This window comes from Onychomys torridus, chromosome 1 (assembly GCF_903995425.1).
Source record: "Onychomys torridus chromosome 1, mOncTor1.1, whole genome shotgun sequence".
In the NCBI taxonomy this organism is placed as follows: Eukaryota; Metazoa; Chordata; class Mammalia; order Rodentia; family Cricetidae; genus Onychomys; species Onychomys torridus.
Genome location: NC_050443.1, coordinates 152790492 through 152862580, shown reverse-complemented (window position 1 = coordinate 152862580; position 72089 = coordinate 152790492). Strand labels below are relative to the sequence as shown.

The 72089-nt window shown below is 42.0% G+C and overlaps 2 protein-coding genes across 3 annotated transcripts; both read left to right on the top strand.

The window, feature by feature from the left end:
* The first annotated feature begins 12257 nt into the window (after positions 1-12257).
* Lipa (lipase A, lysosomal acid type) lies at positions 12258-51052 on the top strand. 2 transcript variants are annotated; one of them, XM_036166982.1, is made up of 11 exons: positions 12258-12439; positions 14516-14752; positions 16031-16148; positions 26527-26725; positions 27989-28098; positions 29769-29905; positions 35105-35251; positions 36416-36487; positions 41659-41730; positions 42560-42807; positions 50993-51052. In XM_036166982.1, the coding sequence occupies exons 2-10, from the start codon at positions 14648-14650 to the stop codon at positions 42791-42793; spliced, it is 1194 nt and encodes a 397-aa protein (XP_036022875.1). In that variant the 5' UTR covers positions 12258-12439; positions 14516-14647; the 3' UTR covers positions 42794-42807; positions 50993-51052. The 2 variants fall into 2 exon arrangements, with proteins under 2 accessions (XP_036022875.1, XP_036022866.1); XM_036166973.1 differs by lacking the exon at positions 50993-51052 and adding an exon at positions 44026-44457 and having other exon boundaries at positions 12259-12439.
* Positions 51053-52346: 1294 nt separating this feature from the next.
* On the top strand, positions 52347-53614 carry Ch25h (cholesterol 25-hydroxylase). Its single transcript, XM_036166992.1, has one exon. It carries the CDS (start codon positions 52362-52364, stop codon positions 53214-53216), a length of 855 nt encoding a protein of 284 aa, XP_036022885.1. The 5' UTR covers positions 52347-52361; the 3' UTR covers positions 53217-53614.
* Positions 53615-72089: the final 18475 nt, after the last annotated feature.

Below are 72089 nucleotides of genomic sequence, written 5' to 3'. Positions count from 1 at the left end.
GGGTATATGGGTGCCAAGGGCTGAGGTGGAGCTTCCTCCAGAGTGCGCATCAGTCAAAACATTTTTTCAAAACAAGTAAATAAATACTCTTTATATTGGAATCAAGATACTACAAAAACATATCTCAGGTTTTTCAGACATCCATTACAGAAGTCTCTCTGTCTCTCTCTTTAATTGGTGTATTACTTTTTCAGGTCTGAGAAGGGCAGAGATATACTTTTCAGAAGCACCCAATGCAAAGGTTCCCTGGACTTGGGTATCATAGAAAAAGCTGGGCTCTGGGCCTCCCCATCGAGGTCATCCAACTCCTCCAGCTGTCCCTAAATGACTGACAATGATGATATCCACATGTTTCCCATTTTCATCTGATCGTTAAAAACTAAGTTTCTTATGTTCTCTAGTACAAGCAATTAAAAACAAAAAGCACACAGATTTTTTTTTTTTTTGAGACAGGGTTCTCTGTGTAGTTTTGGTGCTTGTCCTGGTTCTTGCTCTGTAGACCAGGCTGGCCTTGAACTCACAGAGATCTGCCTGGCTCTGCCTCCCGAGTGCTGGAACTAAAGGCGTATGCTACCACCGCCGGGTTTGCATGCAGATATTCTTACAAAAAAAATTTCAAGACCAGGAATAACCCTTTATTCTAGAGCCTTATTTTAAAATTATATCTCAAAGAAAAAAAGTACTGAAGTATTTCAAACAACAACAAAGCAAACAAACAAAACAAATTTTAATGTGGATGTCTGTGTTTTTCCTAAGAGTTCCTAGCACACAGTCTCCAGTTAATAGTCCTATTGTCTCAAAAATCCCAGGAATGTGGACCATGGCTATTATTATGTTCTGGATCCTGTTAAGTGCCAAATAATAAGCATTTTCTCCAGCTTTGTAAGTAACTAGTCCGTTCTGCTTTTGTAGCATAAGCAAGCATCTGATCCAATAAAACTTTATTTACAGAAGCAAAGGACAAGCTATATCTGGCCTCCAAGTGGAAGTTTGTTAGCCCTTGTTCTATGACCCTAGGTATCCTTTATGTTCAGAGTATCTCGAAGGAGCAAGGTCTTATCTTCTGCATGGTCCTTTCAGCTACTGCTTTACCTTTTTGGAAAAGGCACTTTCGTTTTCTCTTAGTCTTTGTTGATATTTCCTGACTTTATTTACACTGCTTGCTTTGATCTACACAGGGAGTTAAAACCTGAGGTGAGCACTCCCAAGTATCCTCCACACACAAGATTTTACAAACCACAAATGCCTTAGGGTGCCTTCCTCCTCTTTGAACTCCTCTGCAGTCCAAGATTCCCAGTCCCTATTCCTACCCTTTACCTCTCCCTTTCCTTTACCAACGTTTTGAATCCAGAAAATACTTTCTTTTAAAAAAAAAAAAAAAAGGAAAGGAAAAAAATATTTTTCTTGTGTCTTCCCAACCACAAAGAGAGGACTTTCCATATCAGCTGTCACTTTAAAACACCAACCCAGCGAGAGAGAGAGAGAGAGAGAGAGAGAGAAGAAAGAAGGAAGGAAGGAAGGAAGGAAGGAAGAAAGGAAAGAAAGAAAGATTACACGTTAATATGTTAATAGAGTTACAGAGTTGAGAGATTGTGGGGCATTAAAAAAAAAGTTTCTTTCTGAAATAAACAACCGGAACGGAAGGAAAAAGCCAACTGTTTGTGAAGCATGCTGCTCCAGCTGAGTTCTGGGTAGGAGGGCCACCCACGCGTGGCTCAGGACCCGGAGTCCACCAGCGACCCCTCGTGGCAGTTCAGGGAAACAAAGGTCAAGTCCATCCACATCTGCTAAGAGCAATGAACATATCTAGGTCTCTTCTCAGTGTATCTTGCTGATGGGTAAAAGATCAGTAGCCGCAGACTGTCAAGACTTGCTTTTCAGCAAAACAGAGGCTGCTGGTGGGTGCGTGGTCAGTGGGTACAGCTCAGGGCCTCCGGGTACCGTTCTGGGCATCCTGGTGTGCGCCGTGCCCACACTTGAAGCTTTTGTGGGAACAGTAGCTACCCTAGTCAGAGTTACACATTCAAAGACCTTGCTTCACTTTGTGTTTCCTAAATATTTACGGCATTAGTTAGGTAAGTGTTTGGCATACTTGAATCCTTTGAGGGAAGCCCTACTGCTTCCTAGAGCAAGCCCCGTCTCCCGGAGCCCCTACATCACTCAGCTAAGGGTGGGAGCTTGCACTCACTTAAGCAACCTAAATGGAAGAAATACCGCTCCCTGGGAGCCTTGCATTGGGGTGACACTCTACCCTAGCGCGGCTTCCCGTTGGATCCTGCTATTGTCGCCAGGGGGTGCCCTTCTCCACCGCTCTTAGCTTCGCACTTTGAGAGTTCGCAGCCAAAATACTTCTGGAACTGGGAGAGGGTTGATTTTACCCATTCTTCTACAAAGGAATGCCCTCTGAACTTTACAGCCTCTGGGCAGCCCAGCTCCAGCATAGAATTCTCCTTGCACCCGACTCCCTCAATTTAACAGTAGTAGTGAAATGTCATCATAACAATCCGTTATACCCCTCTCTGTTGCCCAGTGGTTAAACCCTTTCACCAGATTATATATATCTGATCTTGCCAGTTTCATCTCCATCCTAAGTTGATTCTACGGCATCTCTTTTTTTGGTAGACAAAACTATTGTTTCCCACCTTGTAAGCATAGCTGTATTTGCTGTTCCATCTGTTTGTTTTCGCCCCCAGCCTTTCTTCCTGTTTTTCAGAGAGGAATGCAATCACCCTGCTGTTGGGGAGATATTCAGCTTCGTGTCCCGGGTTTGCTAACAAAATTCTCCTGTGTTAGACTGGACAAGCCATAGTCAGATACTGTGTGGTGAGTGATCAAAGCAGAGTATCCCAGAATAAAGGGAGGCAGGAGCTAGTAGGTATGGAGGGTAAATGAGAGACCAAGGAGCAAGATGAGAAGAAGCTAGGTCAGATGTAAGCCGAGGTGAAACTGTCTGAGGGCAGTGGAACATGGGGGGATATGTTCAAAGCACAGTGTATACTTTCATAGAACTCATCCTATGTAACTCTGTATAACTTTTTTTTTAATTAAAAGGAGTTGCCAGTAAAGAATATATCGAGAAGACTGAGAGAAAAAGAAAACTACAAGAGATGAAAACACATGCGAATTACCAGCCTTAGAATAAGGTCAAGAAGTAAAAGATGAGGCCAGAATGTACGGCTCAGTGGTTAAGAGCACCGGCTGCTGTTCCGGAGGACCTGGGTTCGATTCTCAGCACCCACATGGTGGCTCACAACTGCCTGTAACTTCAGTTGCAGGAACTCCCCTGCCCTAGTCTGGCCTCCATGGGCACCAAGCACCCATGCAAAGCACAGACATACATGCAGGTGAAACTTACACACATAATAGAATAATAATTTATAAAGAGAGAAAGATAATGAGAGATTAGAAGCAATGTTTGAGGACATCATGAGTGGCCCCCAAACTGCTAAAATACATCAAATCTCAGATTCAATAAGCCCCACAAGATGTCCAAGGAGAAACTAAGCAATGGTTACCAGGTTTATCATAAAGAAAGCACCCCCCCCCCACATACACACACATACACACCATTTGATCTGTCGTTGTTGCTGTTGTTGTTTTCCAGAGTTACTGATCTTCAATACTAGGGCCCAGGTAGGTACCAAGCATTCATGAGCTACAGCCAGCTCAGGTGTTCCTGTTTCCCACTTTCAGTAAGTAGTTCACTGAGGACATTGTGGGGTTTTGTTTGTAAAGAACAGTTCCAGGAAGGGAAAGATGAGGAGTGTTGGGAAACTTTACAGAAGCACTTGCTGGCTGTTCCCAACTCTGAGCTATCAACAGTACCATCTTAGTGTGCCTTAAGTCAGCTCAGTGACTATAATTATGCTTCTCTATAGCTGGTAGCTTAGCAGTGTAGTGTTGTTCCCTTCCTAAAAACCATTTGTCAAATAAGAAGAAATTCTAGACCCTGTTCATTAGGTTATCTGATGAAAAATGAGCAAAGAGTTTACACCTGTTTTAATGGAATTTACTAGAACAGTAATTACATATGCTTAACATAGGAAATTAAGCTGCTGGATTTCTCAATCTGATTCTTAGAGGGAGTGTTTCTCAGGCAGCCCTCACTTGAGGACATTGCTCTGGTTGTGCAGGTCTGTCTGAGTGAGGTTTGATTTTACATAAACCCCAAAGATGTCAGCCTGCTGGCCTGAGGACCACTCTGCCAAGAAGTGCTCAACCCATGGCCCAGGACAGTCATGAAGGTGGTTCAAGCCAAAATCATGACTTACCTAAAACATGAGGGCTGTGTGTGTGTGTGTGTGTGTGTGTGTGTGTGTGTGTGTGTGAGAGAGAGAGAGAGAGAGAGAGAGAGAAAGAAAGAGATTTGTAATTAGATTATGTGATTCTTGAGTAAGAACTCTGTAAATGATGTCATGTCTCAGTGTTACTCTGTGGCGAGTCTCATGGCAGCCAAAGAATGAAGATATGAAAAAAATCAAGGCATACTGGGATCCAAACAAGAAAAAAAATCTATTGAAATTCCATGGTCACCATAGGGATGGATAGGAGTATTAGTGTGTGAGCGTAATTTGGAGCAGAAGACCTTAAGCAGTGAGGAGAGTGGGGAGGCCTTGAGAACAGCTTGGCCACAGACCCTAAGGCTATACTGGGGTCAGTGGGGAAAGGATTGTCGAAGGTCCAGTCCCCTTTAACTCTTACCTTACTGCTCATAAAGTGGTCTGCGGCTGTCAGATGGTGTGCTCTGAGTTTTATTCCAGAAAAGCTGGCGCAGTCGTGTGTGTACTAAATGAGAGAGTTATTAATAATGCTTGCCCACAGAGACAAGAGCATCATTTGTAAACACTGGCCTCTAAACTCTCATTTCTAGCATCTGGTCTTCTGCTTCTTCTCAATAGGCAAGCAGTGATTGGGTAATGGAACTTCGGGAAAGGGAACGGCCGGGGAAGAGGACATGAAAAGGCCACACACCCCTTTCCCAGGGCTGTGCACCAGCTTTAGCATCCCTGGGGTGGAGAAGGGGAGACAAACTGTGAAGTGGCAGTTGAAAGGGGACCAACCTGGCAGGGTGAGGGATCACTGTAAGATTCTATGAAGGATGGGGTGTGGAGCTCTCAGAGGGTAGGAATGGGCAGGAAAGAGGGCTACTGGTTCCTGCTGGCTGCATCTCAACAAGTTCAACCTGTTCCATGTAAATGAGCATCAGACGCACAAGTTAGAACAAAGAAGGGAATAAGCTGGGAAGTCGCTTAATTGTGTGCTGTTGGGAATTCTGTAAATCCTCCAATTCTTGGAAAGACTAGACATACTAAGTGTAATCATGGAACTGGCTAGTAGACCACAGTTGGGAGGAAGTTACAATGAACTCCTCTTTCCCATTCCCAGGGCTCAGGGACATAGGGGGCCTTGTGGGAGAAGCAGATCTGCTGCATTTTGCTCATTTCTTTGCATTGTGCTGTTCCTCATCTATAACAAAATGAACACTACAGACAAAAGCTGTAGTTCATTCTCTCTTTTCTGGCTTCTCTGCGTTTTGTTGGCTTCTAAACCATGGATCGCTCTTCAAACGATAGTATGCTGGCAGAAAACCCACATAAATGTGAATTATAGTGTGATAGAGCCTGGGTGGATCGTATTGAGATGTCACCGCAATTCCACTCAGTTTTATAATATCATATAGATGTATAGCATGAACACAAATTCCCCAATAACAATCTGTTAAGATAAACGGCACAGCCTGAGAGTTGGCTCAGTAGGTAAAGGACTTGCTGTGCAGGACAAGAGGACTTGAGTGAGGACCTCCAGTGCTCAGGTGAAAACCTGCACACCTGTCTAGAAGATACGGGAGAGTTGCAGACAGCAGATCCCTAAAACTTTTGGCTAGTGGGCCTACACTGAACTTGTATTCAGTGGGAGAGCTGTCTCAAAAACTAAAGCAGAGAGTGACTCAGGAAGACACTTGACATTGACTGTTAGCTTCCATGCACAGACACATGACAAGTGTATTTACACACACATACATGTGTGAACATACTTATGTCATACACATACACACACACACACACACACACAAATGAATGAATGAATGAATAAACGAATGAAAAGACAAACATTTCCACATCCATAAAAGCCAAAGTTGTCACAGGGGTTTCTGAGGCTGCACATGATGATGCCCCAGCCACCTCCCTCCTCATTGTCCCCCACCTCTGGCAGTGATTTTATAAACCAAGAGCTGTAGAAACGTAAACTGCTGCCGGGCGGTGGTGGCGCACACCTTTAATCCCAGCACTCGGGAGGCAGAGGTAGGCGGATCTCTGTGAGTTCGAGGCCAGCCTGGGCTACCAAGTGAGTCCCAGGAAAGGCACAAAGCTACACAGAGAAACCCTGTCTCAAAAAAACAAAACAAACAAACAAACAAACAAACAAACCAACAATGAAAAAGAAATGTAAACTGCAGCAGTAAACCCCAGATTATTACGGGGCAGACTGCCAAACCACACCAGGATGTGAACCACAGCTGAATGCTTTTCGCACCAGGTTGCTCAAGCCCGTGTCTTTAAGTGGCTTTATTGTGATATAAACCACATGCCATAAAACACAACCTTTTCCAACTGCTCAGTTCAGTGGGTTTTAATTGTCTAAGGAGTGTGGCTTAATCATCCTGTTGTCTAATTAATTTAATTCCAGGATACTTTCATTACTCTCCAAACAAATCCTATCCCATTAGCAGCCAATCCCCATGTCTCTCTTACCCTCGCCTCTATAACCAATGATCTGCTTTCTGTATCCATGACCTCACCTCTTCTGGATTATACTGTTGTGAAGAGATACCATGACCACAGCAACTTTTATTAAAAATAAATATTTTAATTTTATAATTAATTTAATTTTACATATCAGCCACAGATTCCCCTCTCCTCCCTCCTCCCACACCCCCCAATCCACTCCCCATTCCCACCTCCTCCAAGGCAAGGACTCCCCTGGGGATTCAGCCCAGCCTGGTAGATTCAGCTGAAGCAAGTCCAGTCCCCTCCTCCCGACACCAAGTCTGAGCAAAGTGTCTCAGCATAGGTCCCAGGTTCCAAAAAGCCAGCTCATGCACCAAGGACAGGTCCCTGTCCCATAGGATTTGCTGAAGGAGGTGGAGGCAGGAGGATCAGGAATTTAAGACTAGCCTGGGGTACACATGGCAACCCTTATAAAGGAAAGCATTTAATTGAAGCTGACTCTCAGTTAAGAGGTTTAGTCCATATGGTCATGATGGGAAGCATGGCAGTATGGCACAGGCAGGCATGGTGCTGGAGAAGTGGCTGAGAGATCTACATCAGGATTGGCAGGCAGCAGAAACAGAGAGTGATACTGGGCCTGGCTTGAGAATTTGAAAGTTCAAAGCTCACCTCTGGTGACACACTTCCTCCAGCAAGGCCACACCTCCTAAACCTCCCCAGCCATCAACGGGGGGGGGGGGGGAGCAAATACTGAAATAAAGAATCCTCTGGTGTGTGTGTGGGGGGGATAGTCCCATTCAAACCATCACACTGACCAATCTCAAATTCCCCAAGATTTCCTTTATTCTTTCTCACACTAACTCCCAGAAGGTCTATGGCTTTGGTGCTAAGATTTATATGTCATAATCTGTTTTGAATAGACTTTTCTATGACTAGGCCCCATGTTTCCCACTCAGCTATCCAAGGTTTCCAGTGTATTTGTTGCAAAGATTATTGTTGGCTCATTGAATTGTTGGGGCACCTTAGTAAAGATCATCTGGAATCTAGTCTAGCAATCGTATTTTAAACAGCATTAACCTAAAACTAAGTTTTCTCCAATTTAGTGTTGTGTTGTTTCTTCACTTGCAAGATCTGATTAATACCAAGTCAAAGACTTCAGGGGCCTCTTCCTCTGCAGGCCTTTCCACTCCAGTCTGCTGCCTTGGACCTCCTGAAGTCTCCCGTCTCCCACACTGAGAGAACATGCTGGGTTGTGTCTGGGTTGCTGTCCTGCTCTGTAGCTGTGAGTTCTCTGCAGGCAATCTTTTGGGCTCTGCAGGCTCCATTTCACTTGTTTCCTTTCTGTTGGAGCCTGTTCTCCTGCCCTGTGTACTGTCCAGCAGGAAACTACTGCTTTGTAACTTGCTGTTTTTCCTGGGTTTTGTAAGATTGTGGGAGAGCAAGTTTGGCCACTGCTACCCCATCATGGCTGGAAGCAGGATTTCTAAGAGCATTATTGTTTCAGTATTTGTCAGCCTGGTTGATAATGTAGAGTGCCTCTCCTATGGCTAGGGTTGGAGTTCTGTTGCTTAGATATCACATTACAGAATGACACGAGAGAATTTCCCTAGGAGTGGATTAGACCAGAGCTTCTCTGTTATGTTGTCTGATCTGTTGCTGGTGCCTGTCTGTCTTGCCTATTCCTAACAAAGGGCTTTGCTCTGTGCTTATTGAACAGCACAGAAAACATGGTATGAGAAAGGAATGAAGATTTTTTTTTTTTTTTTTTTTTTCCGGACCAAAATTTCACAAAGGAAGATGTTACTTTACTGACTTCCAACTGATGCAGAAGAACACTTAAACTTCACAGATACTATTCAACATATCCACATGTTGCTTCCAATATTTATGGTGCATATTTGTTGTTCAATATTGCTATCAACCTCTTGACAGCAATCATTACCATAACACACACACGCACACACACACACCACAATGTAACACAACACACACTATTCTATGTTAGGTCAGGGCCATGGAAAAGAGCATAGTTCAGGATTAAAGTTAGGCATTTTTCTTAGGTTATAAAAACTGATTACGTGAAAAGTACAAGACAAAGCCAGGCTAGTTACAATGTGTTCTTCAAGGCAGGTTAAACTTAAGCAGGCTGAACACACAGTAGTACAGCAGATTGACTACTCGGTTCTAAATGATCTCAAGGCAGATTGTCAACTTGGTTTCAAGGTCTGGCAAAAGCTCATTCTCTCTGAAGGCAAGAGATATTTTCAGAAAAAGACATTACCATTCTATAGTATAGTACTTGCTTTCTTTTCTTTTCTGTTGCTGTTATAGGACACTGACCAAAACCAACTTGGGAATGAAAGGGTTTACTTCAGCTTACAGATTCCCGTCTGTCATCAAAGGAATTCGGGCCAGGAACACAAGGGAGGAATCCAGAGGGAGGAATGGAAGCAGGGGCTATGCAGGATGCTGGTTGTCACTGACTTGCTTCCTGTGATTTATTCAGTTAGCATTTTATACAGCCCAGGCCTACCTGCTTAGTGATGGAGCTGTCTGCAGTGGGCTGGTCTCACCTACACCAATTAGCAATCAAGAAAATGCTCCTACAGGCATTCCAGCAGGCCAATAAGATGGGGGCATTTCCTCAGTTGAGGTTCCCTTTTCATAGATGTCAAATTGACAGCTGAAACTAACCACGATGCCTAGCATATGTGAAGTCTTGGCCTCTATTCCCAGGACCACAGCAACAGCAGCAGCAGCAGCAACAACAACAAAACAAGCCTACCTTGAGCACATTGACATGTACCATCATCATCACCACCAGCTTCCTCTCATAGTAAACATCTGGGTTATTCACAAGTCATTGTGGCTTATAATGACCTAAAGCCAGAAGTGGGTAAGCTTTCCCTTAACTGGATGAAGAAACTTATTGGTGGTATGAGTGGTTTGCTCACTCCTTCATACAGTATGATGTGAATTTAGTTTTCCTGGATTGCATTTAGGTGACATCACTTTCTGTCTCGGTGACTTGAGGCAAAACAACCTTTCTAAATTCCATTTCTCTTTATGTAAGATGGAGATACAGAGGTCTTGTCGGGGATTGAGATCGCACAGAAAAGGGCGTCCTATCACAATGAGTCAGCTGTTCAGTCTCGGGGCTCTGCTCACTGGAGCCATCAATGACACTTGCTGGGTGGCTCTTTCCTCTCTCTTGGTGCCAAGAGCAACATCCTTGGGTCTCCAATTATCTTCTCAGCCTTTACATTTGCTGAATCTCTAAGTACTTGCTATGTAGGTTGACTTCATGGGAGATCTCATCTAGTCTCGTGGCTTTAAATTCCATATCTAAATTTATTATTCTTAAATAATATCTGTAGCTTGGAACTTGACTTTGAATTCTAGCCCTAACTATTCTGGTGTTCATTAGCATATCCACATGAATGACTCATATTTTTCTATTGGTCTCAGTTCATTCCCTGTGCTTCCTAGGTCTTTCGTGTGTTGTAGTGGGTAGAGGGTCCACCCAGCTTATGAGGGCATTTCATAAACTACTGTGATACCTAGATTTCAGTCTGCGTTTCATCAACAGATGCCAGGGCACAGGGAAACGAAAGCCCCTCATTTATAGATCCTTCTATTGTTTTTAGGAGTCTGTGGCAGAGTCTGCAGCTCAGTCTTCAATCTCTGATGACATTATCTTCTCCCTGTTGTGCCCCGGCCCTTCCCACTGTTGCTAGTAACCTCTCAGGCACCCGGCCACACCTGGCTCAGCTTTTCAGCAATGCCTTTATCTTTGCAACCAATTTCTTTTCTGATGTGAACTTACCTGATGAAATTCTTTAACAGGCATTTCCAAATCAACACATCTATTATACAACAAGCTTGGTTAGCTTCTCACCGTCTCTTCCTTGTATTATCTCCAATTTAGCTTCTGGTACTGCTGTTTTGCTCACTGTGACAGTACTGTCCTTGGTCCTTTTCTCCCTCTCCTACCTCCGTTTAGTCTGCTGGCAAGTCCTGCTGTCTCTTCATGAGCATCCCTACATCTGACTGCTCGCTCACTCTGCTGCCAGCACTACCATTGTCTAAACGATTGACTCTTGATTAGACTGTTTTTGGAGTAGCCTAATAGTCTCATTGTCTCCACAGCTGACCTCAGTTTCCAGAGTAACCATTCTATTAACTGCCTTCTATTGAAAAACCTTCACTAATTTGTTTTCTTGGTTAGAAGAAAAGGGAACACTTTGGCCACTGAACCCCAAGCTAACAAGCTCCTTCTAGTTTATTTAATCTTAGTGAGTTTCTTTCCATTAGAAATGAGCAGAATAGGGGTTTAGAAACCATAATCTGTACAGTGAGTAATTCACACCATGATCTGCATTAAGCATGTTATGTGAAGCTTGTAATTTGTTTTTATTTATAAAGTTCATGTGTTCTATGTCCCAGCTTCTTAAACTGTAGGTCACAACCCCACAGGTGGGGATGTCACGGAAAAAAAATTGGTCACAGAAAAGGGCTTCTGAATTTGTGGTGACCGAAAGAAAATCCAAAATGAAACATATAACAATATGGATGTGTTTCTGGCAGTACTTGCCTACGTTATTTTGCACACTATCACTGTAGTCTTGGCTCTGAGCATGCAACATGCACCCTTTGTTCTGTGTGTGCCTGCATGCTCCACAGCCAGACAGCCTGCAATACCCTTGCTCATGTTGGTGACCACTCTGTACTATGGTTCACAGTTTTTGTACTGCACATCCAAAGTTTTCTGCTCTTTATACAATGATAACAGTTAAAATATGGAAAGCCAAGGCTTTTAATAGTTCCTCACCATCATTACTCAGCATGCAAGTATAAAATCAGCTTACCTTTGGATTCTATTGTGTTACAATGTTTGGTTTTAAAAGTTATTGTTGCGTTTCCTGAAAAGCCACAAACTGGATTTTGGCTTGAGACAGAACTTCAGGCAGTTTTTGAAATGGCTCTAACCATACCTCTGCCATTCTGTACTACATATTTATGTGCTGCAGTGGTCTCACCAAGGACAATTATAACACCAAAATACCAATCAATTCTGAAAACTGTGGATGATGTTGAATGGGTTCTGCAATATCAAGTATTCAGTCAAGATTTGTTTATGTAAAAATAAGCACACCAGTCTCTAGTACACAAATTTGTTTCCAAAAAATGGTAAGATTATACGTATATAATTATATGTACACATATATAATACCAAATAACTGTTTTAAAATCATTTCTTCATTTTTTATTTTTATTATGAAAAAATGCTTAATTTGTGTACCTATTTTGTATACCTATCTAGTGGAGGTTGAAAGACAATTTATGAAATGAAAAGGGGTCATGAAAGGAAAAAGTTAAGGATGCTTTGCTAAGTGCTGAGTGTACAGAGTATCTTCCAGCTCTGGAGCAGGAGGCAGCTCTGGCGTGCGGCTTGGAGCTGGGCCAGGCTGGGCTGGGCGGGTGCCAGAGAGAAGGCGCATGCTCCTTTGAGTAGGCTGTGGCTAAGCAGATGGCCAGGAGGGGTGGTGTCACGGGGCACTTCCCGGTGGTGGGCTGCTCTGATTGGCTGTGCTAAAGACCTGGGCAGGCTCTGCCCTCCCACCATGTCCATGTAGCCTGCAGGCTGGCCACATTCTCCTGGGTTGCAGTGGGCACTGCTAGTGGAAACCGAGTTTGGAAGACCGCTGCGGGTGAGTGATGGCCTGGGCCTGGCTGGATGCAGCGGGCTCGGGAGCTGGTGTCCTGAGGGTCCCCAGGGCTGGTGGGGGAGGTCCCACCACGGTCTCTGGCCCCCAGTTGCTCAGCTCCTAGGCGAGTTCTGCCGCGGGCACTTGCAAGTGCTTTGAGGGTGGGTCTTTCCCCCAAAATAGTTTATCCTTCTCCGAGAGCCCTCCTGCTTCCTGGACAGGCGCGATCACAGATCAGGGAACCTGCCCAGAGTTCATGCACTGGGGGATAAATAGAACGCCTTCTTCTTAGTCTACCTCGGCCATTCCTCCCGTTATCTCTCCCAGGTAGTGCTAGCCAAACACATGGTCAACAGCAAACTTGGGTGTGGGTCCTGGTTAAAATCCCAGTGATACTGCTGTACTCTAGCTAGCTCTTTGCTATTTAGTATTTGACTGGAGTGACCATGTTATCCTGAAAAATGGTCTTAGTACTGTCGGGTTGGTAGAGGAGTAGGCCGTAGGAGGCACTGTTTGCAGGCTGGGTATTACCAATAGCTAAAAGTTATTGAAAAACTACATTGGGCCCATATTTTCATCTGTCACTGAACTGCGTAGCTGCTCCATCCCATTTTTTTTTTTTTTAAAGCAACACCTGTACATTTGGTTTGTGCAGGACCTGGCAGGATCCTGAAGGTTCAAAGTTGAGTTAAACTTCAGCTCCGCCCTTCCACCTTTCTGGGGTGAAATAAAGGCAGACCGATAATGAGTTGGATTGTTACAAAGCCATAAATAAATACTGTGGTAAAGGTGTTCTGAGAGGCTAGAATAGCACACTAAGCAGCAGCTTAGAGCCTTATTGCACAGTCTCTGCTGTGAGATTTCTTGTCAAGTTTATTGAGCAACAGTGTTGTGTTGGAAGGAACGTCTACTGGGTGATCTTGTGTGTGCAGAGCTTCCCTGTCACCCTTCTGGAGTGAGTGCGCTTTGGAGACCGCATCCGGGTTCTGTAAAACCGGCTCCCACCACCGACTTACTTTAGGTTGTGCTGAGAACCTTCATTTTCTCACACTCTCCCCTCTTTCGGTCTTTTAAAAAATTTTATTTATTTATATTTATTTATTTATTTTTGTTGTTGTTCCCTAATTCTGAAGCACGCCTGGGACAGTAACCTTAAGATAAAAGGTAGCCTTGGACTGTGCTACAGAACGCTGTGCTGGCAACTAAAAGCCATAAGCTTGCTTGGCCAGCACAAACTCAAAATAATATCCTCTTCTGTCTAGAATGCAGAGATTCACTGTTCCTTGGAGAAATAACTTTAGGAGAAATTGCTCTACTGAAGGGAGTCAGTTCTCTGCAATCTCCTGAGAGCCAGTTTCCAGAAATGTGGAATACTTGGTTTAGGAGAGTGTATTTATTCATTATTTCAAACAACAGTACTGGGGTATTAAAGTAGACTGGCAGGACATTTAGAAATTTCTAAGTTTTGGCATGTGCAAATACCTGGGAAATTAGTATATTCAGTGGTATAAAGGTGGGCATCACCCCCAAGAGTCCCTGTGCATGATCCCTGGGATTGTCCCCTCCTGTCTTCTCAGACTAATCTGTTTTCTGGCAGTATGGACTATGTTACATTTTCTTCAAGTTTTACATACATTGGAACATTCCTTCCCTTTCACCTCTTCCCCACCTCCTGACTTATTTGATGTAGCATAGTTATTTTGGGATTTGTCCATATTGTGTGTTCATTGCTGAATTATGTATACATATGATGTAATTTGCTTTCCCATTCAGTCATTTGGTTTTGAATCCTGACATACAGTTTCGGGAAAGAACAAATTGCAGAGATAGTATTAGGCAAGAACAGACGCTGGCTGAACTTGAAAATATCTTTAAATTCCAAGTAGAGGGACGAAGGTGGGGAATTCTATGGCTCTCCCTTTTTCTTATCCTCTCCACGTTGCTTCTCTAGCAGTAGTTTGCTTAACTTTGTGAGGAGATGGTAAGTGGGTGTCTGAGGAAGCATATATTGTGTATTAACTGTGGGTGGTGGCTCTGGAGGCTCCTTAGTAAAAATAAATCCATGTTTTCCCCTTTTAGCAACTTCGTGGGCCATTTGTTTCACAGCTTAGATTTTATCCGACACTTGCTTCAAGACTTTTCAAGAAGGAATTGATCAGTTGATGCATGTTCGTGTGGTAAAATTCAGCTGGCTGGTTTAAACGGAGGAAGATGGGGCTCATGGGCATGGTGGTCTGCCTTGTCCTTGGGATCCTGCTTTTTGGGGGGCCCATGGGGTCCGTCTCAGCTGTGGACCCTGAAGCAAACATGAACGTGGTGAGTTTCTAAAAGTCACGTACTTTTAAAATGCAATGATGCCTAGTGTTATTTTCTTAAATAGATTTCTATGAGCTGTGGGAAGTCATAATTCTAATCTCTTTATGGCTCATTATGATTTTCGATTTTTCTGAATTGCAGATGTCATTTGCTAGACTTTTCCCACTAGATACCACTTCCACAAGGAGCTTTGTTAGATTGCTGAACACAATACAGGGCTTACGCTAAATAATGTGTTTCAGTAATTTCATTTTTAAATCATTTTAAACACACTTTAAAACTGATAAAACCGTGTAAGCCCTTTACAAGAATGCCTTTGTTGAGTGTTGAACATGGGCTGTGATTGAGAATATCCAGGGAACATAACTCAATATAATTGTGAAAATATTAGAAGGAATTGTTAGAAGATATACGCAAAAAAATTAACCCCTGAATTAATTTCAAAATTAGTAATTTTAATTAAACAGTGGAATCTGGGAAAAACCACATATAAGAATACAATAGCAAGAAAATATAGATTATTAAAGAGACAACCACTTTAAAATAGACACTGGATTGACCCAGCTGAAGAATTGGTGACTACAGAGACAGAAAAATTTCCAGGAAGACAGCATAGTATGGCATGATACAGGCCAAGGTTAAGCTTTTCTTTGGCATCTCCCTGTTGTAACAATTCCTTCCTAAGGGAATAATGAAATTAAAGTCTTTCACATATTTATGGCAGAGAGGATAATGAACATTTCAGTCTTCCAAGTAATTGATTTATGCTCTCCCACTGAGCTCCCAGTGATACTTTCCATGGATCTTTCCTTGTGGAGAAGTGAATTTGATGATGGTTTCCCATTTCTCAGATTTCCCAGCTTTCCTTCAACCTCACCTTGATATTCTAGTGAATTGTTTCTGGGTCCATGGATGAAAGTGAAATTTTTTAGCCTTATTGCCTAGGCTAGGAATTTTATGAAACATGAAAAGTGTTAGCTGTCATATTTAGAAAAGAAGTGTTTATTTGTGCCTGGTAGGCACGATGGAAACAACAAGGCCCCAAATTTGACACACTTGGTGTAGAACATTCTAGAATGATGGGATACCTGTGAGTGTAAAAGAATGGGTCTTGAGATGGGCTGTTGGCTACTAGATTGAGCAGACTCAAGGAGCAATGATTTCCTTTAAAAGGCTAAAAACAGTATCATTGCATTTGTTTTCTCCTGTGCCTATTATTTCTGGAGATTGAAGAATCAGAGTCCAGCATAGAATGTCTGTTGTCCTCTCTCTTCCCAGACTGAACTGATCATGTACTGGGGATACCCTGGTGAGGAGCACTCAGTCCAGACAGAGGATGGGTATATTCTGCGTCTTCACAGAATCCCTCATGGGCGGAAGAATCATTCAGACAAAGGTATGGGTGTTTTCTGTGGCAAGATGTATTGGAAGTCACCGTATTTTCTTAGTTGGTGACCAAGTTCAGGCTTCATTTGACAGTATTGCCACTGGACAGGCTGGAGGCCAAAGTCCCAGCTAAGCTGAGGTAACTGTTTTAAAGCCAGAGTGGCTTTGTCTAATTTCATAGTTTGTACTAGGTTCAAAGGTCAGATTCCATGTAGAGTATCAAAATATCTGCCTCTCTTGTTTGTCAAGGAAGCATTTATGTAATGAACTGTTCTGAGCATTAAATAGTTGCCTTTAGCAGTTTAAAAAGTACTCATTTTTTTTGAAAAGGTAATCTATTTAAGCACTATAATATAGTCAAGTAATATATATATATATATATATATATACATATATATAATATACAAATAATATATGAGAAAAATCAAGAAATATACAGTGAATAATTTTTCTTTCTTACTTCCTAGTTTTTAGAAAGTGTTCTTGTATAATATCTTCATTTAAAATCTTTGTACCTTCATTAGAAACCAATATGGCTTAATCCCAGCACTCGGGAGGCAGAGCCAGGTGGATCTTTGTGAGTTTGAGGCCAGCCTGGTCTACAGAGCGAGTTCCAGGAAAGGCGCAAAGCTATACAGACAAACTCTGTCTCGAAAAACCAAAACCAAAACCAAAACAAAACAAAAACCCAAAAAACCCCAATATGGATTATTTTTCTGTTGCCACCTTTTAAGTTCAAAAGGTCCTATAAAGGACATAGTGTTTTATTTATTTGTTTGTTTGTTTACTTATTTGCTATCAGCAAACTCACAAAAAGCGAATTTATTTACCATCACAGAGATTTTACCAGTAATTCACAGAGCATTTGCCTATTCTATTGTATGTTTGTATCATGAATTTGCTTAACAAGTGTTCAGTTAATGAGCATTTCTACTGCTTTGAATTTTCAGTTAACAAATATTGCTGCTCAAAACAATAAAACAAAACAAAAAAATATACATATAGTGCAGGTTTATTTAGAAGATAAATTGCCCCCAAAGAATTTTGACGTCAGAAGATACATGAATTGTGTTTTTGACAGGCTTTTGAAAAATTGCTTTCTATGTATGAATGTATTGACAATGAATTTTACTAGGAGTATATAAAAGTTCTTATAGATTTGCCTTAAAAATATGGGCCTGGGCATATATTTATATCCTTTTTTTGATCAATTTGTAACTCAAGCAAAACTGTGGTCCTGATGAGATGATGGCATTTCTAGACATACTACCTGAAAATGTTAACAGCTATTGGGATAATAGAACTTCTTTCTATCATCTCTCAAGATGTAGCCTATTGCTCTACGAAAAAATACGGTCCGGGTTAAGGTAATGGGCTGGCTCTGTCTTCTGTCAGGGTTAAAACTACACAGAGCGTGTTCTTTGCCTCACATGCTTCTCAAGGGTTTATTCAAAGCCAGCAACAAATCCTGGGCGAGCGTGAGTTTTGCATCAACATCTGCCTTAGCTTTCTCTGTGTTATCTGATACGTCTATCTAGGTTCTGCCTATCACAAGGCACTAAATAATGCTTATGTGGCTATGAGAGTGTTCTTTTTGAAATTCAATTGAGTTTTTGTTTTAGTGTTTATAGCTCTATACTATTGTATTTCCCTTGTGAATCTGTTACAAAATGAATGATGAACTGCACTGATCTGTGTTTCCTGCTCACAAACACATAAAGTATATATTTTGCAAGAACAAGCACATGATCTTAGTTTCCTTCCCTTTTTTTTTCCAGAAAAATACTCGTACATAAGTTTTAGATTCTATCTAAAGACAAATAAATATGGATTTTATTTCCTATAAAGTACTTAGTCAATTAGTAATTACTAGTATGAGCCATTGTTCAAACGTCCCCGGTAAAACCATGCTGAGAGATTGTCCCAGCTCTGTTTCTGCATCCACTCCCCACTTCTGTCTCCACACTGTAATTAAAGCATGCAGGGATCCTGTCTTGTGCACACACATCCCACTGGCAGGTGGAGGTGAGGGAAGGTGCCCTCTCAAACAAAGAGACAGCGATCTTTGGAGGAATTAGGTGGCCCCTTTCAGGCTAGGGAAATAGATCCTCTTGTCTTCAGAATGCGGAACCCAGCCTGAGAGTGTTCTCAGCCAAAGCTGGCTTTAGCTTTAGGTCCCCATCTTCCTTCACAGTTCTGAGGAGCCCCCCCCCCCCCCCCCCCCCCCCCCGTCCCCTGGGGAGGTCAGTTATCTGTGTGTTTACCAGCCAGCCTCAGAAGGGGCTTTTCAAGGAATTCTGTGACTCAGTTTTCTAAAGGAGGTAAGGAGGTTTGATTTTCGTTAAGTACTACATAGATGCCTTTCCTATGGTTCGATCTTTGTGGTCTAAGCCCAAGTTCTGGACAGAGGCTCTTTATTATGTCTATTGAAGAACAGTGTGGTCAGGGCTGTTAATCTGCCATGCTGAAAGCCAAAAAAGCCGAAGAGAATACACAGCCCCCAAAATGACACCAATCTCGTGAATGCCACTTCCCTTCTGACTTCCTATTAATAGCACCATTGTTCTTCCAATAACCTAGACTAGAAATTGCAATGTCATTATCGGTTTGTTTGACAGTGCTGGGGATTGAACTCAGGTCCTTGTGCAGGCTAGGGAGGCGCTGCTGTCAAGCTGTATCCACAACCCGTGCAGAATCATTCTTGACTCCCCGTCTCTAGGTTACCTGCAAAATATCCCTTGTTAATCCCTTTCTCCCTAGTTCTGATCACATTTCACTTTAGGCTCTTGTTACTATTCAGATAGGTACCTGAGACAATGCAGAAGCTGAGAGAATCTTCAGTGACTCACTTTTTTTTGGAAGATGGGAGGGATCCCCATGTACCAGCAAAAAAGAATCTCAAAGCAGGAATATGAAAATTTAATGTTATATTTTATGAAATTAGTGCTTTTAGCATATAGAAAATAATTCCGTACAGCTTATTCTTTACAGGTAATTATAAGATACATTAAAGTGTTATTTATTTATCAGGATGACATTCTTAGGGGACACTTGTTTACAGATAAATGATGAATGGGCTCTTCAGGCAGTATGAATAGCTTCCCTCAAGTGTGTCAGGTTGTGTGTGCCTACTCTGCCCATGTCGAGCTGTAAACTCTGCTGCCTGCTGCCTCCTGTGCCAGCCTCTTTGACTTCCTCTGTCTTTTGTCATTTTGCAGATGAAGTTGCCAAAAGCTCGGCTGTTGTGTGATTTTTGTGAGGCAACAATCTTTATGGGTCTAATGGATGAAGATATATATGTTCCTTAATATTCTGTCTAGGCTGCTTGTCTGCATTTTTCACCCCTTCCAGAGCAACAGGCTTTTGTACGTGTGGTTATTGGCGATCATGCCTGCAATTTTCCATTTAAAAGTGTATTTATCTAATGTGTACATGTGTGCGTGCGTGCGTGTGTGTGTGTGTGTGTGTGTGTGTGTGTGTACATCCTTGTGAATGCCAGAGGAGACATTAGATGTTCTTCTGTGTCTGTCATTCTCTACCCTAGCCCTTTGAGACAAGGTCTCTCACTGAGCCTGGAACTAACCTGGTAGCCAGCAAGCCCTAGTGATCCTCTTGTCTCTGTCTCACACTCTGTCAGGTTTTGTATGTGGGTGGTGGGGCGTTGGAACTCATCCTCACATGGTCACAGGAAGTACCCTTCCCCATTGAGCCATCTCCCCGCTTTGAGGGAACCATTCTCATCAGATGCTGAGCCACTACTGTATTTACTGACTGCTTAAAGGAACTAAAATACAGAAATTAATCATTTAAAGAGAAGTGGTTTTGTTTTTATCTGCTCAGCCTTCACGCTGAATGTTAATGCTCCAAGGCTCTCATTTCCTACTTGACCAAGGATTTGAAAAGCTTCTACCTTTATAACATACTCCTGGCAGACTTTTAGATATCTAGATCTTTGTTCTTGATTTATGACTCATTTCCTGTTCAAGACAGCCAAGGCAAAGGGCAGTCACTTGGTTATTTTGACTGCGGAGGCAGTATCCTTGAATTGACAACATGCCCTTATATGATAAGTATTGAGCAAGCTGATCCCATGATAATCATAATATAGACTTTATTTAGTTAAAACAAGGAAATACTACTTGTGCCAACATTAAAATAAAACACAAGACAAATTTACTTACTAATTACCTAACTGAGAAATCAGCAAGTTTTTAAAGACAATCTCATCTGTATCTGAAAAATTCTGCATCTGATCGTCTGGTTGGTAAGGGAACGTCCTAGGCCGTGAAGACCTGGAAACTACAGGCGATGTTCAGAAGCAGCTTCTCAACTGTGGCTTGGGTATAGTCTCTCCAGGGGTTGCCCACTGAGCCATTTGAGTCATAGGTGAAGGTCATAACATGGCTTGTGAGTTGTCTTCCACAGAAAAGCCTCCCGGACTTTGTTTTGATTTGGTTATTTACGTTAGCATCCTGACCAATTCTAGTTTTTTTGTTTGTTTGTTTGTTTTTTCCTTAGAGAAAGCTTCCCTTTGAAGGAAACCATTTGTGGGTTTTTGGCTTTATTTAATTTATTTAATTAATTACATTTTAATGCAACTTCAGTAGGCCTACAATAATCTGGCATGTAATTCCTTTTGCCAGAGGCACTGAGCACATGCCGGTTGAGCTGAGTGCGTGCTCAGGCTTACTGAGCTTCTGATGGTGCATTGGGTAGGGGATTGCATTTGGACTTAAGTAGTGGTAACTGTGCAGTTTGTCTCCCATACCCTGGTCGAGGTTGGAGTAAAGAGGAAGTGTAGCACAGAGGAGCATTCACTGCTCTGCCTGCCCCTTCCTTTCCTCACACCCCTCCCCTACTTGGCTAGCTGCTGCTAAATGTCATGTGCCTGAGAGATTTCCCCAGACACTCAGAACAGATCAGGCCCCTGGGGCTATATCTTCTGTGTTTGTTTCACAGCAGTTAGGTCAACAAGAACTCAGATGGATGATAACATGTGTAATTATGGCCTTCCCCAAGGGGCTAAGTGCAGTTGGGGCCCTGTGGAGTCCAAAGTCTTCTCTGACTCATTTGCTTTGAAAATGCTGCAGCCTGCTGGGTGGTGGTTACACACATCCCAGCACTCTGGAGGCAGAGGCAGGCAGATCTCTGTGAGTTCGAAGCCAGCCTGGTCTACCAACTGAGTTACAGAACAGGCAGCAAAGCTACACAGAAAAACTCTGTCTTGAAAAAAAACCAAACCAAACAAACAAACAAAAACCCAAAAATGCTGCAGCCCAAGGACTCAGCCTATCCCTGAGTACTTCTGTAGCCCTCTTGGGACTGGGGTGAGTGAAGCATTGAGATTCCAAATGTCGCTTGTTCTAGGTCACATTTGAGTCAAGGCTTCCCTGTCTTCCAGGCTCAGAGAAGCCATGGACAATGTCTGTGGGGGGCAACAACTAGAAGCTATGTCGCCTAGTGTGAGCATACTAAACGCACCACCTCAGGGGAGAGTGTGAGGAGAGCCGTTTGCCAAACCTCTCCAAGTCCGAGTTTTTTCATCTGTTAATGGAGAAAAATAATACTTACCCATCATTGCTGTAAGGCCTAGGAGTCACTTTGCCCTCACAGCGAGGCATGTGACCCTCACAGGGAGACACCTTTCCCTCACAGGGATGCATCTTACCCTCACAGCGAGGCATCTGCATAGACTGAAACTGAACCTTCTCTTTTTATCTTTCAAACATCACCATGATCTCCAGTACCTGATTTCTTAGCATCCAGTCTTCTGTGGCAGAGAGTCTATCCTAAACTTTAAGGAGAGAAGAAAGTTTCCAGAAAGATATCTAAATTTATTTACTGTGGACAGAAGATGCTTAAGATGCATACAATGGGGAGAACCGCCTGGAAGCTGGGTGCCAAAGTTATCATCTCTGTATGCTCCCTGCTGATGCTCCCTCTGTGAGCCTCTCTGCTGCTCTCCAGAGCGAAATCATTTCTCAGCATTCATTGAACTGTGGACTCATGTTGTGGTTATGTTCAGTTTCTCTGATGGTCTGGAAAGGCAGGGAAGGCAAAAAGACAGTTCCAGACAGGCGTGATGGGCATGTTGTATGGTATGGATTTTTTCTACGTGACAAGGGGTGGATGGGTGGGGGCATGGTCTTCTCTTCAAAATTCAGTCTGCAAAATAAACAAGAAGAATGACGGAAAGGGTATCTCACCATTCTGACTATGCAGGAATCTCTGTAATTCAGTGTTCTACACGGAGCATTTGGAATGCCTCTATCTCTCTCTGTCTGTGTCTGTACCTAGATAGTTCATGATCTGCACATATCTGTGAGTGTTGTATTTCAGTATCACTATCAGATACTTCTGAATTCCATAGATATTATGTTTTTTTCTACACAACTAGACCCATGATAAAATTTAGTCAATACAGTAGAGATGGCAGGAAATTATCAAGGAGTATAATAAAATAGAACAATGATCACGATGTCTTATCATAAGATTGCCAGCATTGTTAGTTTATTAAGGAAGCCTTAAACATAGGACTATAACAGTAGATCTGCAGTTGAAACAGCTAAGTACTAAGTGGTTACTGAGTGGGTGGTGTACACAGTGTGGACAGGGTGATTCAGGTTGTGGGTGGGTGGGTAGGAATCAGGAAAGTGTTGCTCTTTCCTGTGCTTGCTGAGTTTTACTGTGTGAGCCCTGTGCCAGCTTCAGCTTCAGCTGCTACAGGCACTGCAGTGAATGATGTGGGTCACGTTGCTGCCTTCTTGCTGCTTAATGATCACAGGGACGGTCACTGGGGGTGTGGAGAACAGCACCGTGTTAGAGATGGGACCTAGTGATGCAGGGCTTTGTGTTCACTCAGGCAGTGCAGTCATTCCCTTTCCTGCAGAGAGACTTGCAGAGAGGTGAAGGCCTGGACACTGACAGAGGCCACACAACTATCTGACTGCTTGCTGTGGACAAGCCAAGTGCCTCCTGTCACACATGAATCATCAAATGAATGGTTAGGACTCTGGTTAGCCTGTATCACAGGTGAGGAAAATGCCATTATGCAGGTTAAGTAAAAAGGCCTGTGCCCTTTTCCCTGCCAACTTCTACCCAATGGGATAATGAAGAAAGCAGCAGCCTTAGACTTCTGAGCCTGGAATTCAAAGTGGTAAATCTCTGTTTTTATAAATTAACCATTCTTAGGTATTTTGTCACTAAAACAGAAAGGAACAAAAATCTATAGTATTTGAACTTTGTTTTCCCCTAAGGCCAAATTTTCAAACTAGAATTAGACTATAAAAATTCACTCAGGAGCTTTATTGTGGACAAGTGAAAACACAATTGTTGTTTTTAATTTGCGTGGAACTGAAGAGCAAGCCTGGGGCTTCACACACACTAGGCTTTGCTGTACCAGAGAGCTATTAACCCCACAATCCACTCTTATTAGTCACTGAGAAACAAATCCTAATGATCCCCCTGGGAAGCTTGTTGGGGGATGGCTATGTCTTTTGGCTTTTTCCTGGGCATTTTAGGTAACTCATTCTTTCCTGGCCCAACTTGCTGAATCAAGTGGCTGGCCATGACTCCCTTTAAGTAGATTTGAATACAGCTCTGGTGGGCTGATTAGGAATAGCCAAGGAAACTTCAAAAATAAGGCCTTCTAGTCTAGGCTGTGTGCATGGAGTTCCTGGTTCTCCAGTTCAGGGCCAAAGCCATGTGTCTGTTTCATAATCTGTTGGGATTGTTTCAGCACATAGAAAGTTTTGGCATAGGCTACTTGACTTGCCATGAGCTGGCTGGAGATAGAGCTAATATTTGTGTGCATACCTCTTTTCTACTTTAGTTTTTTAAATTACTTTTCCTTTAGATCACTGGCTAAAAGCAAGATGTTTGATGTGAGAAAGACCTGGATCTCAGTATTGGCACACTGCTGGCTGAATGTTCTAGGGCCAGTTTTCTCCACACATGGGTCACTTTATCCTTAACATGGATATGAAAATGTAAGCCATATACGACATAGGCCTCAAACATAATTGGTAGAATAGAATATGTTAAGCTATTCAGACTGTAGAAGCTTGCTTAGGTTATCATGTGAGTAGAGTTTGTTCAGAAGGCTATTAGGCTGAAGTTTACCTCAGGGATGGTTGTGCCAACCCCTGGACATTGAATTTGCATAGGTTCTGCTTGGCTGGGTACTGAACTCCTGTGAACTGGGTGAGTTATGTGACCAATTCTGGGAGATGGAAGCTTTGGGGAAGCTCTAGCTTTGTACTCCCTCATAAGGAACCATGGAAATGGGTACATACCACATTCAAGGTTCCTCTTACCATTTTGTTTAGAATCGGCTATTGTAGAAAGATACTCAATCTTTTTGTGGGGTATGCACACTCTTCCCAAACTAGCAAGGAACATAAGATGTCAGACTGCAGAGGGCCTTGCAATTCCTGGGCCAGGCAAAGAATTCTACCATTTAAAGCTAATTCCTGAAGTGGGGCCATTGGGCTGAGGTCATAACCTTCCCTAGGAATTGCAAGGCTCCCCTTAGCCTGGCAGTCTAAAATCACTCACTGTCCCTGGCTACCAGTTATGAAGTTGAATCAATCCAGTGAGACTTTATGGCTCATGAAAATTGAGTTCTGTGTCATGCTGACACACGCAACTTTGACCTCCTTCCTCCTTGCCCTTGGTTTAATTACTTCCTTAGACCTCAGCTGGTTCCCCGTGACTTTTTGGAGTGAAGTAGCTTCCCATGAAGACTCGTGTCTTGGGAGGCAGGAGGAATTCCCCACACACCAAGCCTTCTTCTTGTGAACCACAGTCATTGTCAAGCCTAACTTCACCCGAGATTCACCTCACCACACAGGCAGCATTACAGTGTATAGCCATGGGACTGCTGTCCGCAGCCTGCTTGGTGATAGCTGTTTAGGTGACCAGGATGAAGTCACTTTGCCTGCCCTTGGCTAGAAAAATGATACTTCAGTTTTGTTGTTGTTGTTTTTGTTTTTTTGGATTAACTCCCAGAGGCAGGAGTTTCAGTAATTTTTGTCATGCTGTTTATAATTTCAAACTTTTAATGATTATTTTTCATATTTCCCAAGATGAACTAAAATCTTCATTGAAGGCAGGGATGGTACATCTAGCACAGTGCCTTGAAGGTAGACCCTTTGCAGTAAATTCAGTCTTGCTGACGTAGCCTTAAAGTATCGTTAGAAAGCAAAGAAGGTAATGGACTCGGGGCCGGTTCATTTTCCAAGGTGCTGTTTTCTTTTGCGTTTGTTCCTTGCTATGTCTCCATTGCTGAGGAGGCCCTGTCACACAGGTGGTGCTGAATAAGGGTTTTGCTAGGTGAATGACTGCATGGTTTCAGCCCTATAAGTCTCTCGAGGTCAGGTTTTCTGGGGGTGGGGGAGCGGGGTTGTACCTCCAAGTCTTTGTTTTTCTGGCAGTTTAACTGTCTCAGGAAGAGGTGAAGAGAAGATAAATTCATATACCCATTTTGAATTCATATGTGTGTTTTTTCTATTTAACTTTCTTTAACATGTTTTGAGGATTTAATATGTGAGCACATACGTTTATCATACCTACTCTCCCCTCCCCCACAGTTCCTCTGTGTTCTCCTTCTCAGACGCATCCCAGACTCATGTCCTCTTCTTCCATAAGACTTTATTCTACAACTATACTTTTTTTTTTAAATTAGACTTTGCTTTTTTTAAATAACAGGTTTAGGCTCACTTCAAAATCAAGCAGATGCAGGGTTAAGCAACCAAGACTTCCAAATTTTGGCAATGACTAAATCTACTATAAACATTAATAGAGAGAGATTTCCCATATGCCTCTGCCCCTGTACACGCATAGTCTCATCTTTTAAGCAGACCTTCAGTGGTGTACATTGACATGTCACTGCCACTCAACGTCTATACTGAGTTCTGTTCAAATGTTAGAAATGATGAGCCTCGCTGCCCTAAGCACTCGTGTCTGTCTCTGCCATCCCCCTACTCTTCACCTCAGTCAGTAGTTGCTGTTATCTCTGCTTAGGGTTCTAAGCATCTCTGTTGTTGCGGGTGGAGAGAGCCATCTCGTTGTGTGTGACATTTTCCTCCCAGTTTATTTTATTTGGAATCATTGTGAGCAAATTATAGAAACGTTTTGCAAGTTCCCCAAATCTATTGAATTTTATTTTGATGCTTAAGTCAATGGTTTGTTAGCAGAGATGCAAAAAATAAAAAAGGAAGTGGAGTTTGCTGTTTCCTTGTCAGCACTGTTTCAAGGAAATGTGCCCCTCAGCTTGCTCATTTGTTTCTGTTGTTCTGTTTGCTTTGATTTCTCTTCACTGTTGACTGCTTAGCAAGACATCATGAGAAGACTGGATATATCGCCTTTTAAATGTCAATGTTTTTCAGGTCCCAGACAAGTCGTGTATCTTCAGCATGGCTTTCTGGCAGATTCTAGTAACTGGGTCACGAACACTGACAATAACAGCCTGGGTTTCATTCTGGCCGATGCTGGTTTTGATGTGTGGATGGGGAACAGCAGAGGGAACACCTGGTCTCGGAGACACACGACTCTTTCAGTTTCTCAGGAAGAATTCTGGGCCTTCAGGTACATCGCAGTTGATTATGACTCGGGTGTCTTTAGATACATGGAAATTTAGCTGGGAGGTAGGTTTAGGAGTAACTCTCAAGGAAACCAGTATCTTTTGAACAATTGTAAAACTTCTCAGGAATTTAATAACCAACATGAAAGTAAATTTAAATAAATGAACTCATAAGTGATTAGATTCAGGTAGGCATTCTTAAGTTATTCTTAACATTCCCGGCACTGGGGAGGAGCTGCTAGGTTAGATATCAGGCACCCCCTTCCCCGGAACACACATACTCTAGGTTCATTTTACTGCTCTCTCTGTCTCTCTTTCTTACTTCTGGCTCTACCAATCAACTGCTGTGTGACACTTGGCACAGCTATAAACTGTCTGTGTCTATTTCCTTATCCATTAAATAGGGATAATAAAGGCCTCTCTCATAAACTCACTGGACCTAAAGTAAAGGATTCAAGGAAGGAGCCTCCACAGAGCCTGGCTATTCTAAGTGCTTTCTAGCAACTGGGTTGTCACTTTCCTCATCTAAGACACACACACACACACACACACACACACACACACACACACACACACACACACACACAATCACCCTTACCTAGTTAAAGACTACAGCATAGTGTACCAGGTATTATAGAAGGCTGGCACTATAGATGCTTCCTTTTGATGAAACTAGAGCTACCCTAGTCATGAATCACAAGAGTGAGAACTTTTACCAAAAGGCATTTATTAGAAGATGTTTATTGTAACACAATTTACACTCTTCACAACAACGAATACTCAAATGCATGCCAGCAGTACATTCAATGATCTAAATATGGTGTATTAACATAATAACATGAGAATAAGCAGCTATAGTCATGTACCAACATGGAGGAAGCCAGGTATGAAAGAAGGTATGTTATATAATCCCATTTACAGGAAATATGCAAAGTGAATAAACCTATTTTTTTTTTCGGAGCTGAGGATAGAACCCAGGGCCTTGCGCTTGCTAGGCAAGGCAAGTGCTCTACCACTGAGCTAAATCCCCAACCCCTAAAGCTAATTTATAGACATGAAAAATTAGAGCTGCTACCTTCAGGAGATATAATTGGAAGGGAATGCAGGGGACTTCCTTGGTCCTCGGCATAGTTAGTGCTCTGAACGCATTCAGGCTTCTTCGGCCATGCTCAGTGTGTGCTAACACACTTCATGCTAAGTATCTGGGTGCTGTTCTACTTTTTTGTGTGCTATTTCATTTGAAGAGTCCTTTGTCTTTTGGATTGTAGTTTTGATGAGATGGCAAAATATGACCTACCTGCTGCAATTAACTACGTTGTGAATACAACTGGTCAAGAACAAGTGTTTTATCTGGGCCACTCTCAAGGAACCACCATAGGTATGTATGCAATGAAGAGGGAAAAGGGCATATGCCCTTGAAGTGAAGTGATGTTAACCAAAAATGATGTTACTTCAGATACAGATGTTTTTTAAATGCCAAGCAGAAATCATGAGTGGAGCAAGAAATGTTCAGTCATAATCTACAGAAATTCAGAATTTAGTATAAATTGTTAAATATCTTAAAATTGGAAGGAATTGATGTAAGCTATGTCCTGTTAGGTGTTTTCCAATTTAAGCAATGTAGGGTTGTGAGAGGGTAAAAAAATGGGAAGTTTTCCAATGTCAGAAACCTTAAAGAGCCAATAAGAAAATATATATACAGCTCAGTGTAGAATGCTTGCCTAAGGTGTTTGAAACCCAGGGTCTATCCCCTAGATTCATGTAAAATAAACAAATCAGTAATTAAAGAAATAAAGTTAAGTGAAACACAACTACAAGATGAAAGTTCATACTTTATAGTTTTTGAAAGCTTTTTGCATTTTTATTTATGTTCATTATAAAAGTAATATGTCCCCGCGCACGCGCGCACATGTGTGTGTGTGTGTGTGTGTGAGATGTGTGTGTGTGTAGGCCAAAGCATAACCTTGGCTGTCAGCCTTTCTTAGGCATTGCCTATCTTATTCTCTTGAATCTCTCACTGGCTTGGGCTAGACAAGCCAGTCTATATATTTTACAGTGAGGGAGTCTAAAAGTGACTCAAGGAAACACCTGTCTCCACCATGCCAGTGCTGAAACTGAAATCGCAGACCACCACACCTGGCTTTGTGACAGGGACTTTGGGGCTTAAGCTCAGGCTCGGTTTGCATGGCAGGCACTTTATGGATTGAGCTGTCTTCTCAGTTCAATGTGTTTGTATTGTAAAGAAAAGTACAAAACTTTGCAAAGTTTAAAAATGCAAATTAGCATTAATTTTAACAAGCAAGTTTCTCTAATGAGAGGCTGGGAACATGTTCCATGACTTATTAAATTCTGCCATTTTGGTGTTCGCTAACACCTTCGTGTTCATGGCACATGATCTGCATAGAGTACATTCTGCAAGGAGATTCACAAAGTGAAGAGTATGAGTGATTTTTAGGGGTTTAACATGTTGTTAAATTGCCTGCTCCTCCAGAAAAATGGTGCTGCATGTTCTTCTCTATTTTTTATTTATGTTGCTTCTTTTATGACTAGGTGACTTGTCTCTTAAAGGCCACTGTTCTAAAGTATTCCAGGGACAACGTTACCCCTTTTATGACTAGGTGACTTGTCTAAAGTCTGTTGTTTCTAAAGTGTTCTGGAGACAAGTAGCATGGAGAGATCCGAGAGAAGTATAAAAAATATTTTACAGTGAGGAGAGTCTAAAAGTGGCTTTCGACTCACTGGTGTTCTGCTTGGATGGTTCGCAAATTAGGGAGGGGTAGAAGTGTGGGGTGGAGCTGTGGAGATTCACATTGCTGTGGAGACAAGGAAGACTTCTTGGTTCTCTTTCCCTGGGCTTCTTTCCATGCATATTGCAGGCTGAAATCTGGACCTAAATTCTGTGTTTCTGAGCCAGAATGCTGGAGAGCGCTGTTCAAGTGTTCAACTCGTGTGGCTGGTTACTGGGCTTCCTCTGTAGGGCACAATGAGTGACCCTTCTGTTTTGTGGAGACAGTGGTAGACAATCTAATTCTTTCTTTGGCCCCACAGGTTTTATAGCATTTTCACAGATACCCGAGCTGGCAAAGAAGATTAAAATGTTTTTCGCCATGGCTCCCGTGGTGTCTCTCAATTTTGCCTTGAGCCCTCTGGCCAAGATTGGACAGTTGCCAGACTTTCTTATTAAGGTACTTGGGTCACACCCATCTCCCTTCTCCTTAGATACTCTCTTCTGAGCTGAAAACTTAGTCATTAGAGGGGAATCGGCAGTGTCCTCTGTGTATGCTATTACAGGAACAGTGAGTGTACTTGCCTCCTCCCTCCTCCTGCAGAGGTGCCTAGGGAACCATGTTATTAACTAGACACACAGCTCACGTATTCATAGTTAACACGCTAGTTCAGCTCCCTATCCACCATACAAAGAAGGTACAAGGAAGTCTTTGAAAATGTAACTTAAGCATCCATCAAGTTGCTTTTCATCCACAGGGCAGGTGGGTACACAGGAGTGGACAGGGGATAGGAGACAAGAAATATGTTATTTCTATGTGCCTGTCTCTAGTCATGCTGAAAATGATCTAAGGTATGATTTGGCCCTTAAGCATATCAGTGCTTAGCCCTAGAGCTATTCAATTCTAAGCTGCATTCCAAGGGGAAATGGCACTCATGAGAAGGAGTTTAAGCTCATTAAGAATGGACAATCCTTTTTTCCTGTGTTATGTATTTTATAAACACACACACACACACACACACACACACACACACACACACACACGAAATCCTATAGAGCGTTATATACAGTCATATGGTATGTATGGGTTTTTGATGATTTGGTTGTAAGTCTAACCTTTAATGGCTGCACTTCCAGCCCTGTAATGAGTTTTTGACACTGAGGAATCATGCATTGGATTGTGGTCCCAACAGATTACACTGAAACTGAAAACTTCCTATCAACTAGTGATGGTCCAACCTATAGTTCACATATTTGTGGTGATGTTAGCATACAAAAATCTATGGTCACAAGAGTTACATAAAAGTGTAGGGCATATAATTATGCCTAGTATTTATGTCATAGTCAGCTTTAACTGCCAACTTGACACAGCCCAGAATCATCTGAGAAAGAAAGTCCTAATTGAGAAATACCTAAATCACATTGGCCTGTGGCATGCCTATGGGATATTGTCTTGACTATTAATACAGGACGTCTCCGCCCACAGTGGGCAGCATCATCCCTATGCAAGTGGCCCTGGGTTGTATAAGAAAGCTACCTAAGTGTTAGCATGTGAGTGAGCCAGCAAGAATCTCCATGGTTCCTACCTTTAAGTTCCTTCCCTGATTTCCCTCTATGTGACCTGGATGTGTTAGATGAAATGAACCCCTTTCTCTCTCAAATTGCTTTTGGTTAGAGTGTTTTACAGCAGCAACAGAAGCAAACCAGAACGCCATTCTTGATAATGATAATAACTATTGCTGGCTTACCTATATCCTATCCTTTAAATCATTATTTGAACATGTACTTCTTCATCTTGCAAAAATGCTTATTGTAAAGGCTTGTGGCATGGTGTGCCAGCAGTGGACTCATGAATCTCATGTTCACCACATTTTTTGATTGCATCAAGTAGCTGTGTCAAGTGATTGGCCTGTCCCATCTAGAATTGTGTAATGATACTATGTGGTGGTTGTACAATGCTAATATTCCTTGAGAACTTGGGACTTAGAACTTACCCCTGCTATTAAGTGACTCATTACTTAGAGGTAGGTGTAACATAGCTCTCTCTCTGTGTGTCTCTGTCTCTCTCTCTTGCTCTCACTGTCTCTCTCTCTCAGGCCATTTTAAAGTCTTTTAAAGAAAATATATACTGTGCTCTTAATGAGACTCTTAATGAGGCAGAAGAACTATAATGTTAAACTCCATTGTCTTTGTAACTGTGACACAGTAAGTTTGGGGTTATAAAGAACTACAGTTAGTCAGATTCTTGTGGTAGGAACTCACGGCATCAGCAAACATGCTGATAAAATTTTGTTTTGAATGTCTTGTTAATAGAAGTATTGATTTCTATACAGCAAACACTTCGGAAGTTACAAGCACTTCCTGAATACTAGGGCTACTCGCTAATACCTTTTTTAGAATTTGGAGAAATTTTCCTACAGACCCCACAAATGTATTTATGCACATAGAGATGCACCAAGAGAAATATACTGTCTTGTTTCAACGCAAGTGGTATCCAACTCTATAGATTGTTCTGAAGACTGAACGTTTCTCCCATGGAGAGTTCGCCTGTTAATTTATTTCCTCGTTAACATAGGTAGAGTTTGACTATGAAGACCTGCTGATATAGTTGACTGCTGTGGTAGACATCTGGGTTGGGGGAGGAGCTCCAGAGTGGATACAGGAGAGTGTGGTTGTTGCTGTAGGAATGCATGTTATAAATCTAGCTTGTTCCTTAGAGTTTATGAATTTGCTTTGTAAACCCAAAAATGCCATACCTTCTCCCATCCCACTTTAGAAATGGTGTTCTATAAAATCTGGAGTGGAGATCAGGGATCTGTGTTTTTACGAAACATTCTCTATGATTTCTAATGAAGACTATGGGCCTGGCATTTGGGAATCATGTAGAGTGCTTTTGGGCACACACTGGGAAAGTAAAAACAAAAACTAACAAACAAACAAAAAAAACCCAAATGAATAAATAGTCATAAAAACCGTTTCATTATGCTGCTGTGAAAAATACATGTTGCTTTTGTGGAAGTAATGTGTTCCACCTCTAATCCTTTGAAAAAACTACAAAAGTATAATTGACAAACCCATCGAAGTCAATATGATCAGGCCTACAAATACTTAAGGCAAATTCTTCTTTTATCTGTGTATATCATATGCATGGATGTGGTTTTCTCTAGAGTTTGCTACAGTAGTAGTTGGGTCTGTAGTTCTGAGGCACCAGGTCAACTTTATCCTTCAGCAGCCTGTGATGTGAGCCAGTGATACATCATCCTGCTAAATAGAGAACTTCAAAAGTATATGCAATTGTCCAATGACTATTATGTAGACACTAAGCCAAGAGTTGTGAATGGGCTCACTTTCCATGTCACATGACCTTTTCTCCATGTGGAATTTACTTCCTGGTTCTTTTTAGTTACTTCTTGTATGACTGTTCAGGAAAGATCATTCAGACCTGATGTCTGTTTTCAGGTTTGAGACATTGTCCAACAGAAGACTGATTTGACAGTGTGCTACCTAGTTTTTATGTCAGCTTTACACAGGCTATAGTCATTTGGGAAGAGCAAACCCCAACTGAGAGATTTCCTCTACTGGATTGGCATGTAGGTCAGCTTCTGGGGGAGTTTTATTAGTGATTGATGCAGGAGAGAGCATCCCATAGCAGGTAGTGCCACCCCTGGACACTGGATGCTAGAAGAAAGCAGACTGAGCAAGCCATGAGGGAGCAAGCCAGTGACTAGCACTTTGTCATGGCTTCTGTATCAGTTCCTGCCTCCAGGTTCCTGCCCAGTGTGAGCTCCAACCCTGACTTCCTTAGATAATGGACTGTGATGTGGAACTATAAGCTGAAATAAACCCTTTCTTCCCCAAGTTGCTTTGACCATGGAATTTTACCACAGTAAGAGAAACTATAACTAAGACAGACAGAGATCACAGGTGGACTATGGATGGCCGAGTTTTCTGGAAGAAACTAGAATACGATATTATCTATTTAAACTAGTGTGATATTTACACAGCAGATCAGATAGCTGACATTTTTTTAAAGGGAGGAAAAAGGAAGCTATGTTTCGCCATTCTGGGGATTAGTGATAAGCCAGAATAAGTAGAACAAGTAGTAGTTACATAGAGTGCTGAGCTTAGTGTGGACATTGTTTCGTCAAGTTGTTGATATTCCCCAATCATCCACTCAGAGGCAGAGAAGCAGGCTGCATGCACAGCTTCATTCTTTAGTGTTTACAGCTTCCCTGTGTCCCACTCCTAGAACACAAATGGGCTGCTTGACTTGTCCCTCCTGGTGGTATACTGGTGGCCTTTGACCATTTTGGCTGTAGAATCATCATCCTGGTTTCTGCCTTCATTGTTTGTTGTTGTTTTATCTGTGTACGTGTCTGGTTTTTGTGGCCAGATTTCCCCTCTTTAAAAGGACACTAATCATGTCACTTGAAGGTCCAACTTCTATATCACTTGATTCATCTGAAAAGATCCGATCTCTAAATAAGGCCAGTCTCAAATCCTGACAGTTAAAACATAAATGTCTGCCTTTTAAGGGGACATAACTCAACCCACAACATTTCTTTTGTAGATATTTGAGTTTTCCATTCTTGCTTGGAATGGTGGGTGTGTGCTCACAACACAGGGTGGGCGTGAGCAAGAGTGCAAAGGGACAGATCTGGGTTCCATATAAGATAGACCTGTCTCCTGTTGCATAGTACAAGAAGGTCTGCCTTGAGAATCTAGTGATGGCCCTGGCTCTACTGGAGCACAGATTCAGTGACTATTGATTAGGGACAATGTAGACTAAGAATTGGTAAGCTTCTTTTATAAAGAGCCAGAGAGCAAGTTAATTTGGCCTTGTGGGCCAAGTTGTTTCTGTTAACTATTCCTGTCTACTAAAGCAGCCAGGGATAACTCATTTAACTGATACCGTGGCTGTATTCCACTAAAACTTACAGAACTGTGTGTGGTGATGGGAGCAGGGGAAGTGAGAAGTAATTAGAACCCAGAGTACTTGTTTCATGGGTACAGGTGTAAGGGTTCTGAAGAGGGATCATAGGAATAATTGCACAAGCATGAATGTGCTTGCCACTGAACTGATCAGTTAAAAATGATTCAAATGGTAAATCTTAAGTGTTGTACGATCATAAAAATATTTCTTAGTAAATTAACAATAGTCGTTCATGATGGCTCACACCTCCGAGAGCCTGAGGCAGCAGGATTCTCATGAGTTTGAGGCCAGCCAAGGCTATCCAGCAAGACCCTGTTTTCAAACAAACAAACAAACAAACAAACAAACAGTAAACAGCCTGCAGGGGGCCTAGATTTGGCTAATATTGGGTTAGAGGGAAACATACTTGGTCAGAGCCTAAACAACTGGGAAGATCCCTTCAACAAATGGTCATGGTCATCTCCCTTTATAATAGTCTACTATAAACTTATGTAGTTTTCTGCCTCTGTCTTTTCATTTTGGGAACTTAAGTACATGTCTCTAAGTACATCTGATTTGGTCTAGAAATATCTCACAGGTTCCTTGCTTGAATGTTGGTTGATTGCCATTGTGCTCTGGAGGCCCCTTGTGGAGAACCTTATATGTCTGTACGTCTAAAGGGATGTTGAAGCTGGAACATCAGACTGCAATGCTGACCCAATTCTTGGGTTTCTTTTTATTTTACAGGACTTGTTTGGACACAGACAGTTTTTTCCCCAGAACGCAGTGCTGAAATGGCTGAGTACTCACGTTTGCACCCACGTTGTCATGAGGGAGCTTTGCACAAATGTCTTCTTTCTTATCTGTGGCTTCAATGAGAAGAATTTAAATATAGTATGTCCAATGACACCGAGACTTGATCTCAGCTGTCAGTTATTATTTATGGATGTGCTAATTTGTATGAGAGATGCAGCCCTGGACCCAGACATTATAGTCTTTCATTTAAGAAACACAACATTAAAATCGCCGGGCAGTAGTGGCACACTCCTTTAATCCCAGCACTCGGGAGGCAGAGCCAGGTGGATCTCTGTGTGTTCAAGGCCAGCTTGGTCTACAGAGTGAGTTCCAGGATAGGCTCAAAGCTACAGAGAGAAACCCTGTCTTGAGAAAACAAACAAAACAAAACAAAACAACAACAACAACAAAAAGAAACACAACAATCAACTTTAGCAAGTGGTGCCATCTGCTGCTGCCTTTGGGCTCATTCCTGTCAGCTTTCTACACAGAACCTATATAGAAAACATTAATGTGTGGATTGGTCACAAGTCATAATATTTATATGGCATTTATTCTACAAATGTGTTCTTTTAAAAAAGCTATGCGTGTTTAAATCTGGAGTATCATATACATATATACTCAGAGATGTATACTACACACATTAGCATATATTTATCTATACATATGTATTTATGCTTGTTATGAAGTATAAGTCTCTGGCTTATGCTTGTGTTTCTAAATGTATTTCTATTTTAGAGTGTTGAGTTCTGAAAATGGGCTTTAAAATTCTGGAGAAAAGGCAGGTGTGGTGGTATAGTCTGTAACCCACGCACTTGGGGGACTAAACCAGGAGGACTTGAAGTTCAAGTTGGAGCTACCTAGTCAGATCCTGCCCCCCACAAAATATCCTGCAATGAAGGTGGTAGAGACTTTTTAAAAAGTAGTATTTTTATTTCTTCCTAATGATTAAAGGAAGACTTTAAGTTTGTAAAGTTTGGAACTTTAGGAAAGCATTAAGAAGATAAAAATGACCTGTGATTGCAGCTTGTACCCCTTTGCATTTACCTCACTGCTGCCTTTTCTGCACTCTGCAGGTGTGTGTATTTTTATTGCATGTATTTGTAGTCAGATATATTCTGACCTCTGAGAGATTAATATTCTGAAAGACTATGTATAGATTAGTATTATTTTATCTTTTGAAGAGGAAAATGTGTTGGTGAATATCAGCTTAACACAGTTTTCATTCTTTTCATTCTCTAACTCATCACATTCATCTTTCAGTCTAGAGTGGAAGTGTACACAACACACTGTCCTGCAGGAACGTCTGTGCAAAACGTATTACACTGGGGACAGGTAAGCATGCCACAGGTACAGATGGGCGCGTGTAAAGTCAGTGTTGAGTAAAGTTGGTACTGGAAAAGCCATGGATTCCCAGAGCAGCCTCTGCATGCCTTTCCCAAACAAAAACAAAAAATCGGATCTGTTTCCTTCGTACAGTCCTGGGTGCTTGTCACTAAGTTGGGGTACTTCAGTTATCCTTCGTGATACACACTGTTGGGCGTGGCCTCACTTGACATGGTCAGGCAGAGGTTTGCTGTCTTCTCTCCCTCACTTCTTATCCTTAATTTCCACCTCAGATTATATATTCCTTTCCTATGCCCCTCATTTTTTTATTGTATACCAGATTTACTTTACTTCATGTTTGATAAAATATGATTCTCCAGAGGTAGAAGTTGTCATTTAAGCACTAACCCACAAACACATCGTGCCCGGAACATCAGTGGATGAACCAGAGCCAAAGCAATCATGTATGATAATGGGAGTTGCTAAGTTTAAAATTGAATTTTGATCATTTCATCACATAAGCTGTGTATGTCAGTGGGAGAGCATTTAGAGTTCACATACTGGTCAAAAAGAAAAGTATCTTAAAATGGAAATAAAATTATTCTAATGATCCTACACTGATAGTAAGTACACATTTGAGGTAGGAAATGTCTCTGTATGTACTTGATGTCTCTTGCTGAATCATTTCACAAAGAAGCAGTTCTAGGTAGAATCATTTCTAAAAGAAGGGAACTATTTTTTTCTCCTACCAATGGCTTTACAACTGGCTTCCCCTTCCCCACTGGACAATGAGGGAGGACTTACTTCTACCTTAGAGCACAGTTTTGAGAATGGTCTTTTCCAGCTAACCTCATCCCAGATGTGAAATATATGGGACTAGGAGATGGCTCAGTGGATAAAGGCACTTGCTGCTAAGGCTGATGTCCTGAGTTTGATCCCTGGCACCTACAAGGTCCAAGGACAAAATGTATTCCAAGTTGTCCTCTGACCTCTATATGTATAATGTGCCTGCGTGTGTGAGCACATACGTGCACACACACAAACACACACCATACATAAATAAACTGAAATAAGTAAGGTATTTTAAAAAATAAAATAAAACCTATGGGTCAGCAAGATGGCTCAGATAAAGTGCTTGCTGTGGAAGCCAGGCAACTTGTAATCAACCCCAGAACTAACATCCAGGTAGAAGGAGAGGACCAGCTTGCCAAAAAGTTGTCCTCTGTTCTTCACAAGTGCGTGTTCTCCCTCCATCATGTACACAAAAGAAACAAATAAAAACTTTAAAAAACTGAAAACAGACTCCACAGTGTTCACAGAGGTTCTAGTTCATTTGCACTGGAGACTCTGTACTTTGGGTTTTTATTTTTGCATTTTTATTGCAATATACATGACAGTGCTATTTACATTGTACAGCTTGATACATTTTGGCATAACCTGTATTGCCATTGCCTCAAATATGATAGGAAACATACTTGCCACCTCCAAAAGTCCCCTCATGTTCCTAGGAAAATCCTTTCCCCATAGCAGCCGATCTGCTTTCTTTCACTACAGTCTGTTTTGCCTTTTCTGGAGTTCATATGAATAGAGCTGTACAGTCAAATGTATTTGTTTAGTTCTATCTGGCTGTTTTTCTCAACATAATGATTTTGAGATTATCCTTATCGTATTTATCAGTAGTTCAGTCTCTTTTATTCAGAAGGATCTTTATTTTTAGAAAACCTGTCCATCAGCTTCTACTAGCCAAGTGTGCAGGACCCTGACGGGTGCCACACTGACTTCCTTTCTTGCCTCGGAGCACTGTCTGAAGAAGCATGGTCTGAGACACTGGCTGACGTGAACTGCCTTCTCCAGGCTTCTCATTAAGGAGCCTCCTCTTAGGTTACTGTTGTGTCAGGAAAGCTAGATGTCAGGTGACAGGGATTTTTGTGGCTTAGAAGAGGGGTCCCCAGAATGCAAGTTGTCCATGCTATGATTGCAGCACACACTTACCACTTAAACAAGATGCTTTAGACCTTGGGAGGCTCTCAAATTCACAAATGCCCTTCTTTCAGGTCCTTGTAAATCCTATGTATATTTTAGTATGTGATCATTTGTTTTCTTCATATGTTCTCATACTAACCCACTGACACGTGTGAACATTTTACCTCTCTATTTGGACATGTCTCAAAAAGGCCTCATTTCTGTCACCTCAGAAATCAATGCATTCCCAAAGATGTCTGCTGGCTGGCTGAGGCACTCTGAAGGCAGGTAGTGAGCTACTTGTCAGCATAGTGGCCACCAGCAGCCCATGTGTGGTATGCCCCATGCTTCAGCAGTTCACAAGTAACCACTCTGCCTGGCCTCTCAGGGGCCCTTGGCCACATTGAAACTGGCTTCCCTGAGACCATGCTATGTCATCATCACACTAAGGTCTTCCTTTGTCCTCAGTGTCCACGGGCCCCCACTGGGCACTGGGTTTGGGAGAGAGCAGCTGGATTGGCTGCTCCCCAACATCTGCCCTGATTCTAGCCCCTTTCATCTGCCCCTTTAAGCAGCTGGCCAGGGTTAGAGACTGTAGGCCGAGAGCCATAACATTACTCTCTGGCCAAGCTGACCTTGGGATTTCAGCATTTTCCAAACCCATGACTCAGTGGAGAGGGCACTGTGCCCTTTGCCCTTCTGTTCCCTGGGGTGTTCCCTCTGTCAATACAGGAGGTACTTTGTCAGGCCGTTGCCTGGTGTTTTCTTGTTACTGCTCTCCCCCTGGGCTCTTGAGATGGCCTTGGTACTTGTCAGATGGCCTCAGGAAATGATACAGGTGCTTGGCTCATTTTCCTCTTCATTCAGTCCCATCCATGGAATGCCACCTATGCAGAGTAGATCTCCCATCCTCCTCAGACACGCCTTCCTGGAAACACCCTCCCAGACACAGACATGTCTAGAGGTGTCATTAGTTGATTCCAAATTTCGTCAAATTGACAATCAAGATTGACCATAGCAACCTCCAAGCCAAATCTGACAAGCTTATAACCAGGGCCCACCTCTTGTCTCTCCCCTCCCAACCGCTGACTAGAGCCTGGGTACTTACTCTTCTTGGAAGAGGCCTGTCCTCACCTAGCTTTGCAGTGTTAGCCACACTACTGAGGATACTGATAAAATAGATTCCTGGGCCTATCCCACATCCATCCAGGATCTGAATTCTGAATGTGTTCCTAGGATCTGCATATTAATAACTACCTTAGATCATTCTGATGTCATCTACTGTTTGAAACTTGCTGCTTTTTGTTGGAAAAAAATGTACATTGGATTAAGTTTTGAAAAACAGTGTTGGTCACTTGAAGTCCTAGGTGACACTGAACACACTAAACTCAGGCTGAGCTACAACCATTTCCTACTCACCTGGTACTTCGTACACATGTGTGACATGTGACAGTGTACTAAACGAAAACCTACCTACCGTGGGGGTACAGGCTGCACTGGGGCATTAGCTCTTTCAGTTAGAGGTAGAAGTGGATGCAGCCACAGGAGCTGTAAATCTGTCTGTATTTTGCTCAGTATGTCACAAGTATTTTGACACCTGTCGCCTGCAATGGCAAAAATGGATGCTAAGCATGTCTAGTGTGGCAATTCCCTGTAGTGTCTAATCTTACACTGATTTTACCCTATCAAAAAGAAATATGTTATGATGTAGTTGATGCGAACTGAAACTTTACAACTACCAAGAACATGTCTGACAAAGGATGTCTGGTTTTGTTTGTTTGTATGCTTTTTTTCTTAGCCAGATCCCATCATGTGGTCAAAATGAACAATTTACAGTTCCCTTGACTTGACAATTTTGGGTTTAATCCATTTAAATTTGGGCATTTAAGGGAAAAATGAACGTGTATTGTTTGACATTTCACAAATAAATGAATTTTTGTTGATATCTTCATATTATACTCTTGTTGTTTCATAGTGGTAGTATCACTAGTTAAAATTGTGGTGGCATACAGAAAAATTTAGTGCTGTGTACCAGGTCTGAAGAAAAATGTTCAGTTAATAAGTCATTAAAACATGAACAAATGGGGTTGGGAGGATTACTCAGTTGGCAAAAATGTTTGCATACAAGCACGAGGATCTGAGTTTGATGTCAGGGTGCTGTGGCAGATGCCTGTAATCCCAGTGCTAGGGATGAGGAGACAGGAAAAATTTCTGGGGCTCACTGGACAGCCAGCCTAGCCAATCAGTGAGCTCCAGGCTCAGAGAGATCCTGTGTCAAGAAGCAAGATTGAGAGAGAGAGACTGATGAAAATACACAAAATCAACCTCTGGCCTCCATGCATATGCAAGTGAGTGTAAAACACACACACACACACACACACACACACACACACACACACGTGTACACATGTATACTCTCTCAAAATCTAGATAATCAAAATCAAAATAATACATATAGATAAGTATGATAGACAAAAACATAACCTTATGTTTGTGTAGTCAGTTATTTCTTAAGGAGAGGTATACACTTTGGGTAACATTTCACTAAGCAGTGTCATTGTTTGAACATCATAGAGTATACAGAACACGAACTGTGATAGTTATAATGTCATTTAGTGATACAGCCTTACCGGACCACTGCTGTACATACAGTAGCTGATCACAGTCTGAAATATCAGTTATGCATGTACATCTCCAAGTAAAATCACTACCTCTTTGAGAAAGCCTAAGGAGCAAATTTTAGTGTAAAATGTCCACACAGATAAAGTTCATCTCATGGGGGTAACCCTACTGGTCATAGCATTTCCAGTTGGAAATTCAGTCATGGAGTAAAGGAAGCCAGAGCACTGTTTTAATTTTATTTCAAATAATGATTTGGAGCTGGGTGTGGTGGTGCAGGCCTTTAATCACAACACTCAGGAGGCAGAGTCAGGTGGATCTCTGTGAGCTCTAGGCTAGCCTGGTCTACAAAGTGAGTCTCAGGATAGCCAGGATTGTTACACAGAGAAACTCTGTCTCAATTCCCCTACCAAAATTTATATATATTTATACACATACATATGTATTTATTTATATATATAAAATTTGGAATGATGAATAAACCTGGATTTGGGTATAACGTGATTTCTGAAGACCTGACAGACTCTAGCAACCTATGATATTATCTTAAACTTCAGTGTCTGCTAACTTTTTTTCCCTCCAAATTTTATTGTTTTTAGGTTGTTAAATACCATAAGTTTCAAGCTTTTGACTGGGGAAGCAGTGACAAGAATTATTTTCATTATAACCAGGTAAAACTTTTAATTAAAATGAGATTTGAAAACTTACCAAAGAAGCCAGTCTGGGTTTCCAGAACTTGGTTGGGCTCAGCTACCAGAGGAATGTTGTCAGCAGAATGGGATAGGTGTTTTCTCTCAGTCCACTCAGATCTTTCCAGACCTGTCAGTGGTGGAATGGTGCAGGTCTCCTGTCCCCATCCTCTCTGGTTGTAGATAAGGAGCCACTGGGATTCCGTAGGCTCATAAGCATGCACTTTAGAACCAGGACGCCCTGGGCTGTTGGTGGCTTGCTGGAGGTGAGACCTCAGACATATTACAGGGCTTAAGCCTCTTCTTCTCTGTGCAAATAAATTTCCCATGTTTGAGCCCCGAGTTCCCTGAAGTATGAAAATCTTTCTGTTTTTCTTAGTTCCTGAAGTAGCCCTTTGTGTTGGTGATTTAAAGTTTAGAAAATTGCACCATGGAGGGTTTGTGCGGCTTTTCTCACATTCCGGGGGAGAATTAGGAGGATCTGAACACAGAGCTCCTTCCTGCTCAGTTGGGTCCTTGTGTCCACATCTAGGGATACATGGTGATCAATGAGGATTAAGTGGTCCCTACTGTGTGGCCCAGGGGATCATGTCCACAGCTCCAATTCTTTCCTTGTCATGACTGCCTGAAAAACAGGAAAGTGATTCTCAAAATGTGTGGGGTTTTGTCTGTTTATTTGTTTTAATTTCAGATCAGACTTACTAGACATTTGTTTTTCAATGGAGATTGCATTTATTATAATTTTATAACATTTATAAAACTACAACAAGAACAATTACATAGGTTTCCATGAAACTTTTTTTTCTTGCAGAGTTACCCTCCTCTGTATGACTTGAGAGAGATGCTTATACCCACTGCTTTGTGGAGTGGGGACCGAGATTGGCTGGCAGACGCCAGTGACATCAACATCTTACTGACTCAGATCCCCAACTTGGTGTACCACAAGCACATTCCTGAGTGGGAACATCTGGATTTTCTCTGGGGTTTGGATGCCCCCTGGAGGATGTATAATGAAATAGTCAGTCTATTGAGGAAATACCAGTGAAAGCCAGACTTGAGGTATGTACCCTTTAATAGGGCAAAAAGATGTTTGCTTAATTTCTGTAAAATGCTTGTGTTTTCCTTGCCTAGATCTTTTTTTTTAATATGGAAGCAAATTATGACTTTGAAGATGTCCAGTGCTCTCTAGTTAGTAAGAAGCATGCTAGTTGTCTAATTTTATTATGATTAACAACCAGTGATGTCTTTCTAAGTCTTTAAAAAGTATGGGTGATATGTGAAAACGTCATTGGAATCATTCTGTTACTTTTTACAATTGTTTTTGGTGTATGTGTGCCACTTATACATGCATAGGTGTGTGCTGTGCGGGCCAGACCTGCCTTGTGTGGAGGTTATCTTCCTCAGATACTCTTCATCTTATTTTTTGAGGCAGGGTCTCTTGCTGAACCTCGAGCATGCCATTTCTGCTAGACTGGTTGGCCAATGAGCCTCCAGGATCTGCCTGTCTCTAACTTCGCTCTCACCAGTGCTGGGGTTATAGGCACATGATGCGCCACCCAGCATTTTTATATTGATTCTAGGGCTATAAACTCAGGTTCTCATGCTTGTGGAACAAGCACTTTACCCACAGAGCTTTCTTGCCAACCCCTCTGTAATTTGAAAGCTACTCAATTACCTTTCTATTCCCACCCAACACAAGTGAGCTCACAGAAGACACTTCAAGCTGTCGTTTGTTAGCAAAAATAAACCTGTCTCTCATTTGAACACAGTATGAAAAGTACCCTGTTCTGGGCTTGACATGGCACTTGGGAGACTGAGACAGGAAGACTACTGTTAGATTTAGGGCTTATCTGGTGAGTGGGACTTCATCTCAAAAAACCAAAGACAGAGGGAAAAAACCCAAAGTACTCAATTCTAATCTTCTTGCCTTAGATGCTCAACATATCCTGTGTTTACCTGTCTAAACAACATTTTGCACGTTTTTGTGCGCTAACTACCTGGTCAAATCCAGTGTTATCCCAGCCTTGCCAGGAATAAATATTCTCTTTTCAATTTTATCAAACCTCAATAACAAGTGTTTAACAAATATTCAGATTTTTCATGCCAAGCCAAGCCAAGCCAAGCCAAAAAATAAATAAATAAAATTTAAAAAAAGGTCAGGAATCTTGAAAAGCAGATTGCACTGATTTAAAAAACAAAACAAACCAAAAAACTGTTGTAAATACTTTGAAGATCAATACACTCAACTGTGTGTGCTCTTATGTGGTTGCCCATCAGATCACTTTTCTGTGAAGAAGCATCCTGTGAAGGGACAAACCACTGATCTTCCAGAAGTGAATGTGGCTGCAATGGTGGTGTCTGCATGAAGCCAAGGCTGGCTGCCTGTGACCAGTGACCTGCCTCATTTTCACGAAAATGAACTGAGTGTTTTCAGGTCAAAGTTCAACTCAGGAATTCTATCTTGAAAACCAGTGTTGTATGCGCAATATTGTGCAGGAAGCCCAAGTCTGTCCGCTTTGCCTGCACTGATGTGTCTATTGTCAGCCGAAGAGCTGGTTGATAAGTTTTCAGACCTAGTTAACTTAGATACAGCAATATTACTTGATATTGGCCCATACATGCAGGCGGAATGATACAAGTTTGTAACATTTTAAAGGTTCATACTTAAACTTTTCAATAAATCTCAGCCTCCCAGGCTGAACAATAGTGTGGCGGTATTTGCTTTTTAATGGCTAGCCTATGCTTGGTTTTTTTGGCACGACTCAGGACTTTTCCTCTACTCTCATTCCTCTCCTTGGAAACTTCACTAACATAGTCCATAACTGGCACAACCTCTGAGTGGTTTTTCCTCACAGCCTCGGAAAGGACTGAAGTATTCAAAGCAATGGGGCTGCCTCCTGCAGTCACCCTCCTCCGTGGCCACAGGTTCCCTCCAGGAGCCCTTCTTTCTCCTTTGACCAAGGCAAACAGGTTTTGCCAACGAAATACAGAGCTGAAAGAAAGGGGCAGTGAGTTGGAATCATTAGCTGTCATTTCCCCCAGAAGTGTGGAGAGTGTTCTAGGGAGGGCCATAAGTAATTTGGTCTTTCCAGCTGTGGCTGCTGTTAAAGGGCCTCCCAGGTGTCCTTGAGAGTGCGTGGCTAACCCAGTTCCTCCACACAGCCGCCAGATGGCAGGATGAGCAGTGGTGCGCGCTGTACTTTCCACCCGTCCATTCTCTGTCTTCTTTTCAGACTTTGCACTGGGAACTAAAGAGAAGTGGGTGGAGTAGTCTGACGGTGCAGATACCACTCGGCTGCTCTTGTCACATTGGCTCCTCCTGCCTGTTTGCCTCCATTTGTGGTCTCTTGTCCGGGATGCATAAGCCTCTGTTGCCCCCCCCCCCCCCCCCCGGGACCACCTTTGTGTGTTCTAGGCAAGGACTCCACTACTGAGCTGTGCTCCCACCCTGTTTTATGGTATACTTAGTTTGTCTTGGTATCTGTGAGTTGAGCCTGCTGCCCCTAGAAACCCTCTGACAGTTTGGTGAGGCCTCCCTGGGGCTTTTCAACTGGCTTTACCAAGTCCTATGTTGACAATGTAAAGATCTCTACAAGCCTGCAGCCTATGGAGAGGAGAAGTTAATATTCAGCCTCCTTGGGATCTTTAGATCCCTGTAGCCTTTTGGCTGAGATCAACTGTATTATCACCTGTCTATTTGTGACCCTTCTCTAAGATGTAGTCTTGTGGGGGAAATAAATGAAGAATGGAGAATGAAGGGGGAGAAAATAAATCACTATTTCTCATACCCACAAGAGGACGCTCTTGACTTTGCTTGTAAATCTTGCCAGCCTCCCTTTGCGGCTTTGTTTTGTTGTGCGAATCTCACTGTTTTTCCCAGGCTGGCCTGGGACTTGTAGTTCTCCTGCTTCCCCATCTGAACGCTGAGACTACAAGTTTTCATCACCAAACCCTGCTCCCACAACAGCTTTTGAGAGAGCTTTCTCTGGATGGTCCTCTTAGGAAGCTTCTTGAGCCAGTTGGTAATTTGATAATGGGTGGGGCTGTGGCTGTGGTAAGTTCTAGCCAGGACAATGATTAGTTTTTGTATAATGAATAACATCTGAAAATGTTCTCAAGGAGTAGCTGTTCCCCCGAATGTGATTTGAAAATTGGGTAGTTGGGCAGTAGAAAAGGCTTTAACTGAAGTCTCACACTCTTAAGTACCAATATTTATTGATTTCATTGTCAAACAATGAAGATTATTTTGTGTTTGTGACCACTAAAGATGTTGATTGATAAATGAAGAAGTTTAAAATAGACAGTAATTGGATATTTTGTCATTAAAAAAAGATTTGTTTTTGTTTTATATCTGAGTGTTTTGCTTGCATGTATGTAAGTGCATTGCACGTATTTAGTGCCCTAGGAAGCCAGAAGAGGGCATCAGACACTCTGAAACCAGAGTTGCCACAGTTGTAAGTGCTCATGTGAGTGTAGGTGGCTGATCCCAGTCTGAACAGGGGTCCTCTTCAAGCCCGTAAATGCTGAGCCATCTCTCCGGCCCCTATCATTTATTCTTTAATGTATTTTATACAATATATAATTTACAGATTTTTAAGACTAGAAGCCACTCTGATTTACTGTGATGCATGGAAGGTAGTTTAAGGGCGTATTCTGGTGAAAAATTGCCAGTCACCATTCAGCAGTGTTTGTTGTATTGTGCTTGGTTCGGATTTCAAGTCTATTTCCAAACTAGCCAAATGAAACCTCTTGTGTCAATTTCACTATAAAAATGGACTTGGCGAGGTTTAAGCTATGTGTTCTGGAGTTCTTAAGCCTTCTCCTAAAGCTTTGATCGCTGTGGCAACCTATTTGATCAGGGAAGAGTACAGGGCTGGTGATATTTTCTCTATTTACAGGCTTAGTATGCCTTTTTGATTAGGAACGATTGTATATGTCTGACTGCTTCAGAGCGCCTGATGACAGTTCCAACAGCATGGACACTACTGACTTATACAACACAGGATAAATCAAAACCATATGCATCACTATCTGGGTTGTCAGGGGCATCAAGGGAACTCTGGGGCAGGGGGCTGGCATGCATGGAGAGCTAACATCCCCTGCTTCTTCATCAACATCTACTATTGTCTGCTGTTTATCAAGGTTAATTAGTGGTCCTTGAATCTTTTGAAAATTACTACATAAAAGCAGATTCAATACTCCTTCTGAGAGCAACCCTGGCTAAGAACTGGCTGAATCTAACTCTTGATTAGATTCAAGATTCTAACTGTAACTTCAGCTGTAACTTCCTCTTTAGCCCTAGCTACTCTTGACCTATCTGAGACTGGTTCTTTCAATCTTTCATCTTCGGAATGTGAAGTCATATTTTGATCTTTGAGGTCAGCCAACCTCTTTGGGTCCTGCTGTTAATCTCTGATATCGAAAGAGAGCTGTTTCAGTCAGATAGCTGTCCAGATTGTCCCATCGGGAGAGAAAAGAAACCACCAAACGCATTGGAAAAGAACATATTGTTAGCATCAGGCTTTGCCTAGCCACCTGCTCTCTTGGTGGGACTCCCCAGAGAAGACTTTGGGTGAGTTGGTACCAAATAATAGTTGAGACAGAGTTAATTATGTTCGGACTCTGAGAATAACTGGAGGAGAAAGAATTCTTGTCTTTGAAGGCTGTTAGGGGGCTCAGGCCAGGATGAAAATGATAAAGAGGAAGTCTAAATCAAATGGAAAAGTACAAGATATAGTGTGGCCAAAGTCCTAATATCGTGTGAAATCACAAAACACTCACTCATGTGGGCAAATGTCCCTGAAGATCAGACCCAAACTGCATCTACTAGTGTTCCACAATAAATACATAAAAATTAATAAATACAGAAATATAGAAGCCTATTTGCCTGTTTTTATCTTCAAATTTGAGTTGATATCTTCTAAAATGGACATGCAGTATCTTCTGAACATTCTTTACATACAGAATACTATGGTTAGGATGGGGGGAGTTGGAGGTTAGTGACAAAGTGAGTGTCTGGTGTGTATTGGGCTCCAGGTTCCATGTTCACATGGATATGGGGGGTGGTAGAAGAGAGAGAGAGAGAGAGAGAGAGAGAGAGAGAGAGAGAGAGAGAGAGAGAGAGAACAAGTCAAGTTAGAAAGAGTGAGAAACTGGGGAGGGAGGTTCTTGGCCTTGTGGGAATAGGTCCTAGCATGCTTATTCTAAAAGATCTACTCACTTAGAAGCTATTACATTCTTGGGTTTGCAGAAAGTCCAGAAGGTATATGCCCAGTGAATTCAAGAAAAGTCTCCACTTTAGCAAATGCCATACAAGACTCAACTTTGTTCTGGTTCATTAAGTTCTGTTTAGTCATCTATGATATTATGCCTCCTTCTTTGGCATCAGGCTGTGAAGACTTTAACCAAGAGACTCCTTGAGATAGTCGTATCTCTATGTTGGACAAAAATATCTGTCCTGTGTGCTCCACACTCAGGAACTGCAGGAGGACAGCTGTTCGTTGGCATGCCTTGAGGTGCAGGGCCATGGGGAGAGGGCATTCTGAAGGCCTGGCTCTCCGGTTTTGCTTCACAGGGTTTGATGCCATAAGCACGTGGAGACCAATAATGGCAGACAACAGAACCACTGAAATAGAATTAAGATGAGTTGGTTTGGGTTGGAAGCATAAAGTCTTGACAGCACAGAGAATAGTTAAATGCAAATCAAGCCATGCCACCCACCTTTTATAGTGTGCAAGCAGATCGAACACATCCAAGCATGACAGTGAGAGCAGAAGCCAGGAACAATGTGTGCCTGAAGGAACCTGGATAAGTCTTCTGGGCATAACACATTTGTAACTCTGAGACAGTGAGCTCTGCTAGTCCTGTGGGGTCCTCGAGTGGCCAAAAGTGAGGGAGGAGTTTTAGCTGTTTTATTTTTTCAACAAACCCCAAATCTTCCCTCTTCCTGGAGATGTGCTTCAAGAGAAGGGCTACATTTATCAGGGACAAGAAAGAAGAACCTTCCTAAGTTGCCCTAAAAGTGAAGATGAAAACAGCATGGGCATGTGAGAGGAAATAAGGAGTCCATTACTGTCTAACGGGAAGAAACCCACCAATAGGGAGGCTGGGGATCTGTCCCCTCCTGCCCCCGCCTTTTGTTTCCCTGTGGGGAAACACTAGGAAAAAAAAAAAAAAAACAACAACTATCCTCTTTCCTTCTTATGTGTTGCCTGTCAAGAAGCTCAAAGCTATTTCTTACCCCATCTCATCAATGGCAGACAGACCAGGAGATCATAGTAACATTCCCAAGCACACTGCAGCCTTTCCTTTCCTCTTTCTCTTTCTTTCTTTCTTTCTTTCTTTCTTTCTTTCTTTCTTTCTTTCCTCCCTCCCTCCCTCCCTCCCTCCCCCTCCCTCCTTCCCTCCCTCCCTTCTTTCTTTTCCTTGTTTTTTGAGGACTTTAGTGAGTTTATAGCTTTTTCTTTAAAACATTAGCATACAAGGCATTAGATGTCATTGTGGTGTGTTCTAATAAAGTGCATTTTAGTAGATTCTTTCTCATTGCGCCCATTTCTTTACTTCCCCTGAATCTCCCTTGTACCCTCCCTCAGTCTTCTTTTCTGTTTTCAGATCACATATGTCCTTTTTGCCCTCCACACCATCCTCAACACCTCTTTTCCCCTCTTTTGGTATCTTTCCTAGGATTTTAGGCTTTACCTTCGTTTACCCCCTTTATGTATACACACACACATTACACATTAGGAACCATATGTAAGGAAAACATGTAGCTGCTATCTTCTGAGTTTGTGTCACCTTGTTTAATATTATACTGTCTGGCCCCATCCATATTCCTGCAAATCCCTAAATTTAATTTTTCTTTACAGCTGAATCAAATTCCATTGTGTGCATATGTCACACTTTCATTATTCAGTCACCTGTTGATGGACATCCAGGCTGGTTCCGTGTCTTTGCTATTGTGAATAGGGCAGCAATGAACATGGATGAATGGGTATGTCTGTGGTAGTGTTAAGGAAATAATACGCCTTATTATTACTCCACATACTTAGAAAAGAAGGAAGAGCCAGCCTCCAACTGAAGAATCTGTTAGCTTATAGATGCTTAGGCATACACATTTTATATACACTGTCATCCTTAAACAGAGATGGGAACCTGCAAGTCTGGCTGCTTAGGCAAATAGGAAATTTACACAGCTAAGATACTATGTATTGTCAGAGTTGTTTTAAGTAGGATAGTATTGTTCTTTTTCAAAGAGTTGTTGCCAAGGGTCATCTTGCATACCTGACAGAATTGTGTTTCCCTAATGAGAGCATAGGGGACTTAATGGCAGACCAGAACTCAATGGCAGTTGTGTCCTTACTTGTGGATACTTAGGACAGTACCCACTATGAGCTGTCTGTTAGAGGTATGTCTTTGGTATGGGAATTGGAGCTTAATAATTGGTCATAAGTCAGCCAGCTGTCTTCTTTGTCATGGGAACCAAAGCCTAATGGCTGGCCAATTATGGTCAGTAGTCATTTATATTCTAGCATCCTAAATTTCCCTTATCTTTTGAAGGTCTGGTTAGCAGGCTACTTAACTTTGGGGTATTTTGAAGGAAGCACTCCTTTAGCTAAATTCCACTTGTGTGACTCAATGTTTTCTAAGAAGACTCTTAGTAAGTCCTTTATAAAACTAATTCTATCATGTTGTGCTTCTTTTACATCAAAAGTTATGGATGCTATATGGCCAGGAGTATATAGCTAGTTTACATGGTAGTATTTTGTTTTGTTTTGAGACAACTCCACACTGATTTCCATAATGGTTGTAATAGGTTTTATGCAATTATTTTTACTTTCTAAAAAGACTTCTATGTGATTAAAAGTTGCAGTTTAGGGGCTCTAAAGAATGAATGAAGAATGTGCACATGCCTTCATCAGTGATAACTCTGGGACACATAGCAAATGGGCAGTCTGAATTATGAACTTGCCTATTGTATATGTATATCATAACATATATATATATATATATATATATATATATATATAAAATGAACCTGTTTGTAATAACACACACATTTTCTGGGTATATGTTAGGCCCATTTATTGTTTTGTGTTTTTGCAATATGTGTTCATTCCTTATATCTTTATAGCTTTTCTGCTTGTAAGAAATCTTATTTGATTTTAATTTCAAATATCCTAGTTGTTACTTGTGAAGTACAGAGTTAAAATGACGTGTGTCTTATTTCCTTTTGTTGTGTGTTAAGCCCTTAGATGGAGAGCTGTGGAGCCACAGTAATGGGAACACTGTCTCATTCCTGATGGAGGTGGGAAGCCAGCTCTCCAGGAAAGTGAAATCACAAGTGACACTCTTAGCTGGTCTCTGGCAGGGAGTAGGCAGAGGCTGCAGTCCGCCTGTCCTTCGGGGCTTACAGCAGGCTTCTGGGGCCACTGTGGCTGTTTTCCCTTGGAAAATAATACGGGAAAATGCAAGCTTGCATAAGACTATGTCAGCTGCCAGCAGAGAAGGGCCGCCTCCAGGACACAAACACAAGAAGGAAAAACCGGGAGAATGGCCCCTGGCTTTCCTCTGGGGTCTCTTGTTCCACATGTTAGTCACCTAGGGAAAACGCAGGACATGTTTCTGTGCTGGACTCCCTGGGGCTCTCCTAGGACACAGTACTGACCTCCAGTGCGCAGTCTCTGGCCCCACAGCCCCAGCATCTGAGAGGGTGCTGAGGAGTTGTGGAGCAGGGAAAAATTGAGGGCTGGGAAGAAGTCGGAGCCTAAGGAACCTCCAAAGAAATGGCAGGGGAGATGGGACATCTCCAGCACTTCTCAGGCTTTCTGGGAGGCTGTAGGGTTGCATAGATCACAGCCTCCACCAGGCTTTGAGGTGCATTGACCCAAACGAGAGCCCCTCAGTGGGTGATAAGGCAGGCATCCTCCATTCTCTATCCCGGAGCACTAAGGCTGGTAGTGGTTGCCTCCTCTCCGGACATCTTGCATGATCATGTTCCTGTTCAGGACTCCCGGACTTTAAGCTGAGGGGAGGATCGTCCGCGCTAACTGGAGCCTGGCTGCTACTTTTTGGAGCCTTTGTGGAAGAAGCCCGGTTCCCTCTTCGTAACGGAGTCTACCTGTTTGCAGCACAGCCATTAAGAGCGCTGTTCGGGTGAGGTGAGCACACCCAAAGATCTCCAAGATGTAGATGTATGTCTTGACATACTCAAAACAGACACTTTATAACTCAGAATTCTGTTTCGGTGGCGAAACAGCACTTTCTGGTGGTGATGAACACACGACTTTGTAGCAGGGATGGCGGATGACTTTCCCTAAGCCAGAATTGCTCACTCCTGTGTCAACAGTACGTCAGCCTAAAAGTGAGCAAACAACTCCGTATGCTCGGAAACTGGCTTCAAGTGCCGCTGCATGCATGTATGTGGAAGAGGCGATTCAATGCAGCTGTGAAACAGGACAGAGACATCAACCGAACGCACAGTTTTGTGCTATTTAAGCAGGATTCTATGTCAGGGAACAGAGGGAAGGACCGCTGACATCACTGGGGGCGGGGCCGCGGTCCTAAGAAAAGTCGGCGGGACTGGGAAGACTGTAACTGTGGGGCACAGTCTCAGCATGGGCTACCACAACGGCTCGGAGCTCCGAGACCAGGGCTGCTCCAGCCAACTGCTCCTACAGCCCCTCTGGGACTCCATGAGGACCGGGGAGGCGTTCGCGCGCTCACCCTTTTTCCCGGTCATCTTTTCCATCATCACTTACGTGGGCTTCTGCCTGCCATTCGTGGTGCTAGACGTCCTGTGTCCCTCGGTGCCCTTGATACGACGCTACAAGATCCACCCCGACTTCTCGCCGTCCGCGAGGCAGCTGCTGCCCTGCCTGGGGCAGACGCTCTACCAGCACCTGGTGTTCGTGTTCCCGGTGACGCTGCTACACTGGGCGCGCAGTCCCGCGCTCCTGCCGCCGGAGGCCCCGGAGTTCCTCCAGCTCCTGAGCCACGTCCTGATCTGCCTGCTGCTCTTCGACACTGAGATCTTCGCGTGGCATCTGCTGCACCATAAGGTGCCCTGGCTGTACCGCGCCTTCCACAAGGTGCATCACCAGAACGCGTCCTCCTTCGCGCTGGCCACGCAGTACATGAGCATCTGGGAGCTGTTTTCTCTGACCTTCTTCGACGTGCTGAACGTGGCGATGCTGCAGTGTCACCCACTCACCATCCTTACCTTTCATGTGGTTAACATCTGGCTGTCGGTGGAGGACCATTCGGGCTATGACTTCCCATGGTCCACTCACAGACTAGTGCCCTTTGGCTGGTACGGGGGCGTTGCTCACCACGATCTGCATCACTCCCAGTTCAACTGCAACTTTGCCCCTTATTTCACACACTGGGACAAAATGCTGGGCACCCTGCGTTCCGCGGACTCCCGAGAGCTGTGCACTTCACACTTGAATCAGGAAAAGAAACAGACTTGAGTTATTTTTTTCAGAAGCAAGTAACTTATTAGCCATTGAACACTAGACAAATCTCATGTGTTTCTGCAATCAGCCACAGTAATTTATATAATGTTTGTATATCAATTCCATTGTAGTCTTGGTGTCAAATATCAACCCACTCCAATGTCATTGACTTTGGGCCACAAGCCAGACAATCAGCATGGTGTATTTGACTCGTTATAATTTCTAGAATCGTTTGTTTCCTAGGTCTGAAATCACACTGAAACTGGGTACATGTTGGTGCAAGACCTGATTTCTGATTCTTTAAATAATCAAACTTTTCCTGCTGGGCAGTGACGAAGGTTATAGTATTTTTCTAGTTTTGAATGAAATGATATATTTATATTGAAAGAATTTTATTGTATTTTAAAAATAAAAGGAACAAGAACTAAACAAGCACTCGGTCCTGTTGCACCTGATGGATGAAAGCTATAAAGGAAGGGAGTCTGGGCTGCTCAGTGTTCTTTGAAGTGTCCACCAGCCCTGCCCTGCCTTGGAAAGAGGAATCTGGTGGTAGGTGTTTGCGGGAGGGAAAGGGTTTGGAGAAGAAGTTGGGGGAGTTGTCTGGCTGCTTTGATTCAGAATGCTTTTTGGCCTTTTTTTTTTTTTTTTTTAATAAGAAGCACAAGATAGACTTATTCTGTATATTATTTTTTATAGGAGATTCGCATCAGGCATTATACTATGGAGTGTTATGTGTAGGGCAGTTTAGAGTCAGAGTTTGATGCCTTGTTATCAGCAAACCTGATAGGTCTAGTCTGTGTATTCGAGAAGCTGACCAGTTAAGCTTCATTTTCAGGCAGTGTCCGTTCTTAGCTAGTACAACTGACCCTTAGAACACTGTCCCCTGGAGTTTTTGTATAGTTTATTTTCTTGATGAAGACACACATGCAAAGTATACAGCCCTTTCTTAACAAAGAATAAGAGCAAAATTCAGTCTTAGAGCCCCTGTTTCTTAAAAAAGGAGATGGTACGCAGATTGCATGTGAAAATCAATATCCTATTACTGGCCATACAGATATCCCCACCAGCCATCCTACCTACCTGCCACTTAGTTACTTTAGTGTTAAATTGAGGACATTGTTTACATAGACTATAGTTAAAGTGGAAGATATCTTAAGTCTGTAACTTTGCATGTAACTGTGGACTCATCATATATGAACCTGAATGGTTTTTTTTTTTTTTTTAATTTAAAGATTCAAAAAATCATCTAAAAATCTAGTCTCCATTGTCTGTCAGAGAAGATTCCTGAGAAATGTCTTTAAGTCTTTCCAGTGACTGACAGTATGCAGCTGAGGTACCCGGCGTCTGCTGACTTTCTCATGTTCGCTCGGATGTGGTTTTCTGGCTTCTGAACTCAAGTTGCTGCCTCCTTTATCTGCAGCCACACCAGGCTGCTACATAAAGATCTCACTTATTTATAAAAAGTGAACTTCCCAGAAAGAGGAAGGGAGATGCCAGGGAGAGGGGCAGCAATAGACAGGCTTTATCACCTCAGCCACGTTCAGTGAGTAGGGAAAGAGGATGATAATCAGGCAGATGTGGAATATTTAGTGCAGCTGTTAGTGACTGTGAGGGCTCCAGGCACCCCAAAGCCACACATGTGGCATAATAACATTCTATCTCAGGTCATTGGTAGAGTCTGTGACAATGTATCATGCCATCTTGCCCTTTAAGGGAAGTGAGATGAGGCAATTGTATACATGGACAGTATTGGGATTTGGAAACTATTTCTCCAAGTCCTTTTGAGCCGCTAATGCCTTGTTGGAGAAGATGAGCAATTTTTCAGTTAGGTGAAAGGCCACAGGGCAAAGACATGCTTTTTTCTCCTCAGTTCCTGGTCCTCACGCCTTATATACCTTTTTCTTTCTGCCCCCACTTCCTGGGATTAAAGGCATGGGTCACCACACTTAGCTGTTTCTAAAGTGGCCTTGAACTCAGAGATCTGGCTGGCTCTGCCTCCCAAGTGCTGGGATTAAAGGTGTGTACCACCACCGCCCAACTTCTGTTATGGCTTACTCTTCCCATTTTCTAGCCACCATTTCTGGCTCTGTTCTAGTGGCTGTCTGTTCTCTGCCCCCAGATATGTTTATTTTGGGGAACACACAATATTTCAGGGAACACAATACCCACCACACTCCTCCTCACCACGAGCATCTCACGTTGTAGATGGAGAATTGATCCTAGATAGGTTTAGTATCTTTCTCCAAGTAGGAGTGAAATAGGCATTGGAATACTCTTCATTAGGAAATCTAATGAGATGGTTTTCTATCTCCTTAGTGGTGTGTATGTGTGTGTGTGTGTGTGTGTGTGTGTGTATGTGTGCAACCTTCATCATAGAATGTAACTCTTGTTTGGCATCAGTGAGGTTTCTCTAAAGCATTTACTTCCTAATTTTCTGCCTGTTTTCTTTAGTGGATCCTCTTCAACCACAGCAGGAAAGTAAGCCACAGGCACTTGTTTTTTGTTTTTTTGTTTTGTTTTGTTTTACTTTAAAAGTCTGTATTGTATGCAATGAGTGACCTTCCTAACACCTCCTAATAACCTTGAAAATATCGTATTAATCACATTGTAGCATATACACATGCATACATAGTATTTAATGTGTATATATACAAAATATATAGTACTGTATATCACTATGCATACATGTACTATACACACAAATTATACAGATGTCTACACATGATTACATATGTATAAATACATGTATTTGTATACTACATATGTATATATGTACTATAAATGAACATATTGTATACATTATAATTATATTGCATACATTATAAATTGATATGCTCTACAAACATATATACACATGAATGTATAAGTCATGCTATATAGAGATACTATATATACACACATATCTAAACATACACATATGCTGTATCTACATATATACTCTGCTCTCTCTTCCCTTTCTCTTTTCTTCCTCTCTTTTATGCAAACACATACCACAGCCATTTTTCTTATGTCCACTAATTGTCTCCTCCCTTGGAGTGACACTTGTTTCTTGATACATACTGGTTCGATATTATATGGATTCTGAAAGCACAGGAAACATAGCTCGGCTGGTAATCACGCTTTTCTTCTTCTACTTCCTCTTGTTCTTCTTTGTCCTCCAGCACCAGGCAAACTCAGCTTTTTACTCTGGCCCTGTTCACACTTCACAATCCTGTTCCAGGAAAGGTAACAGGTTTCTGGAAAAGTGTCAGATAAGCAAATTCAGCTAATTTAATGTGGTAAGCACTATCAGGAAGATGGTTACAGGCTGCTAAGGGATTCCAAAGAAAGGGAGACATGGGACCCAAATGTGAAGACTTTCTATGGGTTCAAAAGGCAGGATTGCAGGTACAACTGACACCTGGTGGGGCATCAGAGAGAGATGAGGAAACTCACCATTCTGAAAGTGTGGTAGGGAGCTCCAAGCTCCGAATGAGTCATTTAGGAACTTTAAGGCATATTTGCAGCAAGGCATCCAGGGCCTGGGCTTGGGACCCAGAAGACAGTGTTTATCTTACCTCTGCATAAGCCATCAAACTGCTCAGGGCTATTTCCCCTTGCTTATGTCACAGGGGCTGTGAGAGATCATATGTAAAATAGATCAGACACAAATGTTAGGGCTTGCTAGGTATGTTGACACATTTTCAGCAAAGGAGAAATGTGTTTTTATATATGTTTAGCTGATAACTGGCAGTGGAGAATAGTGGTACTTATTTCAGGTAGGAGGCCCAGGCATTTCTGTCTTGATTCTAGGCCTGGCTTCACTGCACAGTCACTGTGTGACCAGCATGAATGCTCTAGGACTCAATCACCTCACCTGTATAAGGGATGTATGAGTTCCTCTTTTTCGTTGCTGTGACAAAATACCATGACCAAAAGTAACTTATAGAAGAGTGTATCTTGGCTCACGGTTCTGGGAGAGGAGTCTGTCATGACAGGGGAAGCATAATAGCAGACACAGCAGCAGTAAGCTGAGAGGTCACATCTCTATCCCCACATAGGAAGGAGAACACAAACAGTAAGTGAGATGAGACAGTAACCCCTAAAAGCCTGACTTCAGTGACATAAGAAAGAAAAATCAAGAATTGTTTATTTAGTTCATGTGCTCTTGGGTGAGTGGCCTTCACTGGAGGGTGGTTTACCCACCAGGGTCTGTGCCCTCAAAGAAAACAGACTCCCTCTCTTCTAGCCATTATCAACTGCCATTATCATTAGCTAGGGCTTGGAATTAGGCCCACCTCTCCTCTCCATTCTGGAAGCTTTTCTGGCCTAAACTCATGCTGGTATTGTGTATGTTGTCTCAATTGCCATGAATTCCTATGTGTAACTCCCCTGTTGTGTCTAGAAGACATTGTTTCCTTTGTAGTCATTCGTCACCTATGGCTCCTACAATCTTTCTGTCTGATCTTCCCCTAAGATCCTGGAGGCTTGGGTGGAGGTGGGTGTGATATAGATAAGGTTGAACATCTGGCAGTATCATAGTCTCTACACCTAGATCAGATGTGGGTCTCAGTGGTAATCATCATCTGCTGCAAAAAGGGTAAACAATTATTTCCTGTACTGGAGGGAAAAGTCTGTGAAAGAAGGGACCATGTTTTATCTCTTTTATTCCTTCGAGGAAAGTGCTCTATAACTGTCTCAGAGTATAGACCTTTGGCCGGGGAGCAGAGAGGGGGCTGAAAAGCCTGGTTGAGCTTTTGATTATCTGCTTTCAGTGAAGTCATTCAAACACCTGGGGCACTGATTTTTGTCTTTGTGAGGTAGGTGGAAGGTGGAGTGGTACTAAGTAGTCTTCACTACTTCCTAATGCTTCCGTGAAGATGAAGTAAGACAAAGCAGTAGCGTTGATTGAGTGATCTAATCCTGTCTACAGAGATAATGATCTGAAACTCCTCTCTCCCTCTGTCTATCCCTGATGTCACGATGCTCTACCTTTTCCATGTAGCAGCTGTTCCTGGAGTTCCATTCCAGCCTCCCTTCCTTGTATTCCTCTAGTCTTCATACTGTAGCTCTGCTTCCCTACAGAATCTGAAGATAGTCTGGGAGGTGGACATTCATTCATGTAGCAGGGGAAATTGTGTAGCAATTTTCTCTGAACTGAAACTTCTCATCCCCGAGGGACTTTCCTTAAGACCAAAGAAGTTCTAAATTGAAGCATTTAATTTAGGTGGAGGAACATCACAACTCCCAAGTCTCAGGAAGCCCCTGAAACTTAAAAGATTTACAACCCCCTTCTCACCTCAAGATCATATAAGCACAATGCTGACATGAGGAGACTGTCTTATCTGTGGAACTTCCTTCAAGTAATACAGAGAGCACCAGGATTCCAGCTAGGGTGGGCTGTTGGTGATGCAGCTGCTTTTGAGTCATCCACATTCCTGCAAGTAACTCCTCACCCATATGCAGTAAATGGCCTCAATATACTCATTGGTTCACCAAGATAGACATTGGTGCTATTGCCACCTTGGTCTGACATTGGTTTCTTGTATGGTGTAAGTACACATTTGTTCATCTTTCTCCAAGAATAGTGTCACACAATGGGTATACACTACAGAAGACTAAAACTGAAAGAAGTTGGATCTGGTGCTATAGCTGACACTTAGGCTGGCTAGCTGTAGTACTTTTAGAAGCAAAAGGCCATGTCAGTAGCCAGGGTGAGGGTACCTCACCAAGAGGAAGAGCCACTCTCCTTCAAGCCAAGGGCAGCTGCCTTCTAGGGAAGTGGACATTGGTAGCAAAGAACATTTGAATGCAGCCTCTTAGAGTTGGACATCATATGGACAAAGCTACTCCTGCTATACAGTTCCCACGAGAAGGCTGTGGGCTGGAAATGCCTCAGCTCTAGCATTGCTAAAGGAAGAGAGCTCACATGCTATCCCTGGCAAATTAGGAGAATCCACAAATGCTAAGGCCTAGACACCCTATCCAGTTTCCTCATTTTGTAAATAAGGAAACTGGGGTTCAGAGGCAGGAAGTGACTTTTTTGGTTTACACAGATGGTCTGGAACACAGTGACCTGTGCTCATCCTCTCTGCTGCTTCCCTCTCACACTCTGGGTTTCCAAAGTCCTTGGGAGCGCTCTTTTGTTGACTGTCAAAAAAGTAGTTATGGGACACTACATAGTTATTGTTGCAATCCATTTTGTTTGCTAAGTTTTTGTTTAAACTGCTGGGTCAACATGTAGAATCTTAATGAAGAGCTTCAGATCTATCTTGTCACATATTTACTCAGAATGCCACCTTCTTTTTACACAGAGCACAAATGATCAGGACTTTGAAGAATAATGTTCATACATCACAAATAAGTCAGTATGAATTAGCTGTGACTCCCATACCTGAGGCTTCAATTTTCCTCATTTTCAAAAGATGGTGATTACCTTTTGAGCCTATGAAATTTTTAACAAATTGATCTGATCAGCTTTTTCCTATCATAGGAGCTAATATAGGACAAGTTGCAAGACAGTGAGATAATATAAAATTAGCTTCCATGCAGGAAATGTTTGAAAATGTTTGAGAATATAATCATATTTAAAATAAATGATACACAAGTCTTTTTTAAAAATTTGATTTTAAGGTCTTAATTAAAAAAATTTTCTGCAGGGAGGTGGTGGCACATGCCTTTAATCCCAGCACTCAGGAGGCAGAGACAGGTGGATCTCTGTGAGTTTGAGGCCAACCTGGGCTACAGAGTGAGTTCCAGGAAAGGCGCAAAGCTACACAGAGAAACCCTGTCTTGAAAAAACAAAACAAAACAAAAACAAATAAAAAAATTTTCCATAAAAGAAATAGTTTAAGGAAGCATTCATAAGTGGAATACCCCTCAGCAATAAATAGGAATGAAAAACTAATACATGCAAGTATAATGATGAGGTAAAAATACTGAATAAAAACTCAGCTAGAATATATATCAGATTGCTCAATTTACATAAAATGCAAATAAAACCACTATGACAAAACAGATTGATAGCTATTTGGAGACAGGGTGCTGATGTGGACTTCAAAGATACTGGAAAACTTTGAGGGATGATGGACACATGTACTTTCTTGATTGTGTTGATGGCTTCAGAGGAATATGGGTCTGTCAAGTTTTCTCTATTTATAAATTTTAAGTATTGTACTTTATGATATGTCAATAATACTTGTTAATGATCATGGTAGTGGTGCTTATAAATTAATACAAGGACCTCATGTCATAAGATTTAACTTTGAAGCCAAAAATATGGCAGAAGACTTGGACACACACACACACACACACACACACACACACACACACACATACACACGCCACACCTCCAAACACACACAGTCCACATACACTGGTCCCTGTAGCCATGGTTGTGTTATATGAAGTTTTAATTATTGCCATTGCTTTCTAAACCTGGGTTGGAAATCAAATCTATGTGTGAATAAATAGACCATTTTCTGAAAATTTAGGGTATGTAAGCAAGAGAATTGAGATGATAATGTTGAGCATATAATCCATGTTTCATGAATAGTGATGTCCCTCTACCCAGTCAAGGAAGATAAATGGATTTCCAGGGAAGACAAGAGAGAGACAAACTTCCCTGGAAAGAGAGGAGGACAAAGTTGAGTTCTGAGAGCACTTGGCAATTTGGAGTTTTGTCATCTCTACTGGACCTGAGTTCTAGGCCATAATGCTACTGTGCCTTTTGCCCCAGATTTCATGATGTCCTATGATTCCCACTTCTTGGCTGACCAAATGTCCTTCTAGTTCTTGTGTTTAAGAGGACGTTATAAAAACTCCGTGGCTTCCTCCTGCCTTTAGGGTGGAGGGGAAACCCCTTTGGTGTAAATGAATCTGGGAGGTTATAGGTGGTTTCCACCAATGGAGAATGGAGAACCACTTCCTAAGTGCTGGTCAGAACTGTGGTGGCCCACAGGCTAAGAAGGCCAATTGATTGTTTGACGCCAAACATGAAGTGAATGCTTTGTTGTTATTTCATGGCAGCAAACCCAATCAGGACCCACTAATCTCCAAGGTGGGCAACCTAAATGCAGAGTACATTCATAGTTTTATGCTCAGACATGTCCAAAGTCACTTAGCGTCAGTGCCTACTTGTAAGCCCAAACCTTTCTTCCCTGGAGAACACATCTTTGTTTCCTAACACATCTGGCAAGTGGAAGGATGGAGCCTGAAGGGCATCCTTGAACTTTCAGTTGAAGGTGAACATCCTACTCAGATCAGCCTGGTATCTGCATCTGTTTGTCTCTAGCTGGGTCATTTCTGATTCTGTTTTCATTCATTTTTGTCTTGTCTCATTCTACAGCTGACATCATACACTCCCCATGTGTTTGATTCTCTGACTCACTTTACACCCCCTCCAATTCATCCAATTCCTCACTAGTGGCACAAAGAGGTTCAGGAACTCTATCAGCTAGTAACCATCCAAGCCGTGGTCCACACAGTCTGACAGACCTCAAAAGCCATATTTACCTTCACCATGCTCTGCTGTCCCTCAGTAGCTCATCTTTTCTGTATCACATTTCCATAAACTCATAGGGAAAATGAGCCCACAGCCACTGGGAAGACTGGACCCTGTAGTTATATTGCTTACAAACTGTATGGCCGGGGCAGGCTTCTTATTATCTACTTCTATCTTAAATTAACCCATTTCTGTTAGTCTATGCTTTGCCACATGGCTTGTGGCTTACCGGTGTCTTTACATGTTGCTTCTCCTGGCAGCGGCTGGCAGTGTCTCCCCCCACCTTCCACTTCCCAGAATTCTCTTCTCTCTTGTCCCACCTATACTTCCTGCCTGGCCACTGGCCAAACAGCATTTTATTTATACAGAGCGATATCCACAGCAGGACCCTGCCTTTTTCTTTGGAGACTTGTTCTTCTTTCTGTGAGACAAAGATGAATTCCCTCATTCAAGGAAGGAATATTCTTAGAAGGAAGCTAGAAAGCCAAGTCCTCCAAGGGGTTCATTCCTACAGGCAGCTGCTGTCATAAAACTCATCCCTGAGCTTAGCAGAGGGATCCTCTGTGACTGGATTTCAGGGCCACTGCAGCTAACGTTCACCCATGAGAATGGAAGAAACTGAACCTCTGGGAAAGAAGTTGGCAAAGAAATGTGCCACGTGTACTGCGGGGATGGCACGCATTATTCTGGCCGGATGATTTGAAACCTCCTGGAGAGTGATGAAGAGGGATTGAAAACAGGCTGCAGGTGTGAGCCTCATGCTGAGTCCTTGTAGCCAGGCAGCTGGCCAGAAACTAGCAAGGCTTGTGAACCAGGATCAGAACTTACTGTCTGGCCCACTGTTTTGGTCCGTTCTAGTGGGGCTTCTCTATGACCATGACTCCCGTGCACAGCCAGGTACAGCAGACCACTGTGCATTACTCTGTGTTGCTTCCTCATGACACCTATGAACAGCTTAACACAGCAGATCACCCTGGGCTTACTTGAGTCTACTTCTCCTCTTAGCACTGAGAGCCCATCTGGCATAGGCCCACACTGGCCTTGTGCATGCTGCCAAAGTCTCTGTGAGTTCATATGTGTGTTGGTCTTGCTGTGTTTAGAGGGCCTTGTTTCCTTGGTGTCTTCCATCTCCTCTGGCCCTTACAGTCTTTCCACATCCTTTTCATCCTCATCCCATTTAGGACTGAGTATTCCAAGGTCTCTCACTCCCTGCATACTGTCCAAAGCAATGACCTTACGGGGAAAATGTTCATTGTGTCTCACTAAGTGTGGTACAATAAAAAAAAAAGTTTTGTCTTCTCTTCATTAGATTGAACAACTCTTTTATTCTGCACTTCTATGTTCTGATAAGATCTTCTGTGGATTATCTTTTCATTTTGATGATATTGTCCTTTGATGCACAAAAGTGTGAAAAGGTAAAGTCTAGGTATTTCCATTTTGTCTCTGTTGCTTGTGTTTCTGGTGTCATATTTAAGAATCATTCCCTAATCCAAGTTCATGGTGATTTATATCTATACATTCTTTTAAGGGTTTTACACTTTTAGCTCCTATATTCATGGCTTTGGCTCCTTTGAGTACCCAGTAACCCAGCACAGTTTCCCAACAAGAATGTTATCCTCACTGACTGGCCTTGGAACCCTTGTCAAAATCAGTTTATAAAGATCTGGGGACTTATTTCCAGACATTTCATTCTGTTGCAGTGATTTAGATGTCTGTCATTGTCCTCAAGACCACATTATTTTAAACACTGTGTCCTTGTAGCAAGTTAAGAATTATGAGTTCCTTACTTTTATTCTTTTTCAAGATGGTTTTCCTGATTCAGGTCCCTTGCATATCCTTAGAAATAATGTTAGCATTGACTTTTACATTTCTGGGAAAAAAAGAAAAAAAAAAAACACTTGGAAATTTGAAAGAAATTACCGTGGATCTGTCAGTTAATCTGAACTCTGTCTTTTTTTTTTTTTTTTTTAGTTTTCCGAGACAAGGTTTCTCTGTGTAATTTTTGGTGCCTGTCCTGGATCTTGCTCTGTAGACCAGGCTGGCCTCGAACTCATAGAGATCTGCCTGGCTCTACCACCCGAGTGCTGGGATTAGAGGCGTGTGCCACCACTGCCCGGCTCCTGAACTCTAATCTTAAGGCATCAAGTCCGTAAACACAGTCTGCCTTTCCTCTTAGGGTTTCTATGATTTCTTTTAACAGTTTCATGGTTCTTAGTTTTCTGCTTTTTTTTTGTTAATTCATTCCACTTTTATTTTTCTGATGGAATTATAAATGGACTTGTTTTCAATATTTCATTTTTCTTAACATTGCTTACGTAGGGAAATTCAAATAATATTTGATGTTGACCTTGGAGTTTTGTTGAACTCAGTTCCTGCCTCTGTGTTTTTCCCCCAAAAGCTGTCTCCACATAGCCCAAGCTGGACTCAAATTTACAATCCTTTCACCTCTACTTCCTGAGTGCTTAGAATACACATGTGTACAATGATTGGCTTCTATATTGAGATGTTCATATCATTTGAATTCAAATTCTGAGTACATAATATAAGTGAATCCAACCAGATCATGACATTCTCAACATGGTTGTAATAGGAAGGCTGCCATTTGATCTAGTCTTTGAATATTTACCTTTTACACATCCCTAGATGCTATAGTATCTCTTACAAAAATTACTCTGAGACTGTGAAAGAAATTATTTAACAGGATTTAAACAAAACATAGGCAAAAAGTTGTCTACTGTCTGAACTCTTCTTTGGAAATTTCCACCATATGCATATATATATGCATAACCTATTAAAATTTGTAGAGATAGCCTTCCATTAAATAAATATTTTGGCAGCTAATTTTCCAGGAAATGTAAATTAATATTAGCTCTGTGCCCTTGGTGGCAAGACATGTCTTTATACATGAAGGGAGATAGGACTTTAGGGATATATTGGAGGAAAGAAATACTTTTCTACTGGACATGTTTCAAGTGTTACAGCTCTGGAAAGGTACCCTGACTTGTTGGGAAGTCAGGCTATACCTACAGGTGTGAAGGGAGGTATCCTGGATACCTACAGCTGTGAGGAGAAAGGTGTCTTGACTTGTTGGGAAGTCAGGCTACACCTGAAGCTGGGGTGCAGTGGGGGATGATCTCCCCACAGGAGGTAGCAATCCTGCTCCTCTCCTGGAGAGAGCAGTTGCAGCTGAGTTCTGCTCTGCCTCCAACCCCTAAGGGAGCATCCCCACTGAGGTATCCATTTCTTCTCAGCTCTGGTCCAAGATGTTACTTTTTCTGCTTCACTCTGTCAGAGCAAAACCCCCTGCAGCTATGTAGCAATCGCTCCAGGAACAAGGTCTTACTCTTTTTGCTCAGCCCCCTCTAAGGAAACAACCCAGCAAAGATTATGCTCTGTGCTGGCAAAAGATCTGGAAAAAGATCTTTACCCAAGAGTCTTTTAAGATAGAGATTTACTTGGGAAGGCAGAATCCAGGAGAGTGGCTGCTTCTGCCAGGGTGAAGTACAGCCCCCAACTGAACAGGCGGAGGGGCTTATATAGGGCTTCTTAGGGACAGAGTTTTTCTAGAGAGAAGATTTTCTGTTCAGGGATTGGTTGGTTTTCTTGCTCAAGGATTGATTGGTTCAGTTGGTCAGAATTGGCTCTGGTTTCAGGGCCAGGTATATTTCACTGACTCTGGTTCCAGGGCTAAAGTGTGTTTCTTTGGCGCTGGTTTCAGGGTTAGGATATGTTTCTTTGGTTCTGGGTACAAGGCTAAAATGTTTCCTTCACTAGCTCTGGTTTGAAAGCTAGGGTGGGTTTATTTGGCCCTTTTACTCTACACATGTTTTTCTTAACTATGAGCCAGCTTCCTCAATGGGTCCAAAGAAGACTTTCTCCTTAATATAATATAATATAATATAATAATCTTTAACCAAGGTTATTGTAACAAAAGAAAACTAGGCACTAGATCCAATTTAAACAGAATTGAAAAGCATCTATGGTCTGAGTTGGCCCAAGCTAATTATTTCATTAAGAGTTACCAAAAATATTAGTATGATCCTGGGATAGTTTGAATGAGAAATGTCTTCCATAGTCTCAGGCATTTGAATATTTGATCCCCAGTTGGTGGCATTGTTTGAGGAAGCTTAAGAGGTGTGGTCTTGCTAAAGGCAGGCTTTCAGAATTTGGTCTTAAGCTCTTTGGCATACACATGCCTTTAATCCCAGCACTCAGGAGGCAGAACCAGGTGGATCTCTGTGAGTTCAAGGCCAGCCTGGTCTACAGAGTAAGTTCCAGGACAGGTACCAAAACTACACAGAGAAAAACAAAAAAAAAAAACCAAATAAACAAAACAAAACAAAACAAAAACCCAAAAAGACAAAAACAAAAAAAGAAAGAGCTGAAAGTCTCACACACCATTTCCACTTTCTCTCTCTCCCTCACTCCCTTCTCCCCTCCTCCCCCCACCATTTTGTGCTTGCAATTCAGTGTGTGAGTCTCAGCTTCTTCTCCAGCTGCCATGCCTGCCTGCTCCCCTCTGCCATGATTCCCCACCCTGACAGAAGTATAAGCTCAAATAAACGCTTTCTTCTGTAAGTTGCCTTGGTCATGATGTCTTACCACAGCAACAGAAAAGTAATTAATGCAACTTCCCTTGTATTTACAAAGGACTTGGAAGAATGCTTTCACAGATAGGAATGTTCAGATATGCTATAAACTTGTGAGGTTGAATGGATAGATAATTTTATACCTTGCAAAAGACAGATTTGGAATCAAAGCACAGTAATGTTAAACAAGATATCCAAGTCAGGGCTAGAGAGATGGCTCGTGGCTAAGATCACTTGCTGTTCTTCCAGAGAACTGAAGTTCAGGACTTATCATCTATATCAGGTGGCTTGCAACCATGTGTAACTCTAGATCCAAGGACTCTAACTCCCCTCTTTTAGCCTTCAAGGTCACACACACACACACACACACACACACACACACACACACACATTAAAAACAAATAAAAAGAAATCTTAAAGACCATTAAACCCACAAAAAAATGTAAGTCTGAACTCCTTTGGGATTTTTAGATTTCAAGGACACCTAGAAAAATTGCATGGCCAATTGAAAGTCATGGAGACACAAATCCTTTGCTTTCTTAGATCTTAAACCTGAACTTAAGAGAACCTATTACAACATAGAAAACATTTAAACTCCCCTAAGTTATTCTAGAGATTTTATACTATAAGGGTTGAGGATGACTAATCCAGTATAGTAAAACCATTTCCACATAAATGAATTTATCCCCCAATTGCCCTTTCTATGATCTTTTCTCTCAGTCACAAATGTCAGCATAAATAGTAAATGGCAGAACACCAAGAGTTAATTAGGAGTTGCTTGAACAAGAACTTTCCTCAACATAGGTAGATAATGCATACTCCAGTGTAGATGTGGGGTCTCTACTGGCTGAAGGACAAGAATACCATCAAGTCTATTGATTGCCACTCAACTGTTCATGCTCAGGCACCCACACAAAACTATCTTCTTAGAGAAATATGTCCTTACACCCACACAGGGGGTTTTCTCTGTGTTTCCATGTTAGTATCTGTCCTTGCTGGGAGCAGAAGCACTTTGTGTCTAAATGAGTGGATTGATTGGTGCATATATATGAATATACATGATTAACTGGTGATAACAGGGCATGGTCTTTCTTGCTTTGTTTCAATATCTAGGTTCTTGACAATAACTGGACAAATTTGAAACAAAGGCCTGAATGTACAAAACAATTATTTTAGTAAATTAAAAGGCATTTGAATTCCATGGGAACTGGCTCTGACCTATATCCCCAAGAAGACTAAGACCTATACCTCAAAGGAGACTGAGCATGACAGTCAGGCCAGATAAGGTTGGAACAGGTTGTAACAGGTTAGAACAAGGCAATGTAGGTTCAGGAAATGGGAGAATTTGACTAAAATATTCCTGCTGTGGTTTGACCATATTCCAAAACACCTTCCTCCTGGTGAGTGCTGGAGAGCGTTCTCTGAAAGTCAGTGATCTGCTGTGTCAAGCTCCTCTTAGAACAAGCACCTTGACTGAGATCAGGTAGCCGGGGAAGAGTCTAATGAAGTAACCACTAATCTGCAGTGTTTTCTCTGATTTATAGAAATATCTGAAGAAGACAAGATGGGCTTGTGTGTGTGGTTTGATGTCTGGCCTGCAGAAGGTCCTGGGTTAAATCCCCAGCAAAACAATTTGGTAAATAAAGGAAATGGGACAGGAGACAAGGAAAGCTGAGGTAACAGCAGGAGGAAAGAATTAGATAGGCTAACTACAGCATCCTAATGCTCTTATGGTGTGAACATTGCTTTCCTGAAAACAGAATTAATGTTATGGTTCTTTGGGTTTTTGTCTTTTGCAAATATGCCTTATGCTAAGCAGCACATACCTTTTGTTTTGTTCACACTTACTTATTTTGAGGAAATGTTTACTCTTCTGTCTTTTAAACGCCTATCAGGGTCAAATACATGGGAACTCATAACTTAAATGGATGGAGGTGAATATACTGGTTTTCTTGTTCTAAAATGGAAGTGATTTGGATTTTTTTTTCAGAGCTAAACAGCTTTAAATTTACACTAGTGACAATTGATTACAAGTGAATTCCCATTTTGTCTTTATATGTATTTGATAAATGTGTATGTAACAACCAAAGTTTATTTAAATGATTCATTTAGCATTTATGATTTTCAACTCTATCTACTGTGTTTCTTTGTGTGTCAGTTTGAATCAGCAGTGGTTGAGATGTCAATAGGCGTTTTGAAAGAAAATCTGAGTTCACCTAAAAGCTTCTTTCTAAATGTCTCCTATGACAATGGTTGTTGTCAGAAAGTAAAAACCTGGAGCTATGAAAAGAGACCTTATAATTCTGTGGGAAGATAAATTAGTACAACTGCCATGAACAACACTATGAAGTTGCCACAAAACTAAAAAACAAATTCTACTTTGAAAAAACCCTAAATATTAGTTTGTCTTGCCTTTCAAAAGATTTGGAAGATCTTTATTGAAGATAAAATTTTGAAACTGTGTCTACCTTGAGTTATTATTTTAGAAGCTTTCTTGTCTTACCAAAATTCCATGTAACAGAAAACAGAGAAAACTGGAGTTGTTTTATAGTTGAGTGGGAGGGAGCTGTGCAGGCCACCCACTGTTTGTTCTGCCTCTGGCATGTCACCATGGCAACAGTAGCACCTTCAGAACACAGCAAGGGATACTCAGGGACACAGCGCAGAAACAGTAAAGGCAGTGGGTTAGGGGATTTCTAGCATTTCACTGTGGCAGTGAAGTATTTACCCTTCTGGAATTGCTAAGGGAGACCTGGAAAGAGGAGTCAGCTCTAGAGAAACATCCTACCTTACCTCTGCTTAAGACTTGACTCATGGCAAGGATTAGTTAGTATTTGTTGAATAAATAAGTATATCTTTCACAATTTACACTGAAGTCATAAAGAGTGTAAAGCCAAGCTCACTTAGGAGAATCATGTTAAAGAGAATGGCTGAGGGTCTACATTCACCTCCTGTCATCACATCTGCCTCTCTGGAGAAACTCTCTCCATGTTTGTTATTAATGAGGAATGGAATATAGCATTGACGAATATTGAGTTTCAATGAAGCTTTCCCTGACATTTTAACATCATCAGGTCTAGTTCAAGTTGCACTCTAGAAGTTGGGCTTCATGAATGCTCAACTTCTGGTCAGTCTAAGTTCCTAAACATTAGGATGTAGGAGAATTGCTGGTGGTAAGCATAAAGAACATAGATTTGTGGGATGAACTGCAGAGGTTAGACCCAGGGGGTACAGTGGAGAGATTAGGATCAGAGAGTTTCATGCAAATAGTTCATAAGTCATAATTCAATAAATCCTGACTGCACAAGATAAAAGGTGCAGATGATGCATCAGCCCCAATGTCAAAAGAAATTCTTAAACACACTGGGAGATGGTTCAAAATATGTAGTAAACAGAAGTTTCTGAAGATAGTTTTTAAAGAAATCAGTTCAAGAATGTTCTGAACAACTATGGGATCATTTCAGGAGTAAATTAATTTTGTCAGGTCTTAATGAGTCAATTATGCCATATTTCTTTCAATAACATAGACTTGACAGACCTTTCTTTTGTAATTGCATATATTTTAGGTAAATTGTGATGTTTGATCTGTAGATAAAAAGTGAAATTATGGGGTTGGGGATTTAGCTCAGTGGTAGAGCGCTTGCCTAGCAAGTGCAAGGCCCTGGGTTTGGTCCTCAGCTCTGGCAAAAAAAAAAAAAAAAAAGTGAAATTATTAAATCTAGGGAATGAGTATTTATTTCTTTCCCCTTACATGTTTGTTTATTTGTAATGGGAGACTTTGAGCTCTTCCAGCTTATATTTTATTACTCCCCCTTCTTGTCTTTCTGTGCTCACTCATGTCATGGTGAGTATGTGGATGGCAGAGGATAATTGAGTTCATTCTCTCATTTCACCACGAGGCTCCTGGGGATTGAATTCAGATTATCAAGCTTGGCAGCAAGTACCTTAGTCTACTGAACTAATATGCCAGTCCTCCTCTCTTTTAGTTTTTTATAGAATATTTAATAAATCACTCTAAGGTGGGTCACCATATTGTGTGATACAACCCTAAAGCATGTTCATCCCTTTTAACTAACTGTGTGTTGGTACCTGTGATTTGACTTTCTATTTCCCATACTTCCCTTCCTATTTTCTAGGACCACTACTCCTATATAAAATCAATGGATATTTTCAGCTTTCTCATGGGTAAGAATATGTGTTATTCCTTTTTCTAGGTCTGACTCATTTCATTTAACATAATATCCTCTAGTTCCATCGATATTGACCTAAATAATAGAAAATGTATTATTTTATGGATGTGTAATATTCCATTGTATATGTCATATGCTATATTTTTTTTATCCTTTCATCCATCAATCAACATTATAGTTGATTCCACATGTTGTGAATGATTCCACATGATGTGATATCACACAGCTATCTCTTTGGTATATTGATTTCATTTCCTTTAGAAATGAAAATGGCAAGCAGTGGGACAGATGAACACTATGGTAGTTCTATTTGTTTGTTTGTCTGAGAAAGTAGCATTCTATTTTTTAAAATGGCTGCACTAACAGTAGCGAGTCCCTTTAGCCAAAGCATCTCCAGATAATCATTGAGATCTGCCATCTCATATACCCTTCCATACTGTCAGTTCTTCCTCAGAAACAGCTGCATGTGAAACTGATGAGAATCTCTAAAATGAATTTACACACATTAGAACTGTGGATTAATGTGCACTGGGCTCAAGTGTGCCAGGAAAACTCATGAGAGCACTCTCCTATCAAAATAACATTTTATAAATCTGTGATAGCGTATATCTCCTTTGTAATCGACCTCCAAACTCCAAATCCCATCTTGTTCTGAACCTTTGCATGTACTTTCTTCCACATGGATGGGATGCTCTGTTAACATAGATTCTCAAAAATAGTATTATTATCTACTATTAGAATAAATATATGTAATAGAACTCAAGAATGGCAATTCAAAAAAAGAAAGAAAATGAAAGATTTTATTCGCCTTCCTTTACCACACAGGACAACTACCTCCTTTTTATTATTTTTTAGACATAATTTCTTTATTGATTCTTTGGGAATTTCACATTATGCACCTTAATTCTACTCATCTCACAGTACCCCCATATTGTCCCCCTCACCCCTGCAGTGCCCCCCATACAATTAAAAAAAATAAAATCAAAACAGGACAAATCAAGCAAACAAACAAAAACAAGAACAAAACAAACCCAGAAGAACTTCTTTGATCTCCATCTTTCCCACCTCTCCAACACCTCATCATTCCTCCTGGTAGCATTGGGAGCGGTGTGTCACTTTTGTCCAATCAGCTTTACTAGCAACGAGTCACTGGTCTGGTTCAAGGCTTCTGGCTTCTGGTACACCATCATAACTCGATCCTCACCAAAACTCCTCTGAGATATCCCTTGTCCACACATGGAGATCCTGTGGGTATCTTTCCATGGGACCCAACCCTTCAGAAGCTCCAGTAGGTCTTAGATGGAGCAGATTATTAGGGTAGACCAACTCAAGGCCCTTGGGGACCTAGGTCGTAGCTAAGTTGGTCAGTCTAGACCACTGGGAACAGCCCCTTCAGGCAAGGGGGTGAAGCCAGCTCCCCTAAGCCCATGCCCTCAGGGTCAGCTCTCCCCCTTGTGTTTTTGGCATGGGTCCATCTCTTCCAAATGCGGGGAGAGCTCTCCTGTGAGGGTCGGGCCAGCTCTCTTGCTGTAGTGTCCATTGAGAGGCAGGGCCAGCTTTCCCAGGGCCAGAGAAGGGTGGGGCAGGCTCAGCATGGCCTTCTGATTTCATTACACACAGTTCCTAT

What these genes read in the sequence shown, in the direction of transcription:
- Ch25h (XM_036166992.1), top strand. Translation starts at nt 52,362, where the DNA reads ATGGGCTACCACAACGGCTCGGAGCTCCGAGACCAGGGCTGCTCCAGC.
- Lipa (XM_036166982.1), top strand. Translation starts at nt 14,648, where the DNA reads ATGGGGCTCATGGGCATGGTGGTCTGCCTTGTCCTTGGGATCCTGCTT. An exon ending in GAAGAATTCTGGGCCTTCAG is followed by an intron (nt 26,726 to 27,988) that starts GTACATCGCAGT and finishes TTTGGATTGTAG; the next exon opens with TTTTGATGAGATGGCAAAAT. An exon ending in ATGAGAAGAATTTAAATATA is followed by an intron (nt 35,252 to 36,415) that starts GTATGTCCAATG and finishes TTCATCTTTCAG; the next exon opens with TCTAGAGTGGAAGTGTACAC.